The sequence below is a fragment of the Euphorbia lathyris genome, chromosome 4 (assembly GCF_963576675.1).
Source record: "Euphorbia lathyris chromosome 4, ddEupLath1.1, whole genome shotgun sequence".
Lineage (NCBI taxonomy): Eukaryota > Viridiplantae > Streptophyta > Magnoliopsida > Malpighiales > Euphorbiaceae > Euphorbia > Euphorbia lathyris.
The window spans coordinates 47,299,681-47,371,769 of NC_088913.1; the positions used below are offsets into that span (position 1 = coordinate 47,299,681).

The 72,089-nt window shown below is 39.9% G+C and overlaps 1 protein-coding gene across 1 annotated transcript; it reads right to left on the bottom strand.

Moving 5' to 3' along the window:
- Positions 1 to 44,536: 44,536 nt before the first annotated feature.
- On the bottom strand, positions 44,537 to 46,310 carry LOC136227166 (polygalacturonase). Its single transcript, XM_066015858.1, has 9 exons — positions 46,224 to 46,310; positions 46,009 to 46,143; positions 45,768 to 45,935; positions 45,665 to 45,685; positions 45,382 to 45,589; positions 45,225 to 45,306; positions 45,034 to 45,142; positions 44,834 to 44,950; positions 44,537 to 44,770 (listed from the first exon to the last, which is right to left on the bottom strand). Exons 1-9 carry the CDS (start codon positions 46,308 to 46,310, stop codon positions 44,537 to 44,539), a joined length of 1,161 nt encoding a protein of 386 aa, XP_065871930.1.
- Between the last annotated feature and the right edge of the window lie 25,779 nt (positions 46,311 to 72,089).

Sequence of the window (72,089 nt, forward strand, 5' to 3'; positions counted from 1 at the left end):
TACCAAATCATCAATTCTCAAGTTCATTTGACGATTGTTGGAATTGATTTGGTCCAAAATTCTCCGCAAATCCACCGGATCATCCGCTTGAGGTGCTTGGGGTTGTGGTTGAGCTTGGGGTTCATTATCCTCTCCTACCGCCTCTCCGCCGCCTTCTGTACCTGCAAATTGAGAACTTGAAGTGCCACCACCCATAGTGCCACGTAGGTGGGAAATACGGGAGGCATACGAAATAAAGACGGGGGACCTTGTGGTAGCAATAAATGAGTTCGTTCAAGAGCTGAGATATCCAAAAGGGGAACATACCCACGGTAGGTGGACATGTCAAAATCAGCCAATTCACCCCGAGCTCCCAATACAATAGTGGTGATAAAATTACAAAGAGGGATCTGAATGGTAGTAGCCCTCGAAGCACGGAACATATTATCGAACATCATGCCAATGCTATCAATCCTCAAACCTTTAAACAAGCTATCCAAAACATATAAATCCCGAACCTGAACCTTTGAACTCTCAACACGACCAAACAAGGAGAAACTCAAAAATTTGTGAAAGAAGAACACACAATTGTCCTTAATCAACTTGCTTGAAGTGTTCTTAGAATTAAAATAGTCTTGGTCCGAAAGAGTTTGCCAAACCGCATCATTATCAAAATCTTTAGGCTTATCATAAAAATTAGAGGTAGGGAAACCAAACATATTTCCCATAGCATCATAATCAATGGTGTATGTGATACCATTGTTCCTAAAAGAGATTGATGTTTTCTTCTTATTCATGGTTAAAGTGACCAAAAATTACACCACATATTCATTAATACGTGGAAAACGCATATTAACGAATTCTTGCCAACCCAACGCCTCAATAAAAGCATCAATTCGAGTAGAGAAATTCAATGTTCTTACCGAATGGAAGTCTAAGAAGTGTAAATCTACAAATTGGCGGTCGGCTTGAGAAAAATGTTTGAAACGAGCGGCTTCTTCCTCCGAAGCGATGTCAAAATAAGCTCCACATTGAACCCGAAGGCGATTAGCTTCCGTAACAGCGGGCTTGTTACCAACACGCTTAGTCCTAACCATGGTGATGGTGTTTAGTGTTTTTAGGGTTGGAGAAGAAGAAGAAGAAGAAGAAGAAGAAGAAGGAATGGAGAGAAAGAGTAAAGCCTGAAGATGAGTTTGGGGGTTTGAATTAGAAGTGATTGAATGGAAAAGATGATAGAAATTGGAGTGAATAAATTGGGAAGAGTAAAAGTAGGTTTTTGGGGAAGAGTTTGGAGTAAGGGATTGGGTAAAAATAGAGGTGATGTGAGGTTTGTGTAAGAGGTAGGTTTATATAGGGTGATTAGGTGAATGTATAGGTAGAATAGGAATAGGAATAGGCTAAAATATTGGCAAAATCGGAATTAATAGGGCATAAATCACGCGTGTCGCGACCGTGAATAGCAAAGCCGCGGCACGCGATTTTCAAGGAATTTTGCCCCTGAAATTCGTCCATTGTTTGCTGCTCATACCGAGAATTATTAATTCTCGGTAGAGAATTGGTCAAAATGGCCAATTTGGGTGCCTATTGACATGGTTTGTGCAATTTTGTTGATGATTTGGTTCCTGAACTTAATATAAAGTGTCCCTGCACTTAAAAACTAAAATAAATGACATTAATTGCAAGGAAAACCAAAGGTTTACCCTTAATAAATTGAATTAAAGTGTAATAAATTGGTTTATGAATAATTAATGAAACTTAAATTGTCATTGATGCATATAAGTTAAGAGAATCATATTAAGTGCATAATAAGTGCATATAAATATATATTAATTATAGGAATTTAGTCAATTGAATGAATTAATGTTTTAAACTCAATGAATAAAGTTTGTGAAAATTGGATTAAGTGTGAATATATGTGTTAATTAAGAAAACCATGATTTGTTCAATATTATAGATTTATATAGATTTAACCATGATTATATAAGAAATGTAATCAAACATATATCTTACTTTTGTAAAATTAATAAATGAACTAAAATGAAATAGAACTTTATTGAATAAAACAAACTATAAAAACAAAGAATAAAATGAAATAAAACAAAAACACACAAAATATTTAAAAAAAGAAAACCTATAAACCTAAACTATTCTATATACTCATCCCTATCAAGTGGGATATTTCTGGCCTTAATACGATCAATTTGAAACTGCACGAAAGTTTCACGTTCCGGTGCAGACAGAAAGTGAGGCCCTGCTCGAAAGACACGTTTTACAAGTCCTTCGTGCTCGAGAAACTCATAGTCAATTGTCGGGAAGAATTCATCTTCACTCCAGGGAACATCAATGGTACTCTTTGTACCGAGAATTATTCCACAGATTATATTGCCGAACCCAATCTTCTTATCCTTGGATCGAGAAGCGGCGACAAGACCCTCCATCAGAATTTTTGAAGAATCTACTGCATTTCCCTGGAATATATCTCCAAGAACATAAAGATTTGTGTCACGGACCACACTACTGAATGTGCGACCGAATAAACCGTGACACATGAATTTGTGCAGATATAGCATGGAGTTGGAGCGAAAAGAGTGATTATAGGCGAGTTTTGAATTGAATCGCCAGAATCCAGTGAGCATTCTCCAAATGCCCGAGGATGTCATGTCTCGTCCAGGATGACGTTTGATTGTATCCCTCGGGGGAAAACCAAACCAAGCATGCAACTCAGGATAGCCGAAAGTAAAGATTTCGCCTTCCCGACGAAAACTGAGACGTACTCGGCGTTTATTAGTGAAACGCACGGTACAGAAGAATTCGAGTATCCAGTCGCCTCTTATTGGAAATCGCATTTGGGCGAATTTTGTCCACCCTATGCGTTCCATATAGCGGCTCATGTCATCAGTAATACCTAATTGGCTATTAAGAAATTCATCCATATACAACATTCCGGTGAAGAATTTGTAACGGTGATTCCAATAACGCCTACCTTCATCGTGATTGAAGATAGGAAAAGGCGCCCCATATCGCTTGGATAAGTCTGGGCGTTTGTTGCTTGAGGCAGCATTGTTCCTTGAATGTTTGTATTTGGTAGGCATGGTGTCGATTTGAAAGAAACAAAGTTTCTGTTACTAAATAAAAATGGTGTTTTGAAGAAATCAGAGTTCTGATAAAGATGAAAAGAATTGTAACAGAACTTGAATCCTCTAGGACTAATTTATAAGAGTTTTAGATGAAAAGAGGTGTTGTTTTAATCATGAAAAGGTATAAAATGACACCTTTCGGGAATGAAGAAACTTAAGGTTTCAGTTGTTAAGAGGTTTGTTGAAAGGTTTAGGTTGATTCAGACCTGAGTGTGCAGGAATTTCGCGTGTCGCGACCGAGAATAGCAAAGCCGCGGTCGCGACACGCTGATTTCCTTGCGGAAATCAGGCGTCGTAAGCCATGTCCTGATTCACGGTAGAGAATTTATAATTCTCGGTAAGTTCAGAGAAAATCTAACCTAATTGGACAAATCTGAAAAATAGAATTCTCGGCAGAGAATTCCAAATTCTCGGCAGAGAATTGCCTGAAACTTCAATTTCAATCTAATTTCCTAAAATTAATTCTAAAATTATGAAATAAACATATTTTATGCATATAAATCATAACATAAAGGCATCTAATCACAAAAATTGGCATTTGAAAAAAAAAATAAAAAAAAATAAAATAAAAAATAAAATAAAATAAAATGAACAAAAATATAAAAAGAAATAAAACAAAATAAACTGTGATCGAAAAACTGAGTGATTTATACGTCAGAAAATCTTGTTACGAACGAAATTTCTAGTTGTGAAATATTTTCGTAATAGATTTTACATCGATTACCATTAACTTTGAAACGAATTCCGTTAGGACCTTCCAGTTCTAAAGAACCATAATCGAATGTTTTGACGACTAAATATGGTCCTATCCATCTGGACTTAAGTTTTCCTGGAAATAAACGAAGTTGTGAATTAAATAACAGCACTTTATCCCCAACGTTAAAGGGTTTGACTTTAATTTTGGCATCGTGCCATTTTTTCACTTTTTCTTTATAAATTTTTGCATTTTCGTAAGATAGATGGCGTAACTCATCTAACTCATTTAAATCGAGCAAACGTTTCTTACCTGCTTGTCGTAAATCAAAGTTAAGTTCCCTAATAGCCCAATAGGCTTTATGTTCTAATTCGATAGGCAAATGACATGCCTTTCCATACACTAAGCGGTATGGAGTCATTCCTATTGGTGTTTTAAATGCAGTACGGTATGCCCATAACGCATTATTTAGTTTACAAGACCAATCTTTTTTTGAGGATGAAACTGTTTTCTCTAGAATCCATTTGAGTTCTCTATTTGATATCTCCGCCTGACCATTTGACTGAGGATGGTATGGCGTTGATACGCGGTGGCGTACTCCATATTTTTTCATAAGCGTTTCAAAACTTCGGTTTATAAAATGAGCACCACCATCACTAACGATGACTCTTGGACAACCAAATCTACAAAATATATCGTCAAGAAAATTAACAACAACTTTAGAATCGCTCGTCGGGGTTGCAATTGCTTCAACCCACTTTGAAACATAATCAACGGCAACTAATATGTAAGTTTTACCATTAGAATGGGGAAAAGGTCCCATGAAATCTATTCCCCACATATCGAAGACTTCAACTTCTAATATGGTTGTGAGGGGCATCTCATCTTTCCTTCCTAGATTTCCTGTTCTTTGGCACTTATCACAACGAGTAATAAATGAACGGACGTCTTTAAACATCGTAGGCCAAAAGAAACCACATTCAAATATTCTAGCTGCTGTCTTGTTAGCTCCATTATGTCCTCCATAAGAGCTAGAATGGCATTCCGACATTATGGATTCAAATTCATTTTCACCAACACATCTCCTAATTATCCCGTCACCACAAGTTTTGAACAGAAAAGGATCTTCCCAAAAATACTGTTTAATGTCGAAGAAAAATTTCTTCTTTTGTTGGAAATTTAACCCTTCCGGAACAACATTGGCTGCAAGATAATTAGCAATATCTGCATACCATGGTGACATGACACTTTTCATTTGATAGAGATGTTCATCAGGGAAATCATCTCGTATACCGTTAGTTTCACCTATGGGACCGTTTTCATCTTCAAGTCTTGATAGATGATCGGCGACAAGGTTTTCTACTCCCTTTTTGTCTTTTATTTCTATATTAAATTCTTGTAACAATAAAACCCATCTAATTAGACGTGGTTTTGCATCCTTCTTAGCAAATAAATATCTTAATGCTACATGATCAGTGTAAATAATAACTTTCGAACCTAACAAGTATGACCTAAACTTATCACATGCAAAAACTACAGCTAACATTTCTTTCTCAGTTGTGGTGTAGTTTAATTGTGCACCGGAAAGTGTGTGACTTGCATAATAAATGACATGAAGTTTCTTATCCTTCCTTTATCCTAAAACACATCCGACAGCTAAATCACTTGCATCACACATAATTTCAAATGGTAAATCCCAATCGGGTTTAGCAATAACAGGTGCACTGACTAAAGCTGTTTTTAATGTTTCGAAAGCTTTAACGCAATCTTCATTAAAATCAAAGGTAGAATCTTTCATGAGTAGATTAGTGAGTGGTTTGGAAATTACAGAAAAATTCTTAATAAATCTTCTGTAAAAACCGGCATGTCCTAAAAATGATCTTACTCCCTTAACAGTAGTTGGAGGGGGTAGTTTCTTTATTACAGAGGTTTTTGCTCTATCTACTTCTAATCCTTTTTCAGATATTTTGTGACCTAAAACAATTCCTTCGTCAACTATGAAATGACATTTTTCCCAGTTTAATACCAAATTTGTTTCTTCACACCTAGACAACACTTTATCCAAGTTTTCTAGGCACGAATCAAAAGAATCTCCATAAACTGAAAAATCGTCCATAAAAACTTCCATGATATCTTCAATGAAATCATTAAAAATCGCAGTCATACAACGTTGAAATGTTGCAGGTGCGTTACATAGACCAAAGGGCATTCTCCTATATGCAAATGTTCCGTAAGGACATGTGAAGGTTGTTTTATCTTGGTCATCCGGGTAAATGTATATTTGAAAGAATCCGGAGTAACCATCTAGAAAACAGTAGAAAGCATGACCAGCTATCCTTTCGATCATTTGATCAATGAAAGGAAGAGGAAAATGATCTTTCCTAGTTGCTTTATTTAAATTTCTATAATCTATACAAACCCTCCAACCAGTGGTGGTTCGTGTAGGTATTAATTGGCCTTCTTCATTCCTTACAACAGTTATGCCTCCCTTTTTAGGTACACAATGGATTGGACTAACCCATTCACTATCCGAAATAGGGTAGATGATTCCATTGTCCAGAAGTTTAGTAATCTCATTTTTTACTACTTCTTTCATATTCGGATTTAGGCGTCTTTGCCTATCCGCTTTAGGTGGCTTATCTTCTTCTAAGTGAATTCTGTGCATTACGATGCTCGGATTAATACCTTTTAAGTCTGAAATTTGCCAACCCATACTTCCTATCCTATTTCTAACAACTTCTTTCAATTTCTCTTCTTGGACTTGTGTTAATTTGTTAGAGATAATAATAGGTAGAGAATCGCCTTCGCCTAAGAAAGCGTACCTCAAATGACTTGGTAATTCTTTAAGTTCTAATTTAGGTGGAACTATAGTTGAAGGCGGAACTGGTCCATCTTCTCGAATCAAAGGTTCTGGGTCCTTATCTTCTAGTTCCTCACTCATTATAGGTTCTATTATTTCTTCTTTTTGAACAATGTCATTTACACATTCTTCAATTAAATCAAGTTTCATACAAGCGAAATCCTCCATAGGATATTTCATTGCTTGATTCATATCAAACTCAATCTTATCATCGCCTATTCTTAAAACTACTTTCCCTTCCGACACATCAACTAGAGCACGTCCCGTGTTCATGAACGGTCTACCAAAGATTAACGGACAATTTACGTCATAAGCAAAATCTAAAATAACGAAATCGGTAGGAAAAATAAATTTGTCAACTTTAACTAGAACATCCTCAATTATACCGTATGGTCTTTTAGTGGTTTGGTCCGCTAATTGCAAAACCATATTGGTATGTTTGATGTCTTCTTCTAAGCCTAACTTATTAAAAATAGATAATGCATCAAGTTAATGCTTGCTCCTAAATCACAGAGATAACTGGGAAATTCCATATCTCCCAATTTACACGGAATGGTAAAACATCCGGGATCCTTGAGTTTTGTGGGCAAATTACTTGACACAATCGAACTGCAATCTTTAGTTAGCGAAATGGATGAAATTCCTTCCCAACTGATTTTCTTTGAAATTAAATCTTTGAGGAATTTACCATAATTGGGAATTTGCGTAATCGCATCCATAAACGTTAAATTAATATGCAAATTCTTAAGTTTGTCTAAAAATGTTAAAAGTTGTTTGTCATAGTCCTTATTGCGGACTTTGTGTGGAAAAGGTGGTTTGGGTACAAAAGTTTTTGTACTAGAGTCAATTGGTGCATCTTTTTGTTTTAATGTATCTTCTTTGGGCTTCGGTAAATCAGTTCCAGGTAAGGTCGAATTTCCGGGCATTTCCGGGCCTAAGTAATTTTTCCCTGAACGAAGAGTGATAGCCTTAACATGCTCTTTCGGATTTTCTTCCGTATGGCTTGGAAGACTTCCCTCTTTGCGGGATGGAATTGATTTAGCGAGTTGTCCAATTTGAATCTCCAAATTATGGATGCTAGATGATTGGTTTTTAATAAGCTGATCGAATTTATTCTCGATCCGTTTAAAACCATCGTCGTGATTACTTATTTTTCCGCTCATAGCATCAATAATTTTGTCGATTTTAGAAGATAAAGTGCTAATCGTATCTCTGGATTGATTTTGATAATTAGTAGTACGATTTTGATTAGCATTAGCATTATTATTATCTCTCCAGTTAAAGTTAGGATGATTTCTCCATCCAGGATTATATGTATTGGAATAAGGGTTATTATTTTGGTTTTGCCCTTGGACAAAATTTACCTGTTCAATTTCACTCATACCTTTGTAATCCACATCTGTTTGGATTGGCTTACCATTAGAATCACACGGTGCCATAAACCTATCAATTTTGTGCGATAAGGCAGAAAATTGGGCTTGCAACATCGCTACTGGATCAAGATTCACTATACCTTTAACTGATGATGTTGTTGAGGATGATGGTTTCGCTAATGGTACGTGTCCACGTTCCGCGGGCCACATACTGCTGTTGATTGCCATTTCCTCCAAAAGTTCTCTTGCTTGGGCAGATGTTTTCTTCATGAATAACCCTCCAGACATAGCGTCCAATGAACCTCTTCAATCAAGACTCTTCAACATCTATAAATAAAGAGTTGATGGAGAGTTGAAGATATGTAGAAAAAAAAGATTAGTGTAGAATTTATGCAGAAATTCCGAATCAAGTGATTCAGAAGTTAGATTTCGATTCTGTAAAAAGCAATATGCTGTACACACATTGTTTATTCAATAATAACAAGTTTAGTAGCGTTTAGACATTGTTCCAGTTTAGTTTTCATTTTGGTAGTAGACCGACTCAGTCTCTATTACGAAGATTCAACGAGAAGATTGAGTAGAGGATCCGCCCCTGAGCCTGACAAACTCTAATGAAACCCAAGGAAAGGATTGATCAACCCATTCACTTGCAAGCCGTCGAATGTTTCCATGCTCCATGTTCTCTGTAAACTTGTATCAATTTATATTTCATCTAATAAAGTCCGTTCTATTCGATAGATTTTTATGCAGCATTTATGGTAACCAATCCACTAAAGTGACTGCTGGTGTTTTCATTAAAACGTATTTAATCCAAAATCTTTACAAGGAAACTTTGTTGAACACTTAGGCAAATTATTATATCGAAAGAGTTTTAATTTGATTAAGGGCAACTATCCCGAAAGTGTTTTGTCATGTTCAAAGCCAATTAATTAGAAGTTCCGTCATTTATTTCATCTTTATAATTCGTACAAAGTTTAAAGTTGTTTTCTTTGCTTAATGCAAACAAATACATTCGTTTACTTTTCTAAAAAGTACTAAACGTTCCTATCTTGCAAATTCATTCTTAAATCAGAATATTTTCTAACGTTTTCATACTCTAACCTAATTCTCATTCTAGCAATTTCAAAACCAAAACCGATTAAACGATTTTCCATATTATAAACCTAAAAGTAAATTTAACCGATTATAAATAAGTTTTGTTTAAAAAACGTTCCCTGTGGGATCGATATCTTTTATTACTACAAGCATATACCGTGCACTTGCGGAAATCGCTCAACAAGTTTTTGGCGCCGTTGCCGGGGAACGCCAAAATTTTTGACAAAATTTTAAATTTTTCGTGTTTTATTACGAATCTAGGTTTATTCATACTTATTCAAACTTTTATATTTTATTTATTTTCAATTACTAACATATTTATTTTTCAAATTCTGTTTTATAGGTAGTTTCGGTTTGTGCGAAATTTCAAGTTCATGCGCAGTTCTCGAAGTTCAGGCACGTCACTAGATCCTATTGACCCAGAAATTGAAAGAACTCTTAAAAAGAACAGGAAAGAAAAGAAAAAGAAAAACAAAACCCCAATAAAAACTAAAATTACCGAGCCAGAAGTTATAGCCACACTTATGGATTACGCTAGGCCAGGAGTGGCCGGTGTAACAAACAGTATAGTTAGACCCCAAATTAATGCACATCATTTTGAAATTAAGCCTGCGTTGCTTAATATGTTGCAAAATAATGTAACGTTTTACGGGTTACCTAACGAAAATCCTAATACCCATTTGACAAATTTCTTAGAAATTTGTGACACTTTTAAAATTACTGATGTAACTGCAGAAGCAATCAAACTTCGCCTTTTTCCTTTTACTTTGAAGGATCGAGCCAAAGAATGGTTAACTTCTATGCCAGCCGCATCAATTGAGACTTGGGAGCAATTAGCCCAAGGAGAGAAGTACCTGGAGATGTGGATTTGAGGTTCGTCGATTTTCATCAGACTTTCGTACACAGTGTAGAACGTGCATTGTTTGGGTGCTTTTCCAGCCTATTTAGATTTCGGCTGAGATGACTCAGTAGGCTGCTCAGCATTGTGCTGAGTTTGTTTAGTTTAAACTTTAGGCTCATACTCAGCATCATTAGTTTGCTGAGTTTCAGGTTGGCCTAGGATATGGGTTTCAGTCATGGGTTGATCTTCTTATCCAGGGTTCGATTGATGTTCAGAAGTATCTCCGTAGTCAAGTTTCTGTTCATCCTCAGGTGAGGAAGGATTGATATTAGAGGCTCTGTCCTCATAGTACTCAGAGCCGCTGGATGAAGTTTATTCATCGCGAGAAGAAGATATGTTCTTGATGATTAAAGAACAGTTTGCAAAGAGAAATAGAAGTTGAGAGAGAGAGATTGCGAATAATTTCAAGCGTAAGGAGAAATGAGAAATTTTCTTCTCTATTTATAGCCGAAAATGAAGGAGATGAGAGGTCAGAGTTCAATGGTCAAAATTTGAACCACTCAGAGGCCTTAATTCTAACATTAATGCTATTTACGACATATGGTATCTAGAGTTATGATGATGATGATGTCATCCAAGCAAGCGTGCTAACCTTAGAGAGTAAATTATCTACTCAGTATTAACGCATAGCATGCAAGTCAGTTTATCACTTAGCACAGTTTATACTTAGTTATTGGAGAGGATGGAACATACATATTGCTTCTCTCAGCGTGCAGAATTGTTCACGAGCTAGTGGCTTCATGAAGATATCAGCGAGCTGCTCATCAGTTGGAACGTAGGTCAGCTTGATCTCACTCTTGAGTACATGATCTCTGATGAAGTGATGTCTTATGTTGACATGCTTCATCCTGCTATGCTGAATTGGATTCTTGGATCGGTCAATAGCGCTCTTGTTGTCACATTTGACCTTTATGGTTTTTGTCTTTACTCCATAGTCATCCAGCTGTTGCTTAATCTAGAGGACTTGAGCAACACAGCTTCCAGCAGCAATGTACTCAACTTAAGTGGTTGATAGGGCTATTGATGACTGCTTCTTGCTGAACCAAGACACAAGACTGTTCCCGAGAAAGTGACATCCTCCTGAGGTACTCTTTTGTTCCAGCTTGTCTCGTCCATAGTCAGTATCAGTGTATCCAAGGAGTGTGAACTCAGTAGTGTTGGGATACCATAGACTTGCATTCACTGAGCCTTACAAATATCTAAGGATTCTTTTTAGAGCTATGTAATGATATTCCTTAGGGTTAGCTTGATATCTAGCACATTAGCATACTGAGAACTGAATATCTAGCCTACTTGCCGTAAGATAGAGTAGAGAGCCAATCATACCTCTGCACAACTTACTGTCTACTGACTTACCATGTTCATCGGCTAAGAGGACAGTGTCAGTACCCATAGGGGTTGATATTGACTTACAATTCTCCATGTCATACTTCTTCAATATCTCATTTGCATACTTTGTTTGGCTAATGAAGATTCCATTCTTTCCTTGCTTGATTTGAAGTCCAAGAAAGAAGTTGAGTTCTCCATCATGGACATCTCAAACTCAGTTTGCATCTGTTTACTAAATTCCTTGCAAAGAGACTCATTAGTAGCACTAAATATAATATCATCAACGTATATTAGTGCTAGTAGGGTATCCTTACCCTTTTTCTTTATAAATAAGGTTGTATCAGCCTTTCCTCTGACATAATTTCTAGTCAGTAGGAAGCTTATTAGGTGTTCATACCAAGCACGTGGTGCTTGTTTCAAGCCATACAAAGCCTTCTTGAGTTTATAAACATGGTTTGGGAACTTTGGATCCTCAAACCCTGGAGGTTGATTAACATATACCTCCTCATTTATAACTCCATTTAAAAATGCACTTTTAACATCCATTTGAAATAATTTAAAGTTCATGAAACTTGCATAAGCACATAATATTCTAACAGCCTCTAACCTTACCACTGGGGCAAAGGTCTCACCCTAGTCAATACCTTCCTGCTGACTATATCCTTAAGCAACGAGTCTGGCTTTTGTTCCTGACAATGTTTCCTTGCTCATCAAGCTTGTTTTGGAAGACCCATCTTGTTCCTATTGTCTTCTGACTCTTATGATGTGGCACTAAGTCCCAAACTTCATTCCTTATGAACTGGTCAAGTTCCTCTTGCATTGCACTCATCCAGAATTCATCGTTCTCAGCTTCTGAAAAATTCTTGGGTTCCAGAACTAAGACGAAAGCAACATTGCTGAGGTACCTCCTTAGTTGATTTATTGTCATGAGGTGATTCTCAGCAGCATCAAGAATATTGCTCTCAGAGTGTCATCTAGGGATTCTGACTTCTCTCAGTAGTGTAATGTCCTCAGTATTGGGTGGTTCAACAACATCTGCAGTAGTAGATTGGTCAGCAAAGATAATCTCGGTTTCGTTTTTACCTTTGGTGAGTCCGAATGGGAACAACTCAGTAGTAGTACTCAGCTCAGCAGGTGCTGGGCTCGGATCATCTTCTGAGATCTGATTGACCTTCTCTGCAGGGTTAGTCTCATCAAACTCAATATGGACTGACTCTTCTAAGACTTGAGTTCGTTTGTTGAGAATTCTATATGCTTTGCTGTTTGTTGAGTAACCCAAAAAGACGGCTTCATCATCCTTGGAATCAAACTTGGCAAGATTTCTTTAGTATTTAAAATAAAACATTTGCAACCAAAGGCTCGAAAATAACTTATGTTAGGTTTTCGTCCTTTCCAAAGTTCATATGGGGTTTTTCTCAGTATAGGTCTGACTAGAGCCCTATTGAGTATATAACATGTTGTGTTGACAGCTTCTCCCTAGAAGTACTTTGGAAGCCTATTTTCACTCAACATTGTCCTGGCCATTTCTACCAGAGTTCTGTTCTTCCTTTCAACTACCCCATTTTGTTGAGGAGTTCTAGGAGCATAAAAATTGTGGTTAATGCCATTAGCTTCACAGAATTCATCAAACAATTGTTTCTTGAATTCTCCACCATTATCACTTCGGATATGAGTGATTCTTAAGTCCTTATCATTTCAATTTTCCTGCAAAGGGTTGAAAACATCTCATATGTTTCATCCTTTCTACTGAGCAAGATGACCTACGTATAACGAGAGAAATCATCTACAACGACTAAGGAAAATCTTCTACCACCCAAGCTCAACGGCTGGACCGGCCCGAAGAGATCCAAGTGTAGTAATTCTAAAGGACGCTTGGTTGACACAATATTTTTACTTTGAAAAGATTTTCTTGTTTGTTTCCCATACTGATAAGCATTGCACAATTGATCCTTTTCAAACTTAAGTTTTGGCAATCCCTGAACTAGTTGCTTTCTTGCTAATTTGGCCAGGAGGTCCATGCTTACATGACCAAGTCTCCTGTGCCATAAGCCAGGAATTTTCTGTTGAAATACCTTTCCACGTGATTTTGATTTGACAAAATTATTCCCATGATTAAAACAATTAAATTTAAGTGCTTTGATTTAATTGTACTAATGTGTTTGTTCAATGTTGAGTAAGTTAACTAACGAGAACAGGAACTGAAAATTTATAAAAGAAAGACAGGACAAAGTCAGCATAAGCAAACCACACAGCAGACGCTGAGTAAGAACGCAACTTAGCCTTAAGGAAAGAAATGTCTTCTTCAGAAAAACTTGACAGACAAGGTCTGACACAAATCAGAAGTCTTGGAAATCCATTTTAAAGACCTTTTCGAGATGCATGGACCATCTGACTTTTGGCAAGAAGACAAACCTGGCACAAGAAGACGAAACTGGCAAACCTGGCTCCTGCTAAAATCAGAAGACAGGATTGGCCTGCAGCTCTGGAAGCTGACCACGTGATGACGAAGAAGACCGTTAACCACACAACGGCTATGTCGGATTTCAAATCATTGAAGCCACAAGATTGCTATAAATAGGCCAAATCATCACTTGGATCAAATAAGACACATACAAGAGATATACAAACAAGCGAAATCTTTACTAAGTGATAATCCAAAATAGAAGCTGTCTAAAAAGAAAAAGCAAGCTCTTACACCCAATTTCAATCATTGTGTAAAAGTCTAGATTGACTTTGTCATCTAAAGTGTTCTTTGTTGTATTAAGAAAAAATTCTTATCATTTGTAAAAGGTTAGAAGAGTGAAGCTGAGTACTCGGTTATAGTACTCAGTGGTAGAGAAAATCTGAATACTCGGTTATAGTGTTCAGTGATAGATAGGATTGAGTAGACGAATAGAGGACGGTACTCTTGCATACTCAGTTGCTATTGTAAACGGTTTGTGCTCTACCTTTAAAGAGCTCAGTAGAGGATTGAAAAAGCTCGGAAGGATTCCGGGGACTGGACGTAGGCGGTGAGGCTAAACCAGGATAAGTCTGCTGAGTAATCTCTAACCCCCTCTCTTGATATATATATATATATATATATATATATATATATATATATATGTTGCTTGCTTAAAATTGCTCAGTAAATAATCTGTAAAACCCAATGCTGAGTAACCAGAGTGTTAAGTTGGAAACTAACTTAAAGTGTTATTTCCCAACTCAATATTAAAACAGCTCTAGTCAGTATATGATTAAAGTTGTCTTACATCTCACTCAGGCTTGCTGACCTAAAGCTGAGTTAAAATATCTAACATTCAATTAAGTCAGCATTATTAAGCGAAAAAGTTATATTAGTTCCTAACCCCCCCCCCCCCCCCCCTTAGAACTAATCCTACTACGTTACACGGGACCAACAAGTGGTATCAGAGCTCAGTAGCTCACTATTCAAGATAAAAGTATCTTGAGCTGATCCTTGTAATGGCTGAGAACAGCACTCGTTTCCTTCCAGGAAATCAAACAACTCAGATACTCCCTGAGGGATTATCTATTAGTCGGCCTCCTCTGTTCTTTGGATCTAATTATACATTTTGGAAAAACAGAAAGAAAAACTTCATTCAGGCAACAAATATGAGTGCAGGGCTAGCTATAGTCCAAGTCCTGTTTGTTCCCTATGAAACCATTGATGGTGTAAAAACTGTCAAAAGTGAGGCTAAGTGGTCAGAAGATGACCTTAAGAAATTACAAAATAATGCTTCGGCTATCAATATGCTTCACTGTGCGTTAGATGCTGCAGAGTACAATAAGATTTCAGGTTGTGAGTCAGCACAAGAAATCTGGAAGAAGTTAGAAGTGACCTATGAAGGAACTAGCAAGGTCAAGGAGTCCAAAGTAAATCAGCATAAACGGCTATACGAGCTGTTCGAGATGAATGATAATGAAGACATCTCCGACATGAGTGCAAGATTCACTAACATCATAAATGAGCTTAAGAGACTCGGCAAGAACTTCACAGAAGAAGAACAGGTGAAGAAAATCTTGAGAAGTCTCCCTAAGAGCTGGCAAGCTAAGAAGACAGCTGTTGAAGAAGCTCAGGACCTGACCACATACAAATATGATGAGCTCATCGGATCTCTGCTGACCCATGAGATTTCCATGAAAAACTTTGAGGCTAATGAAAAAACTGAGGACAAGAAGCAAAAATCTCTTGTCATGAAAGCCGACTCAACTGAAGCTGACTCATCAGATGATGATGAGATGGCCATTTTTACCAGGAAGATGAAGAAGCTGTTCAGGACAAATGACAAGAACAACAAAAGGCCATTCAAAAGAAGCGATAAATACAAAGCTGAGTCTAGCGATAGCAGACACAAGAAGGATAGCTCAAAGCCTGTTACTTGCTTTGAATGTCATCAAGCCGGGCACATCAAATCAAGCTATCCTACATTAAAGAGGGACAAGAAAGGAAGCAGAAAGGCAATGGTGGCCATATGGAGTGATAATGATGAGTCAACCTCGTCAGAAGCTGATGCCACCGAGTCAGCAAACATCTGCTTCATGGCTGACGAATCTACTGACCACTGTCTCTCTGAGCAAGCTGACCTCTCTGATGGATCTGACCATGAGGAACACTCAACTGAGGTAATGTCTCTACCCTTGCTCAGAAATGAAATGATTAATGCCCTGAGTGATCTCTATACACTGATCAAAAAGTGTAATAAGAAAGTAAGAGCACTCAACAGGCGATGTGATGAGATTGAGGAGGTCAAACTCAGTGATCTTCGACATCTACTTCAGGACAACACTAGACAAGATGAAAATCTAAAAATCATGCATAGGTTTGTCTCTGAAGTCCAATCAGATTCTAAGAAACTGAGGAAGGATATCACATCAATACAGAACCAACTGAACACATCGACGAAGAAGAGGTTCCATCCAAAAGCTGAGTACTCGGGTACCAGTCAGCGAAGATGGAATACTCAGCAGAATGTCCAATGTGACTTCTGCGGAAAGAAAGGACATACCACAAAGGTATGCTGGCATGCTCAGCACAATCGTACTGACCAAAAATGGAAATACCCTTAAAGGGTAGTTTATTATGACCTTTGTGGGAAAGATGGCCACACTATAAATGTATGCCGTCACAAAATTAAATATGATGCATCACCTGTTGACTCTAACAAACAAGGACCCAAAAAGAATTGGGTACCTAAAAATAACTAGTTACATTGCTGGTGAGCCTGACGTATGCTGAGAAGTCAAAGCTATGGTACATTGACAGCGCATGCTCAAGGCATATGACTGGTGATGAAACCCAGTTCATCACACTTGTGCATAAACGAGGAGGAAGTGTAAGTTTTGGAGACAACAAAAAGGGTAAGATAGTAGGCTCAGGTACCGTTGGTGGTAATCCTACTATTGAGTCAGTCTCCCTAGTCAGGGGTCTTAAATATAACCTATTGAGTGTAGCTCAGCTGTGTGACAGCGGTAGAAAGGTTGTATTTGATGCCACTGAGTGTAGGATACTCGAGGGAAAAACAAATGAATTGATTTTAACTGCCCCTCATGTTGAAAACGTTTTCATGCTAAACCTAGAAAAGAAGTTTTCAAAGAATATATGCTTAGTGTCAAAGGAAGATAATTCCTGGCTATGGCATATGAGACTTGGTCATGTAAGCATGGACCTCCTTGCCAAATTAGCAAGAAAGCAATTAGTTGAGGGATTACCCAAACTCAGGTTTGAGAAGGATCAACTATGTAATGCTTGTCAGCAAGGTAAACAAACCAAAAAGCCTTTTCAAAGTAAAAATGTAGTCTCAACCAAGCGCCCATTAGAGTTACTACACTTGGATCTTTTCGGACCAGTCCAGCCGCTGAGCTTGGGTGGTAAGAGATTTTCCTTGGTCATTGTAGATGACTTTTCTCGGTATACTTGGGTCATCCTGCTGAGTAGCAAGGATGAAGCCTTTGAGATGTTCTCAACACTGATTAGAAAACTTGAAAATGATAAAGACATAAAATTAGCTCACATTCGAAGTGATAATGGTGGAGAATTCAAAAATCAACAATTTGATGAATTCTGTGAAGTCAGCGGCATGGACCACAATTTTTCTGCTCCTAGAACTCCTCAACAAAATGGGGTAGTTGAAAGGAAGAACAGAACCTTAGTCGAAATAGCTAGGACAATGTTGAGTGAGAATAGGCTTCCAAAGTATTTATGGGGTGAAGCTGTCAACACAGCTTGCTACATACTCAATAGGGCTCTAGTTAGACCTGTACTTAAGAAAACCCCCTATGAACTTTGGGAAGGACGAAAACCCAATATTGGATATTTTTGTGCCTTTGGTACTAAAGACAACCTTGCTAAGTTTGATTCTAAAGCTGATGAAGCTATCTTTCTAGGGTACTCAACAAACAGCAAAGCATATAGGGTGTTTAATAAACGAACTCAGGTTTTAGAAGAGTCTGTACATGTTGAGTTCGATGAAACTGACCCTGCAGGGAAGATAACTCAGCCTACCAAAGATGACACATGCTCAGCTTCCGCTGACCAAAATGGAGCCACTGAGTCACTGCCTCAAGGGCTGACCAAAGGTAAGAATGAATCTGAAATTATCTTTGCTGACCAATACAATCCTACAGAAAATGTCGAAACACCCTATCCCTGAAGACACTACACTACCAAAGGAGATCAAGGTTCCAAGAGGACACTCTGAGAAAAGCATCTTTGATGCCGATGAGAACACCCTGATGACCAGAAATCAACTCAGGAGATACCTCAGCAATGTAGCCTTTGTGTCAGTTCTTGAACCAAGAAACTTCTCAGAAGCTGAGAACGATGAATTCTGGATTAATGCGATGCAAGAGGAGCTTGATTAATTCAAGAGAAATGAAGTATGGGATTTAGTGCCTAAACCAAAGAATCAAAAGACCATAGGAACAAAATGGGTATTCCGCAATAAGCTAGATGAACAGGGAAATGTAGTCAGGAACAAAGCCAGACTTGTAGCTCAAGGTTACAGTTAGTAGGAAGGTATTGACTATGGTGAGACCTTTGCACCCGTAGCTAGATTAGAGGCTATAAGAATATTGTGTGCGTATGCTAGCTTTATGAACTTTAAATTGTTCCAAATGGATGTTAAAAGTGCATTTCTTAATGGAGTTATAAATAAAGAGGTTTATGTTAGTCAGTCTCCAGGGTTTGAGGACCCAAAATTCCCAAACCATGTTTATAAACTCAAAAAGGCTATGTACGGCCTAAAGCAAGCACCACGTTCTTGGTACGAAAGGCTGGCCAGTTTTCTGCTGACTAGGAACTACGTCAGAGGAAAAGCTGACACAACCTTATTCATTAAGAAAAAGGGTAAAGATACCCTGCTGGCACAGATATATGTTGATGATATTATTTTTGGTGCCACTAATGAGTCTATGTGCAAGGAATTTAGCAAACAGATGCAAACTGAGTTTGAGATGTCAATGATGGGAGAACTCAACTTCTTCCTTGGACTTCAAATCAAACAAGACAAGAATGGCATCTTCATTAGTCAGACTAAGTATGCTAAGGAGATATTGAAGAAATTTGATATGGAAAACTATAAGCCAATATCTACCCCAATGGGTACTGACACGGTGCTCTGTGCTGATGAAAAAGGTAAGTCAGTAGACAACAAATTATATCGAGGTATGATTGGCTCTCTACTCTATCTAACGGCAAGTAGGCCAGATATTCAGTACTCAGTATGTTACTGTGCAAGATATCAAGCTGACCCTAAGGAATCTCATTACATAGCTGTAAAAAGAATCCTTAGATATTTGCAAAGCTCAGTGAATGCAGGTTTGTGGTATCCCAACACGAACGATTTCACACTCGTTGGATACACTGACGCTAACTATGGACGAGACAAGCTTGAGCGGAAAAGCACTTCAAGAGGATGTTACTTCCTTGGAAATTGTCTAGTGTCTTGGTTCAGTAAGAAGCAGTCGTCAGTTGCCTTGTCAACAGCTGAAGCTGAGTACATTGCTGCTGGAAGCTATGTTGCACAAGTCATATGGATCAAGCAACAACTGGATGATTATGGAGTTCAAACCAAAACAATTGAAGTCAAATGTGACAACAAAAGTGCCATTGACTTATCTAAAAATCCAATCCAACACAGCAGGATGAAGCATGTCAGCATAAGGCATCACTTCATCAGAGATCATGTACTCAAGGGTGAAATCAAGCTGACATATGTTCCAATAGGTGAACAGCTTGCAGATATCTTCACGAAGCCATTGGCTCGTGAGCAATTCAGCATACTAAAGGAAACTATCAGTATGTCTAATCCTCTTCAATAAAATTCTGAGTAAAATGAATGTTGAGTGATTATATCATGCCGAGTGATTATTACATGTTGAGTAACTGTCATATGCTGAGTAGATATGAATGCTATAAAATCACTATTTGCTGATTGCCATATATATTGAGTGATTGCTAAAAGCTGAGTTACTACACATGGTAAGAACCCCTTTTACGCTAAACTCAGAACACCAAACGTTTAGTATCTTAGATGTTGAGTAGAATACTTGCACGCGTATTTATGTACACACCTAGGATGACATAAGCATAATGATTAGAAACCCATACGCCGAATGTGTCATTAATGTCAGAATTAAATGTCGTTGATTGATTCAAAATTGAACCGCCATTCTGACCTATCAGATCAACACGCACCGACTATAAATAGTGGATGAATTCCCACTAAATCCTCTTTATGCTTGAAACATTTGGCACTCGATCTCTCTCTCTCAATTCCCTAATCTCCTAACTCTCTCAAAAATCCTCAAGAACACCATGCGAACGATTCCCAGAATATGTCCAGTGAGCAATACGACGATAATCGCTCTGACATTAATCCTCCATCTCCTGCTGAGCAGGAATATCACAAGACTTCCTCAGAGTCTCAGGAACAGACCCATGGTCGGCTTGACCAACCAATGCCCGAGGTCAGCATCCTCGGCAAAAACCCTAACACTGACCAAACAACTCCGTCGAAGAAGAAGAAAGAAAAGAAAAATAAGAAACCCAAGGAAAGGAAGTTTTTCCAGGTTTTCAATAGCATAAAAGGCCTCAACGTCTACCATTCTCGATGGTTTTCCGGAAGCTTTATCGAGGAAGAAAAACCCTTCTGTGACTGGATTACAAAGAATGTGTGGACTTCCCTCTTCTCTCTCCCTGGAACTACTTATCCTCAGCTCGTAAAGAAATTCTATGCGAACTTACAGGTCGCTGAGGACGATGATGACTACTTGGTCACCAAGGTTAAGAATAAGGAAATCACCATCACTCCCTCTTACCTTGCTATCCTGCTAAAGCTTAAAGCAGAAGGTGTAGAACTGAGATGCATGAACGACTATAAACAGGTTGATTACAATGTCGAGTTCTGTAAACCCAATAATCACAAGGGTGAAATCTCCAGTACCAGCATGGGTCAGCCTAAAAAACAAGCTCACTACATCCTGACCAACTTTCTTTTTCCTAAGGTCAACTCCTCCTCCTTAGCCTCGAACTTTGAGCAGTGCTTTATCTGGCACATGCTGACCTACAAGACGCTCAATATGCCCGTCTTTCTTATTGGGGCTTTCCTCAGGATGGGCTCTCTCATCACGAAAATCCTTCAGGATCACCAGGTCAGCTTGAAGAGGGAAATTGACGTAGAAGGCACTGAGATCACCTCGGGAATTTTATATGGCTTAGCTCACAGCCTTCCCATCAAACCTAAGAAGGGTAAGGAACCCATGGTTGAAGAGGCACCTGCTGAGGATGCTGAGGTTAATGAGACAACTGCTGAGCTATCAAAGAAAGGGAAGAAAGCTATGGTCAAGGAAGCATCGGCTGGGCGAACTAGGCAGGAAAGAAAAAGAAAAGTTGACCAATCCTCAACCCCACTAGCCAAGGATATTAACAAGACTATGAAGAAGCTCAGGGTGGTGGTTGGTGAAAAGAAAACTATACATGTTGAGTCAGTGCAGAAGAAGGCAGAGTCAGCTGAGAAAAGGAAGGAAAGAGCTGACCCTGAAGAAGAAAGTGGGGAGACTCTTGAGCAACCCCTAAAGAGGAAGAAGACCTCTGGGATGACACCGTTGGAAGCTGCCCCCCTTGACATTGTCATCACCAAGGATTCTCACTTCCTGCGAGCTCAAGAGATTGACCTGGAAAAGACTCCTCAGGAGGAAGAGCAAGGCTACACTAACCAACAGCCTCAAGCTGATAAGATGGGTTCTGTTGAGCCAAGTAACACAGTTGCTACTGAGCAAGCTGATGAGAAATGAGTTAAGTCACCAGTGAAGGACAAGGTTGTGGAGCACCTCTATACTGACCTTGGAATTGATCTCTCTTCTGAGTCATCAGAATCTGTTGCTGCTGACCCTTCTCCTCAAACCAAAACCAAAAAGGGCAGTACAGAAAAGTGGTTTAAGCGAAAAGCTCAGAAGCCCAGCGTCATAGACTTGTTGGATGAATCTCCGCTGAGGGACCCAATCACTAACCTAATAGGCCTTCAATTCCAATTCTTCACCGACATCACTGAACCCACTCCGGACCAAGTTAAAGAAAAACAAGCCTCTGTTTCTCAAGCTGAGGCACAAGCCGACCCTAAAGTCTTTGAGGGTCAAACTTCTGCCGACACCTCTGCTCCACCTTCCACTGAGGAAGTGCTCGAAGTTCCAGCTGCTCAACACACTGAGTTAGCAAAGGAAAATCCATCTGCTAAAGACAGCTTTGAGTTGCCTCAACCTCAGATTCCAACTCAACTTCAAACTGACCCTGAGCAGGTTAATAATACTGCTGAGCAACCACTTCCTTCCTCTACTGAGCAGTTAGAAAGCCAATCAGCTCTTGCTGCTGTCCTCAATAACAAAAGTGCAGCAACTGATCAAGCTGGCACTTCTACTTCTGGGCAGCATCAAAATTCTCCACCTGCTGCTAACCAGAAAATGGCCGCTGAGACTACACAAAACCAGACTGATGATGATTCTTACAACTTCCTTAATGCCTCTGAGTCAGGCCGAAGGATCATCAACTCAGCTCATTTGCTTCTTCAAGCTATAGATCAGTCTCAAGCCGATGCTGTTGGGGCTGCTCCTGCTGAGTCTACTCAATTTTCATCCGTCATGCAACTTTTGACCGAACTCAAAGGTCTTAAGGAGCTGATGAGTGTTATGACCTCCTTGGTCTCTCAGCAGCCTAAGCAGGAATTCATGGTCAGGCTGGCGGAACTTCAGTTAATGATGGTGAATCACATGGACTCCATCGAAGGGAAAATCAATGCCCTATCTGCTGTGAACTCATCATCGGCAACTTCTGCTGAAGTCACTCAGCACTTCACACAGCTGACAGCTGAGCTAACCGAAGCCCGTGAGCTTATCTCCTCCACTTCCCAATGCTCCATTAAACAGATTGGGGAAGCCATTCGCCTACTCAACCTGAGCAAAGAGGAAATGGACACTGACCAAGCAAAGACCAATGACATACTTCACTACACCCGGACAACGCTTGCGCATGTTCGACACATCAATGCTCATCGTCATTCGTATGATTCTTCACTGATCAGGATGTACTATCAATCCTATGCACGGATGATGGACTCCATTACTTGGATAGGGAAATCTCTTGAGTTTTTACTCAGTATGCTCAGCGCACACATCAAAATCCCCTCTTCAAGTATGGCTAATGACATGCAGGTCTTTAAGGGTCTTAAGGATAGTACAAGCCACATACAACATTTTTCCACCATCTTAACTCGTGCTGTTCAACAGGGTCAATTCTTTGCTCCTCCCCTTCCATCTAATGATGCTGGCAAAACGGGGGAGAAGGATCAAGCTAAGCAGCCAGCTGACGGAACTCAACGTCAAACTCAACAGAAGCCTCATGGATCAACTTCTGTTGTTCCTGTTCCGGGCAACCAAAGTTAGCAACAAAGAACAGCCAAGCCCAAAGCCAACTCCAACCAAGTTCAAGCCAATATCAAGAAATAGATCTAGAACTAGACTTAGCTTGAGACTTGTAGTTTGTATCTGGCATGTTTTATCTTTGTTGAGCTGACTATCTATATATATAAGCATCTCTTATCCAAATTGTCTTTATATATGTGATGTTTACTTGCTGCGATTATATGCTGATCTGTCTCATGTAACTACTCATTGAACAACAACTTAAAACTTGAGAACATAAAAATTAAACAAGTAAAATATACTCAGTATACCTCAACTCTGATAAACCCAACTCTGATACCTGAACTTAACTAAGTATCAAAACTGAGTAAATGACTAAATGTTCCAAGTATTTGACCTACCTCTGAAGGCTGACCTTAGGCTCACTTCGATTAAATCTTAGAAGGTTTAGAATTTGACTAAGTCAGTAGATGCAACCCTTACGGGGGAGTAATTTTAGAAGAATAGAAAAGGTCAACTATCATGGGGAACCTCAACACTGAATTCCGTAATTGAATACTTTTGCCAACATCAAAATGGGGGAGTTTGTTGAATCACCTTTCCACATGATTTTGATTTGACAAAATTATTCCCATGATTAAAACAATTAAATTTAAGTGCTTTGATTTAATTGTACTAATATGTTTGTTCAATGTTGAGTAAGTTAACAAACGAGAACAGGAACTGAAAGTGTATAAAAGAAAGACAGAACAAAGTAAGCATAAGCAAACCACACAGTAGATGCTGAGTAAGAATGCAACTCAGCTTTAAGGAAAGAAATGTCTTCTTCAGAAAAGCTTGAAGACGAAGCCGCTGAGTCAAGCTGAGTAATAATCAAGTCAGCGTCAATGATCCGTCAACTTGACAGACAAGGTCTGACACAAATCAGAAGTCTTGGAAATCCGTTTTAAAGACCTTTTCAAGATGCATGGACCGTCTGACTTTTGGCAAGAAGACAAACCTGGCAGAAGAAGACAAACCTGGCGCAAGAAGACGAAACTGGCAAACCTGGCTCCTGCTAAAATCAGAAGACAGGATTGGCCTGCAGCTCTGGAAGCTGACCACGTGATGACGAAGAAGACCGTTAACCACACAACGGCTATGTCGGATTTCAAATCATTGAAGCCACAAGATTGCTATAAATAGGCCAAATCATCACTTGAATCAAATAAGACACATACAAGAGATATACAGACAAGCGAAATCTTTACTAAGTGATAATCCAAAATAGAAGTTGTCTGAAAAGAAAAAGCAAGCTCTTACACCCAATTCCAATCATTGTGTAAAAGTCTAGATTGACTCTGTCATCTGAAGTGTTCTTTGTTGTATTAAGAACAAATTCTTATCATTTGTAAAAGGTTAGAAGAGTGAAGCTGAGTACTCGGTTATAGTACTCAGTGGTAGAGAAAATCTGAATACTCGGTTATAGTGTTCAGTGGTAGATAGGATTGAGTAGACGAATAGAGGACGGTACTCTTGCATACTCATTTGCTATTGTAAACGGTTTGTGCTCTACCTTTAAAGATCTCAGTAGAGGATTGAAAAAGATCAGAAGGATTCCGGGGACTGGACGTAGGCGGTGAGGCTAAACCAGGATAAGTCTGCTGAGTAATCTCTAACCCTCTCTCTTGATATATATATGTATATGTTGCTTGCTTAAAATTGCTCAGTAAATAATCTGTAAAAGCCAACGCTGAGTAACCAAAGTGTTGAGTTGGAAACTAACTTAAAGTGTTATTTCCCAACTCAATATTAAAACAGCTCTAGTCAGTATCTGATTAAAGCTCTTACACCTCACTCATCCTTGCTGACCTAGAGCTGAGTTAAAATATCTAACATTCAATTAAGTCAGTATTATTAAGCGAAAAAGTTATATTAGTTCCTAACCCCTCCTTGGAACTAATCCTACTACGTTACACGGGACCAACATTTTCTTCCTTAGAGACTAAGCATATTTCTTTTAAAAACTTCTTTTCCAAGTTCAGCATAAAGGCATTATTAATTCGAGGAGTAGTTAGGATTAACTCATTAGTCTTGCTCTCAATAATTTGACATCTAGAGGCATCGAATATAAATTTTCTAGCATTGTCACACAGCTGAGCTACGCTTAGTAGATTATACTCAAGCCCTTTGACTAGGGAGACATTCTCAATAGTTGGGTTACCACTTATGGTTCCTGACCCGACTATTTTACCTTTCTTGTTGTCTCTAAAACTTACACTTCCTCCACGTTTGTGCACAAGTGTGATGAACTGAGTTTCATCACCCGTCATATGCCTTGAGCATGCGCTGTCAATATATCACAGTTTTGACTTCTCAGCACACCTCAGACCTACCTGCAATGGAACTAGTTGCTTTTAGGTACCCAAATCTTTTTGGGTCCTCTTTTGTTAGGCTCAGCAGGCAGTACATTATATTTCACTCGGTGGCGACACACTTTAGTTGTGTGGACTTTCTTCCCACAAAAGTCACAGTGGATATTTTGCTGAGGATACCATCTACACTGACTAATACCTTGGTACTGAGCGTTCTGATGGAAAGTCTTTTTATTCAGAACCTTGAGTTGGTTCTGAATTGATGTGATGTCCTTCTTGAGTTTCTTAGAATCATCTTAGACTTCCGAGACAAACCTATGCATGATTTTAAGATTTTCATCTTACCTGGTATTGTCTTGGAGGAGATGTCGAAGGTCACTGAGTTTGACTTCCTCAATCTCCTCATACCTCCTACTGAGTGCTCTTACTTTCTTGTTACATTCTTTTAAGAAGGGAGTAATGATCACTCAGTGCATTTATCATTTCACTTCTAAGGACAAGGAGAGATATTACCTCAGCAGCTTGCTCATCATTGTCAGATGCATAAGAGGGTTCAGGCTGCTCAGAGGCACATGGCTCATCAATCTCATCGGCCATAAAGCAAATATTTGTTGTCTCAATGGCACCGGCTTCTGAGGACGATGACTCATCACTGTCACTCCAAGTTGCCACCATTGCCTTCTTGCCATTCTTCTTTTCTTTCTTCAGAGTGGGGCAGCTTGACTTAATGTGGCTAGGTTGATGACATTCAAAGCAAGTAATTGGCTTTGAGTTCTCCTTTCTGACTTTATTGTCACTATACTCAGCTCTGTACTTGTCATACTTCTGGTATGGCTTATTTCCATATTTTTCATTCTTTCGGAACAGCCTCTTCATTTTCGAGTAAACATGGCCATTTCCTCATCATTTGAGGAGCTGTTATTAGTGGAGTCTGTCTTTATGATAAGAGACTTTTGTTTTTTTATCCTCTGACTTCTCCTTGACCTCGAAACTCTTCATGGAGATCTCATGAGTCAGTAGGGATCCAATAAGCTCATCGTATTTATACGTGGTCAAGTCCTGAGCTTCCTCAACAGTAGTTTTCTTGGCTTGCCAACTCTTTGGAAGGCTCCTCGGTATCTTCTTGACTTGCTCCTCTTCAGAGAAGTTCTTTCCAAGTCTCTTGAGCTCGTTTATGATATTGGTGAAAGAGCATTCATCTCAGAGATGCCTTCACCGTCATTCATCTCAAACAGCTCATATAGCCTCATGTGTTGGTTCGTTCACCTTTGACTCTTTCACTTTGCTGGTTCCTTCATAGGTGACCTCGAGCTTCCTCTAGATTTCCTGTGCTAACTCGCATCCTGAAATCTTATTGTACTCTGCAGCATCTAACGCACAGTGAAGCATATTGATAGCCGAGGCGTTGTTTTGTAGTTTCTTGAGGTCATCCTCAGTCCACTTAGCCTCATCCTTGATGATTTTTACGTTGTCAATAGTTTCATAGGGAACAAATGGGCCTTGAACTATTGCTATCCATGCACTCATGTGTTGTTGCCTGAATAAAATTTTTCATTCTGTTCTTCCAAAAGGTATAGTTTGACCCGAAGAATAGAGGTGGCCTAGTGATGGACAAACCCTCAGGTAAGATCTGAGTTGTTTCATTTCCTAGGAGGAAACGATTGCTATTGACAGCCATATCGGGGATCAGCTCAAAATAGTGTTATCTTGTGAGTTGAGCTATTTAGCTCTGATACCACTTGTTAGTCCCTTATAATGTGAGAATTAGTTCCTAGGGGGGGGGGGGGGGTTAAGGAACTGTTTAATTTTTTTTACTCAATTAGGCTGACTTATCTCAGTTATGAGTTATATATTTAAATTCAGTTTCTTAGCACAGTGATGTTGGGTTAAGTCAGAGGTAGCTTTAGTTAATCAAAGACTAAGGCTGCTTCTAACGTTGAGTCAGGAGATAGCACTTAAGTCTATTCCTGAGCTCATCACCAAATCATGCAACTCAATATGTATTCAGTTAAGCATTTTACTAGGAAGAATAAAAAGTAGGCAGATAAGGAGTTAAGGGTTAGAGAATGTTACTCAACAGTTTTATCCTAGTTCGGCCTCCTACCAACATCCATTCCCCGGAATCCTTTCGAGCTTTAATCCACTACTGAGCTCTTTTGGGTAGAGCACAAACCTCTTACAATAGTCAATGAGTATACATAGTACCTTCCTCTATATCCTATACTCAACATTATTCTACCTCTAAGTTCTAAAACCGAGCAACTTAGAGTCTCCTAACAATTTTAGAATTGATAAAGGTTTTTGTTCTAAATACACAGAACACTTTGAATGATCTAAAATCTAATCTTTTACACAAGAATAAGAATGGATGTAACAGAACTTCAAGTAGGAATTTGGTCAGCGTTTCGACTTGGTGAAGATCTGCATTGAATGAAGCAAATGAAAGGTCTATTTATAGTGACACCTTGAGCCTTCGGTCTTTTCGAAATTCAAAATAACTGTTGGAGGGAAACGACTCTACTGTCCCTTTCATCTGCAAGACGAAGATGTAGTATTCAATGGTTACAACTCCATGAAATTCCCATCTAACACCATGGAAGATTGTAATTTTTTAAACTCTATGGACCCTATTGATATGTTTGTTGAAGATTTGTGTGATAGGTATCCCGTAGAAGCCTCTTCGGGTCCAATTGATGATGAGCACGTGGATGAGGAGCCATTGAATATTCCTTTTGAATACTCCTCTGAAATAGAACAATGTTTGTGGGTGAAGAACCGGTTCGAGGGTTTGGACTAGGATAGTAAAGCAAAACCAAAGTCATCTCTAGAAGAGCCATAGACTTTGGAACTTAAGCCTTTGCCTCCTTCATAAAAAAAAAGCCTTTGCCTCATAATTTAAAATATGTTTTCTTACAACCTCCTAATTTCTTACTGGTTGTTATATCTTCTCTCTTAACAGAGGATATGGAGGTGGTATTGCTTGCGGTGTTACAAAAACACAAGGGAGCATTTGGATGGACGATACACGATATCAAGGGAATTAGCCCAACCATTTGCACACACCGCATATTCATAGAGGATGAGGTCAAACCCACCGTGCAACCCCAACGATGACTAAACCCCAACATGAAAGAGGTAGTGAAAGCCGAGGTAATCAAACTCCTCAACGCAGGTATAATCTATCCTATCTCCGAAAGTCAATGGGTAAGTCCGATTCAATGTGTCCCTAAAAAGGGGGGCACAACGGTAACGGAAAATGATCAAGGGGAGCTAATCCCCACGAGAAAGGTAACGGGGTGGCAGGTATGCATAGATTATAGGAAACTTAACGAAGCCACCCGCAAAGATCATTTTCCCTTTCCATTCATTGATCAAATGTTGGAAAGAATGGTGGGATATAAATTCTTTTGTACCTTGGATGGTTTATCCGGCTATATGCAAATTCCCATTGATCCTTCGGATCAAGAGAAAACAACATTCGCATGTCCTTATGGGACGTTTGCATATAGGCGGATGCCATTCGGGCTATGTAACTCCCCCGCCACTTTTCAACGTTGCATGACGACCATTTTCTCTGAAATGATTGAGGAATTCATGGAGGTCTTCATGGATGACTTTTCTGTTTTTTGGTCGTCCTTTGAAACGTGTTTAAGCAATCTTGATAAAGTTCTTCAATGATGTGAGGACACTAATCTTGCTCTTAGTTGGGGAAAAGTGTCAATTTATGGTTCAAGATTGCATTGTGTTAGGAAATAAGGTGTCCGGGGAGGGGATTGCGGTCGACCCGGCCAAAATCGAGGTAATTGAAAAATTGCCTCCACCAATTAACGTAAAAGGGATCCAGAGTTTTTTGGGTCATACGGGTTTCTATCGGAGGTTTATTAAGGACTTCTCAAAAATCGAACCCCCTTGACACAATTACTCCTAAAAGATACAGAGTTTAATTTCTCTCATGAATGCTTAAACGCATTCAACACACTTAAAGAGAAATTAGTCAACGCACCTATCATGGTGAAACCCGATTGGAACCTCCCCTTCGAGTTAATGTGTGACTTGGCCGTATGTGCTTGTTTGGGTCAAAGGGTGGATAAACTTTTCTGCCCAATTTTTTATGCTAGCAAAACTCTTAATGAGGCCCAACAAAATTACTCAATTACGGAAAAAGAGATGCTAGCAGTGGTTTTTGCGTTTGATAAATTTAGATCATACATTGTGTTATAAAAAATCATCGTATATACTGACCATGCAACCCTTAAGTATCTCTTGACTAAGTAGGATGCCAAGCCGCACTTGATATGGTGGATCCTTCTACTCCAAGAATTCGATATCGAGATCAAGGATAAAAAGGGAGTAGAAAATGTCATGGCCGACCATCTTTCCCGCTTGCAAAGTGAAGAAGCCGAATCTCCAGAACTTGTGGAGATTAAAGAAACCTTCGCTGGTGAGACTTTTTATGGTAACCTCTCTCCCTTGGTATGCCGACATGGCAAACTTCAGGACCAGTAATGTTCTTCCCCCTCACCTTACATACGAGCAACGTAAGAAATTTTTCCACGATGATAAAAATTACTTTTGGGAAGAACCATTTTGTTCAAATCATGTGCCGATAATATTATTTGTAGGTGCATATCGGACGAAGAGGTAAACGATATATTGCATATGTGTCACACTCAGGAACCCGGTGGGCATTTTGGCCCTAGTCGAACCATGGAAAAAATCTTACAATGTGGCTTTTATTGGCCAACAATGTCCAAGGATACCCAGATTTTGTCAAATCATGTGACGCCCGTCAAAGGAGCGGGAATATCTCTCGTAAAAATGAAATGCTCCAATAAGGGATCCTAGTTTGTGAACTTTTTGATGTATGGGGGATAGACTTTAAGGGACCCTTCCCTAAGTCGCATAACAACTCTTACATTTTGGTAGCCGTTGATTATGTCTCCAAATGGGTAGAAGCCTCTGCTCTACCCTCAAACGATTCGAAGGTAGTAGGGAAATTCATTAAGAAAAATATTTTTACTCAGTTCGGAAACCCTCGAGCTATAATCAGCGACGTGGGTTCCCATTTTTGCAACCGGCAATTTGATCAACTGTTACATAATTCCGAGGTTGCACACCGAGTCTCTACACCCTAGCACCCGCAAACTAGTGGGCAAGTCGAAGTGTCTAATCGTGAATTAAAATGCATTCTTGAGAAAACAGTTAACACTTCTAGAAAAGATTGGAGCCTTAAGCTTGGCGATGCTCTTTGGGCCTATCGAACAGAGTTCAAAACGCCTATCGGAATGTTGTCATACTGTTTGGTTTTCAGCAAATCGTGCCATTTACCGGTTGAACTTGAACATAAAACATATTGAACTTTGAAATTTTCCAATTTTGATATGCAGGCCACAGGAGAACATCGCCTCCTTCAACTTAATACCCTCGACGAGCTTCGTTTAGGAGGGTACGAAAATGCGAAGCTATACAAGGAGCGTACGAAGAAATGGCACGACAAGTACGTGCAAATTTGGAAATTCCACAAAGGGGATCAAGTCCTTTTGTATAATTCTCGCCTTCGTTTATTCTCCAGAAAGCTCAAAAGCCGGTGGTCGGGGCCATACACAGTTGTCAACGCACATCCATCCGGAGCGGTGGAGATCCAAGGGCCCAACAACTCAATTCAATAAAGAGAAAAAGCCCTCCCAACACATGGCGAGTCTGCACACCTACGGGCTCCGTAACACCAATGTCCCAACGAGAAAGTTGAGCTACTCCGACTATAAAGGTAGCACCGGTTCGCGTTCTTCAACCCCTTGTATATATGTATCATATGTAGTTTTCGTTTTCTTGTTACTTTTGTTTTTGTTTTTCGTTTTCCCCTTCCGTTGCTAGTTTCGTTCATTTTTATTTTTTCCTTTTCACGCTTTTTCCCTTCATCAATTAGCACAATCGAAGACAAATAAAATCCCAAATCAAATCCAAACGGTTCACGCGGAATGTGCCTTAAACCAAGCTCCACGCGAACCAGGCTCTGATCATAGAGCTAAGGTTCGAAGCATTTCATGTGCAGCTTGCCCAAAGCCACGCTCCGCGTGACGTGCCCTCAACAGACAAAAAATAAAAATGGAAAACTAAAAAAATAGTGGCTTCCACGTCAGCCACGCAGAGCGTGGTCTACCCCAAGCTCCGCGTGACCTGTGGGAGTTGCGAATTGCAACTCCCCATGGTAGCCTTACTTCCTCCCTCTCATTTCCCATCAATCCCCACCTCTCTCCTATCCAATCACTCAACTCCTCTCTTCCCTATTCAACCTTTCCCACTTCCCCACTCTTTCTCTTTTCTCCATCATTCAATTCCCCTTAAACTCTAATTAACTCCCATTAATTCACACTTAACCCCCCATTAACTCCCTTTCAATTCAAATAAATACTCATTAAATAAAATTCACCTCCTTTAATTTACTTTCCATCATTTAATTCCAATAAATAACCAAAAATTCAAAAACAAAATCTACAACTATTAAAATCCCCATTAGTCCAAAAAAAACGAAAACATTTTTTGTGCCAATTCGTTCCTAGGCACGCAGAGCATGACATATGTCAAGCTCCATGTGCCATTGATTAAAACATCACTTTTGGACATGAACACAGGCACACGGAGCATGACTTCTGTTAAGCTTCACGTGCCAATGCCCAAGACGTGACTTCTAGGCAGCGACAGAGTCACGCGGAGCGTGGCCCACGCCAAGCTCTGCGTGACTCCTCGAATGAGCAGCTCGTTGACTCCTTTCCATCTCTCCCCTATATATATTCTACTATTCATCTTCTTCCTCCATCCACCCTCTCTCTTTCTAGCACCATTCTTTTGTGTTCAAGAAATATCACTCCCTCACCATGAGCAAACGAACAAAATGCACCGGGGATAACACACGCATGGGAGACCTTCAAAACTCCCGTTTAGGCCGTACTCGAAATCCCCGCCCACCATAACCACCACCTCCACAACCCTTCCCCGATGAACTACCACCTCTTTCCCTCCATTACCGAGCCCCTTTCCATATTTTAAATGAGGAGGAGGGGAAACACTACGAGTTCGTCACCACCTCCAACATCTCACCCCTATAATTCTTCAACCTCTCCCTCCTCGATAGTTTTGATATCGGTGGTGCTTTCGAGGACTGACTCCGGGCACTCGGGTGGCACGACCATTTCAAAGCTCGTTACCTCGTATATCTGTCACTACTGATGGAGTTCTTCACATCTCTTGCACCAGTCGGTGCCCGTGGTAACACCTTTCTCCAGTTTGGGCTCCTCAACCGACCCTACACCCTCAACACTGCTTGGCTCCGCACCAACTTCACCAAACAAACGGATGCCTGGCTAACCAAAGGGCCGGATGAGGTTACACCATAGGAATATTGGAAGTCAATATCGGGGTCTAACAGTTATGATGTTTCCAACCTCCACCCCGCTCTCATCCGTGATCCCATCCTCCACCTCACTCACAAATTCATCAAGTTCTTCTTCTTCTCGGGGCAAGGTCACTAAAGCCAATAAACACGAGCTCATTGCCCTCTATTGCATTCAGAATGGCCGCGACTATGACATGTGCTACCTTGTCGAGCAAGCCCTCTTGGATAGGTACCATAAGGATTTCTTAATAGCCATGTTGAGTTGCCTCATAGGGGGGTACTTGAAGGAATCCTCCGCCACACGAGGAAGTTCCCTCAAGGCCTCATAAACATCGTCCATCACCCTGCTGTCCACTAGGGTGACATCTGGGCCATATGCCCCTACCCAATATCGCCCTAGGCGAGGCTTCTCAGCCTAGAAGATAAAGGAAAATTAGTGATGAATTATACAACCAGTAAAGGACAGTGCAAAAAAATCAAACTCACTGGAAAAGTTTGAATCATTGGTGGCTTTTGAACGCCGCCGGGAGAGTTTAAAGATCTGACTACTCCGCCTTCTTGTGTGACCAAAGCACTAAACTTCTAGCGCTTTGGCTGAGACAAGTTATCGTCCTCCAAGTTAATGGCAGGGGTTTCAGGAGCAGCTGGCCGCTTTTGCTTTAGCTTTGCCAGCTTCATTCTGTTCCACCTCTCTACATACACATTGTACGAATTAGATCTCCCCCTGGAAAAGGAACGTGTGAAAGGCATGTTAAATATGGAGGAAAAAGGGATTACCTTCCCCAGGTTCTTTAAGTTGATGAAAATTGATGCATCGAATGGAGTCGCCTTCCCTTACAACTAGCAGGACATCCTTTGTGATTAACTCAAAAGCATCGATATACGCCTAGGACCCATTGGGTATCGAGCACATGAGGTTAACAATGTTTTGTTCAGGGGAGTTCAAGGTGTATTTCAAGCCGCGACCCTTGGGTTTTGGATTGCAGTTCCAGGAGTTAACGAATCCAAGGGGTATGCCCTCTTGTTCCTTAATGAAAAAGAAGGCGATGCTCCACTCATGGACGTTGGAAATCGTGGAGTGAAAAGGGGCATATCCGGATACAGGCTTCAGCATGAAGGTTACGCAGTCCTCTGATTTGTGGATGGTTAAGGAGTGAAGGGCATGGAAAACCCGGTGTAAGGGATGTACCAAGGTTATGGGCAAGGTACGCATCGCACAGTACATCCATCCACCCATTGGGATGTAATTGACCAATGGTAATGTTAAAAGATCTAAGAATGTCCCCAACAACGCCGGGAACCGGATGTTCAAAGCCTAAGTCTGTATGGCTGACGTATGTGGTGAAATAACCCCTAGGCGGACGTGAGGCATGGTGCTCCGGAAGCGAAATTAAACACTCTATCTTTCTCAACCATGGGTGCATGTCTTTCAAAACATCTACCATAGCCTGGGTAACTGTTGAATAAGTTCTTTCAGTATGGGGAATCTTAATGCCTAAATTCCTGGGAATCGAAGAACTAGCTCCTTCTCCCTCCCTAGTAACAGGTAATTCCCTAGATGTTACAGGTATATTCTCTACTATGAAAAGTGGAGTGTCAGATTTGTTGGAGGATGAACATGGAGAAATGGGTTCTAATTCGCGAGTTCCTTCAGTACTCATCCTTAGAAATTGATGGAAACTAAGATTCTCAAAAATTAATGGGAAACTAAGAAATTGAATGCAAAATTTAAGACACGGGCAGAAGAGAAGGACTTACATGAACTAAAGTAAAAAGGAGGTGATGAAGAATCCTTGATGCGATGAAAGGTGCTTGGAGTAAAAATGCCGATGAAAGATGCCCAGAAGTGAAATGCAGTTTCTCGCAAAGAAAGAAATGGAAGAGGGAGAAAGAAGAGGAAAAGACCCTTAAATAGACCTGGAAAAGGGGCATGGAAGCATAGACGTGGCAACACAGTAGTGCCATGGGAAAAGACGCATAGATAGTGATAGGGGTCAAAAACCCCTATCTTTGGGTACGGTTTTAGGACGGGTTTTAGCATTATTTAGTTAATAAGCGAGCATTTCTCGCATTTAAATGCTTTTGTGTGAGTTAGTTAGGAATTGGAAACGTTTTATTTATTTTTCGTTGTTTAGGCTCGTTTTATGACCAATTTAGGCAATTACGGCCAAAATAGCATGCATAGTATAATTCCGTTATCTTTTGAAGCTAATTGGTCCGCCAAAAGTCGCACCAAACGCAGCGTTTGCTCAAAATAAGCGATTGGCGGGTCAATTTAGCCTTTGGACTAATGTTATCTGGAGTTTCTGTACATGCGCATGTATAAGTTCGGAAGAAAAACGCATCGACGACAGTCGGCAAGCACGCGGGGGCATACCGGGCAAGAATGCTCGACGAGCGGGCCTCCGTAGGCCATGCCTGCTCGCCGAGCAGGCCCCTGGAGGCCTGCTCGCCGAGCAGGCCATCAGAGGCCTGCTCGGGCGAGCAAGATGCCTGCTCGCCGGGCGAGCAGGATGCCTGCTCGCCGGGCGAGCAGGCCACCAGAGGCCTGCTCGCCGAGCAGGGCGCTGCTCGCCGCGAGTAGCGCCTGCTCGGCGAAGCAGACCTGCGGGAATTGGTCAAAAAGACCAATTCCGCCCCCCACGACACCACGACGGACCCCACGACTTCCTACCTGCATAAGGACACGAAAATAGGTCAAAAAGAGGACCGAGCCACGCTTATAAATAGAGTTTTTCCAATGTAAATTAGTATCTTTCATTTATTTGTAAATTACTTTAGCTTCCCCCTTGTAATTCCTCTCCATCTCCTCCATATCCTTCAAACCTCCATTGAAGCTCCTTCAAAGCTTTTCTTGAGGAATTGTCAAGGTTCGTCCTTAAGATTAGGTCGCCGGCTGCAGAGTAAACAGGTTCCCTGAAAGGGATTTTTGTATCTCCTTTTATCTTTCCTTGTTTGTACTCTTTGATACAGTTGCCGAACTTAGCTTATTGTATCTTGTGACATTTATCTTCGCCTTTAATAATAATTTAGCTCTTGTTTTGTCTATGATTATTTGTCTAATCTCTGTCTTACGCTTTATTCAATTGGTTTAACTCATTCAAAAGCCCCAAAATCTAGTAGGCACATATTGCGAGCTGAATCTGACCTAGTCAGAGCCTAGGAGATTGACAACCTCTTAGTTGATTAAGCGCCAATTTACTGAGCCTTAGACCTAGTTTCGGCCTTAGGGAATCACGCGCTAGGAACCTCAGGAGGGTAAGTAGGGTTAATCGCCTTGAATACAAGTGGCTCAGATTAGGTTTTTACTCAATAGACCTAACAATCTATCTTCATTATTATCGTTCATACCATGTTCCTTCGGGTAATTGCATCTAGTGAAAGATCAATTAGGAGTAGTTTAACTTAATTAGGGGTAGAGTAGCTTAATTAGGCATAGAATAACTTAGTTAGAATCAGATAACTTAGTTAGGATTAGTATAATTCAACCTAGGAGTAGATTAACTTAATCAAACCAACTCAAAACCCCCTAAGCCTAGATAACACCTGAAACCGAGTAGCTCGATACTTGCAGAAATAAATCATGTGGACGATAACCTAGACTTAACTAGAAATTTATTACTTGATAACGACGGGGTACACGTATCCCTAAGATCGGCCTCGCTCCACAACCACGCGAGGCCACGTCAAGTTTTTGGCGCCGTTGCCGGGGATTTATTTCTTCTGCAATATCGAACCAAAGGTCGATTTGTTAGTTTAGGCATTCCTTTGTGAATATCTCTGTGAATATCATCTATACTTGTTTATCTATACTTGTTTATAACCGTTAATACTTGTTTATATTTATACTTGTTCATATTTATACCTGTTTATACATATACTTGCTTATACATACACTTGTTTATATACGATTCTTTTTGTAAATATCCTTGTTTATATCGTTTATACTTGTTTATACATATACCTGTTTATACATACACCTGTTTATATACGATTCTTTTTGTGAATATCCTTGTTTATATCGTTTATACTTGTTTATACATAATTCTTTATACTTATTCTTTATACTTGTTGATATATAATTTCTTTATACTTTTCTATACTTGTTCATATCTGTATACTGTTACTTATCAACTTTTGTGCTAGAACTTCACTTTTTTTCAACATTCTCTGATCAATGAATTGGCAAGAAAAAGTCGAGTGGCAAGCTCAAAAGTTTACTATCCCATCAAGACAATACATTCATGCCCTGGAGAATGAGGCTCCCAATCCCTCCATGGCCGACTTAAATGAGAAAATGGATATCTTGATGGCGAAACTGAGCCTCAACACCAATGAAAGTGTAAGTTTTGTGGGTAATCACCAAAGGTATAATTCTAACCCCAATTCTTACAGCTTTTATGGTAGTGATTGGAGGAGACCTCAACACTCAATTCTGTCCTACGGGAACCCTAACATGTTGAGGCCTCCAAATAGGTTTATTAATGAGCACAGGGAAAACGAATTGGGAATGTTCCCTTACGAACAAGCAAGCTAAGTTCCTCCACAACCCCCTAGCTCACGAGATAAGGTGCTATCCCTTTTGAAAGGAATATCAGCCCGACTTACAATCAACGAGGAGGTTTGCAAGGACTTGAGCAACCAATTGGCTCAAATAAACAATGAGATGCAAGAGCACTCCCGAGATGCCCTCCCAAGCATAAAGGAAAACATAGAAATCCCACAAAGGGAATCAGCTCAAGCCATCTCTTTGAGGAATGACGAAAAGGTAGAACCAAGTCCACTATCACATGCATCACTCAAGGTAAGTGAAGAACCGGAAGCGGTAAGCAACCCCGGTTCAAAATCTGAAATCCTAAATCATGTGATAGAAATAAATGATCAAATCGAAGCTTGTGTATATCAACTACCTTTTCCTCAAAAGTTCGAAAAGTTTGGATTTACTCCTTGTTCAGAAGTTTTCATTCTCTTCGACCTACCAAGAGAATCCAAAAGGGAGCAAACCAAACTTTTTCATAATATGTTTAAATTCGGCCTCCTACTTTCATTAAACTTATTTGAGGATCTTAATCCGTTTTGTAGGTACAGGTTATTTGTTAAGGAGTTCGAGTTCCTAACGCGAGTAGAAGCATACACCTAGGCGGGAATTCTATGTCGAGCTCACCGACTATAACGTAGCGCTTCTTGGGAGGCAACCCAAGTTTTAATAAAACTTTTCAGGGCTGAAAATTGGCACCGCAAATCATCAAATTTTTGGCGATTGCGATAAAATCAGTAAGTTGTCTTCTCCATCCTAACTTTTTGCACTTGTACTTTATGGTTTGTGATGCAATGTTGGAACTTATTGCATATTTTTAGTGTGAGGAGGAGGGGTAGACAAACTTACAAAAATTGTATAATTTTTAAATTTTTGTTGCGTCGTGTCTAGTTTAGTTTAGCTTTTTTTTTGGGTTTTGTTTATGTTTTTGCATGTTTAGGACCTAAAACCGTGAACCTCCTTCGAATCTAAACTTCGTTATTTGTCTTTGAGGACTGAGAACCGAATCTAATATTGCATGACAACTAGTTTAGGTGTAGGACACAATCCTTGTATCTGTAAGAGCATGAGCTAAAGTTTGCATTTAGACCCTACTTTTGAAGAAATGCTAAAATCATTACTTAGGTAGATAACTTAAGAATTGAAGGCATGTGATGTTGAACTTGAGTTTGGGGAAAACTAGTAAACACAAAATTGAAACCCAAAGAATTGTGAGTTGAATTTGAGCCTAAGAGCGAACATCAAAAAGCTCTTTTTCTTGACATTTTTGTGTGAATGCTTTGACTTGTGGAAGATTACAGATTTTGCACCTAATACTGTGTTGAACCTACATGCAATGATTTGAGATGATAAACGATGAAATCAGCCTCATTAGAATTAACCCTTTTTCTTTACCTTATTTTCTCTTTTTCATCCACTCTAGGAAGCCCCTTTGAGCCTATATTTTTGTAGTTTATAGATTTTTTCTTTCGTTCTAACCTTTTTTTTTTTTGCAAACCACAACTTGGTTTGCTACTTAACCCAAAATTTTTGCAAAGCTCAAATTGAGCCTTTGTTTTCTTCTAGCGCTTTTTCTTTGTTTATGGCATTATAGTAGCAAGCCAAAAGGCTAAGAAGTGAATGAGCATCACTATCCAAAAAAAAAGGGGGGAAGAAGAGAAAAACAGAAAAGAAAAGAAAAGAAAAGAGACAAACTAAAAGGGGAGAACTTCATCCCCCAGTTCTTTAAATCAAAACGTCTCAAGAAAACATCCCAAAAAGAGAATAATGGATGAATAAAAAGCTCAATCACTTCATATTTGCTAAAGCCATTTGAACTTTGTTTTTCTAGCGCTAGAACTATTAACCCTTGTTGTACCTTTAACCCTCTAACCACATTACAACCCAAATTCGAGGCTGTTTTTGATATCATCGGAGTCATATAGCATAGAAGAGGAACTCGGATGAACGTGCAAAATCAACGTAATCCTAAGCAAGAACATAAGCCGAGAGTAAACACTTTAGCCACCAAAATTATGTGAAATGAGTGAACTACCTATGGTGAGGTGTTTTACTTAGCGATCCCCTCAAGCTCGTTTAATTGAACATGTGTCCTTTTGCTTAAAACTATAACCTATGATAATTGAAATGCGGCTTTTGGATATCGTGTCTCTACTTTGTATTTCCGAATGTATGTAATTACAGATGCTCGAAATTGTGTCAAGCACCTAGTCAAACCGGGAGGTTTTCTAGCTTGCTTGTGATTTCGGGTTTAGTTTTTTTAGTTTACTTGGGGACAAGTAAAGTTTTAAGTGCGAGGAGGTTTGATAGGGGTCAAAAACCCCTATCTTTGGGTACGGTTTTAGGACGGGTTTTAGCATTATTTAGTTAATAAACGAGCATTTCTCGCATTTAAATGCTTTTGTGTGAGTTAGTTAGGAATTGGAAACGTTTTATTTATTTTTCGTTGTTTAGGCTCGTTTTATGACCAATTTAGGCAATTACGGCCAAAATAGCATGCATAGTATAATTCCGTTATCTTTTGAAGCTAATTGGTCAACCAAAAGTCGCACCAAACGAAGCGTTTGCTCAAAATAAGCGATTGGCGGGTCAATTTAGCCTTTGGACTAATGTTATCTGGAGTTTCTGTACATGCGCAGGTATAAGTTCGGACGAAAAAGGCATCGACGGCAGTCGGCAAGCACGCGGGGGCATACCGGGCAAGAATGCTCGACGAGCGGGCCTCCGTAGGCCATGCCTGCTCGCCGAGCAGGGCACTACTCGCCGCGAGTAGCGCTTGCTCACCGAGCAGCTCGCCCTGCTCGGCGAGCAGACCTGCGGGAATTGGTCAAAAAGACCAATTCCGCCCCCACGACGCCACGACGGACCCCACGACTTCCTACCTGCATAAGGACACGAAAATAGGTCAAAAAGAGGGCCGAGCCACACCTATAAATAGAGTTTTTCCAATGTAAATTAGTATCTTTCATTTATTTGTAAATTACTTTAGCTTCCCCCTTGTAATTCCTCTCCATCTCCTCCATATCCTTCAAACCTCCATTGAAGCTCCTTCAAAGCTTTTCTTGAGGAATTGTCAAGGTTCGTCCTTAAGATTAGGTCGCCGGCTGCAGAGTAAACAGGTTCCCTGAAAGGGATTTTTGTATCTCCTTTTATCTTTCCTTGTTTGTACTCTTTGATACAGTTGCCGAACTTAGCTTATTGTATCTTGTGACATTTATCTTCGCCTTTAATAATAATTTAGCTCTTGTTTTGTCTATGATTATTTGTCTAATCTCTGTCTTACGCTTTATTCAATTGGTTTAACTCATTCAAAAGCCCCAAAATCTAGTAGGCACATATTGCGAGCTGAATCTGACCTAGTCAGAGCCTAGGATATTGACAACCTCTTAGTTGATTAAGCGCCAATTTACTGAGCCTTAGACCTAGTTTCGGCCTTAGGGAATCACGCGCTAGGAACCTCAGGAGGGTAAGTAGGGTTAATCGCCTTGAATACAAGTGACTCAGATTAGGTTTTTACTCAATAGACCTAACAATCTATCTTCATTATTATCGTTCATACCATGTTCCTTCGGGTAATTGCATCTAGTGAAAGATCAATTAGGAGTAGTTTAACTTAATTAGGGGTAGAGTAGCTTAATTAGGCATAGAATAACTTAGTTAGAATCAGATAACTTAGTTAGGATTAGTATAATTCAACCTAGGAGTAGATTAACTTAATCAAACCAACTCAAAACCCCCTAAGCCTAGATAACACCTGAAACCGAGTAGCTCGATACTTGCAGAAATAAATCCTGTGGACGATAACCTTGACTTAACTAGAAATTTATTACTTGATAACGACGGGGTACACTTATCCCTAAGATCGGCCTCGCTCCACAACCGCGCGAGGCCGCGTCAGATAGGCAGTAGGTTCACGACGCAATGATGAAGGAAGCTCAACAAGCCCCAAAAGGACCAAAATACCCTTAAGGGGGGGTGGGGGCTCTTGATAACATCCGGAAAAATATAAAGAGTGAAACGGTGGAAATATCGCCTTCAGTTGGTTCCACTAAATGGAACTAGGACATATGATGGATGTAAAGGGCATACGCCCAAAAAGGTCCAGCCAGGGAGGTTCGCCTCAGAAAAGAAGGCCAGCATCCGCCAAAAAGGCGTAATGAGGCGGGACCACCCAAAGGTCTTCTAACCGATATAGAAGAAGAACCGCAAGAGATTAATGATGATAAACGCCTTTATTAAACACTGAAACCATCAGGGTATAACTAGGATAACGCCTGAAAAGCATTAAAAAGCAATAAAAGGAGGTTAATGTGATTGTTACTAAGAGAGCATATAAATACCCCCTATAAGGTGTTTCCAGGTACGCAGTTCTTATTTTTCACTATTTCGTGATTACCATTCTATTCTTAAGATAATTGCTAACTTTGGTATCGGAGCTCCCCCGGCCGAACACAACGGCACCACACAGGGACATAATTCGATGATGAGGAATTTACAGAATATCAAGTGTTCATCTACATCTCCATTTGATAACATCTAAAAATTATACATGGAGAAAAGCATAATTAGACAAAGGATAAAGGAGCCGCCATAAGAAAAGATATGCACTAAGAGGGATTAGATATCCAAGCATCCGCCATCTACACTCTTATGGATAAGGATTCGACTTTCAAAGGGTTCTTACTATTGGAGTTGTAGTGGGTGTCAAGCAAGGTTGCCACTTTTTGGCAACCTTGCTTTAAGGTTGCCAAACTTTTTTTAATATATAAAAAAAGTTATTTACTTGATTATTATAGGTGCACTTTTTTTTATGAGTGTCTCTCTCCTTTCACTATTTGTTGACAATATTTATAATTAAAATAAATTATATATAAAGTAATGATTTGTAGAGCCATTATGACAACTTCTAAAGTTGTTTACTATTGGAGCATTTTTTAACAAAAGTTGTCAAAAGTAATGTGGATGATTAAGTTAATAAAATATTATATTTTAGTATAATGTGTTAAGTTTTGGCACTCTTTGAAGTAACCTTTATTGAAGATTCTCTTAGTGTACTGCAAGTTATAAATATATGAGAAACTTAAGTTTTATTGCCGATTAATAATAAAATTTATAATTTTTGCCTTTGAATATGACAGATGTTCTTTCCTTAGCCATTGGTCCGTTTGCAAACAATTCGACCAATTTGGGTAGTGATTTATACAAGTATGAGTTGCCATACAACAGTACATGTAGTTAATTTTTCTGCTATATTATTATTCATATCGTTCGACTGCTATATTCGTATCAATCGACTTTGATGAATAGAGTGAGTTGAGAATTCTTTCATATGTGCATTTGCATATTAATAAAGACTTCAATAGAATGAAACAGTTTAATGCTTAGAGGCATTTCAATATGATTTTATTGGTTGCAGAAATTATTGTAGGATATATCAAAATTGATGTTATTCAGAAAGAATGAGCTCAATAAACTTTATTATTCAGTTCTTTTTTCTAATATTTTTTTAATATTATCATTAGATAATAAATTATTGTGTTTATAATTAACTTAAACTTGTGATTTTCTTGTGACTTATGTTTATATTTGAATTTACGTCATTGCCATTGAAAAATGAAAAGGTAAATTACTAGTTTAATAATGGCAATTTATTGGTTTTAGTAATAATTAGCATATTATTTTTAGCGACGGTTGTCATCTGTTATTATAGGGACAAAATGTGTCATCATTATACGGGATTGACAGTGGTCCCTAGGAACGGGACGTAGGGCTTTATTGGCCAAGCTAGTGAAATCGAGATAAGCAAGTCAATGTACCGAATAGCTTTGAATGAAACTGGGTCTAGGAAAAAGCTTCTCTTTCTTTCCATCAGGCAAGGTATGTAGTTTCATAAAGGAATTACAGGACAACATGTTGTCTTTATGAATATGGATAACAGTCGTCTTGAGGAATGGGAACCACAGTGGTCCCTATGAATGAGTATGACAATGTCCCTGTAAACGGGGTGACAGTCGTCCCTACGAACGAGGATGATAGTCATCCCTCTCAACGGGAACGACATCATTTTTTTCATCCCTTATAGAATCGAGGACGGAGGAAAAATGATGAAAAATAGGGACAAAAAAATTATCCCCGAAATTATAGGGGACAAATTTTTTATATATTTGGAAATGATTTTTTCTTTTTTTTTTGTTTTTCTGGAGTGCTGCATAGCCAATCGTTTGTCCTAACAAGTTGCTACTCCTTTAGAGTTGTAAGATGCTTAAAACGGTCTTTAGGCCTTGGTCTCTTCTTTCCACATCCGCACAAAACTCACTTTGCATGCGCTTCATATTTAGACTCGACTTCTTGTCCAGAAATAAGGAAGTCTAGCTATTACAGGTTATGTAGTCTTTCTAGTCGAACTAAGCACATACATTGACTGTCATGTGATTTGAGAGAGGGTTCAAAATGGCTTAATTACTCCAGATTGCAGATCTTTTCACCAAGACTTAGCACTCCACTCAATTCTTGAATCTCCTTCACAAACTTGGACCCTTGCATGCCAAATTTGAGTAGGACTCGTGAACATACAAGCAATGATCAAATGCATAATGCACATCAACTTTAGCTTAAGCTGTAGATTCTGTAAAGCACCAGAACAGAACCAATGCCCACCTGCACTGCAGCTAAGCTTCGAGGAAGATTTTCCCAAAGTGGATCCAATTGATCATAGTATAAATTTGAGCTGTGCTTTTCCTTCAATGAGAATACCATTCATTTTATCCTTGAAAATATCTTAGGAATGTTAGTTTTTATTTTATGGTATTTGTTATTTTAAACATAGATAGACTATGGTCCTGTTAAATTTGAAATTGATATATAACTGGTGAACAAAAATACCAATTTTCTTAGAATCATTATTTTTATAAAAAAAATAAAGAAACACAGTTGGGTGATTGTAATATATATACAATACAATACAAGGGAATTTAGAGAATTGAAGTAGTAGAGCATTGAGGAGAAACATTTGGTGAAACTGGCATATTAACATTAATGCATGAAGCTTGAGCAGTTTGATGTTGTTGAGTTGATAAAAGAACATTTTGCAACATAATTTTCTGACAAGGAAATGTGTTACTGCAATCAAATTTCATGGCCACCTTTGAAGCACTTGTTCCTTTTATGTTTCTGTATATTATATTGCTTACGTGCACTGCTGATTTCTGCAATCAATAATGAGTGAGAGAGTGCATATGGTGCATATATATGAATTACTAATATATTACCTGTTGTGGACATGGATCGTCTTGATCACAGTAGTTTTGATCGACAATTATAGGATTTGTCACATTTTTCATTAGTATGTTTTCAAATATTATGTTTTTGGCATACCCAGAGCCTCCCTGAAAAAGTAATCATATATATGGGCCTGTTTTAGTAGGTAGTGAAATTAATTAATTAATGTAGGAGGAAGGAATTAACAAACCTGCCAAGTCTTAATTCTAACCCCATTAGTGGTGCCAGAAAAAGTAGCTCTATTAACAAACACATTTGAAACTTGAGCCTCTGAATGACCTGCTCCTAAGCTACCAATGCTGCACTTCCAAGTTCAATTAATTCTATTTAGCTTCAAATACACTTAGACTTGAACACATACACTTAGACTTGAACACATACCTTATTCCATGCCCTGGTCCACAACTTATATCTGTGGCTTCTACATTCTTTGATCCACTTACTATTGATATGCAATCATCACCTTCATTTAAAAATCATTAAACAAAAATTATTCATGATCACCACACCCCTATTCTCAACTCTATTATAAAAATACCTGTTCTTATCACACACTTTCTTATCCGAATATTTTGTGTGCCAGTCACATGAATTCCATCAGTATTAGGACTATTCTCGGGAGCAGTCACTTTAAGCTTCAAAATCCTCACATTCACACATTTTTGAATACTTATGTGCATTTGTTGTGCATTTTTTAACCATAGATTTGATACTATTACATTCTTGCATTCATAGAAAGTTACAGCCTGCAAATATTCTCTCGAATTATATTTGGAAAATGAGAGGAAATTTAAACAAGAGCAGGGTAATGAATTACTTACAGTTGGTGCATGTTTGCAAGGCTATATATATGCCAAGAGAAGAGAATAACCATAATTAGTTATAATATATAGAAAATTGAGGATTAAATTAAGAAAGAGGGACCTTGGTTTTGTCAAATTTGCAAGAATTTATCCACCAAGTTCTTCCATTTCCATTGATGATTCCACCACCTTTAACTCTTAGATTTTGTACATTATGAAATACTATCCAATGCCTTGTATCCTCTCCATAATCCTCCATTTTATTTGAAGCTTTCACCGTTCCATGAATCTGTCAACAATCTGTAGTCATGGCATCGATATAGAAGAAATACAGAGAGAGAGAGATAAGAAAGAAAACTGACCTTAAAAATGATATCAGATTGACAACAAGGGCCTGAAAATGTGAGTGGTTTGAGATGATAAATCTTGTTGTTAGGGACAATCAAAGTAACACTTGTTTGAGAAGAACAAGCCTCCTTCCATGCTTTCTCAAATGCCTAACCAAAATTCCAACCAAACATTTCCAATATTACACTAAATATATTCACTTTAATTATGTCAAATCAATGTTAGATACCTCAGAATCATCAATAATTCCATCAGCTTTAGCTCCAAAATCATCAACATTTACCATCTTTGATGAAGTTGAAGGACCACTTGCCATTCTATAATTGTAATCTGACCCCAAACAACACATGATAAAGAATGAGACTAGGAGGAATACAAGAAACAACTGCCTTAGTGGCTCCATCTCCATATGCTGAATGATAGATATCTAGATAGAACAAATATATATAGAGGGGATTAAGTTGAACAAGGAATCACTGCTTAATTAAAGCATGTTCTTCATGACACAAAAAGGATGCAATTTGAGATTTAGACGACACAATTATTTGACCACTATTTTTTACATTTTATATTCATTAATAACAAACAAATATTTAGTTAACTATCCATTTCATTTTATTTTATGCTCTCTCCTCCTCAGTGATATACTACCTTACATATACACCAAAACCTCTTTTTTCTCCAACTCTATTCGTTAATCTTCAACAATCGGGCTCAACCTGCTAAAACCATTACTTTTCAAAATTAATTAAAAACTAGTATTACTTTTCAAAACTTAAGACTCCATTTGTTTGTTTTGCATTTTCTTGATTTTTCCCTTTTTATTTACTTTGGAAAAAATAAGTCAATAAAAAATTTTAAATTATAACAAACACAGAGTAAAACATTTTTCTAAACTTTTCTATTTCTTCTTACCCTTTGAAAATAGTAGTCATCCACAACTTCTTCTCATTTTTCGGTGTTGTAGCCAAACATTGAAAAATATTTTATTTTCCAACATAAAAATTTTTATTACCCAAAATTTTTCAAAACACAATATTTTCCGACAAACAATCATAATTTACTAAAACATGGTGATTATGAATCCATATTAGGTTATAATTGAAAAAGACAATTTCAATTTCTAAATGATGTATAGCTGGTTTATAATTTTAAACTTTATATATTATGCATTCGTCTGACCAATTCAAGTTCTTTGATTGAACTAATGACACAATTATAGATCTTTGATTGAACTAAATGGCCCATGACACAATTATAGATCCGATTTAATATTTTGTCCGGTTCTGACAATAAGTTTTAGTTAATGTTCGAAAACAATTGTTGATAGATATTTAAAAAAATATATTAGATAACTTCTAACCACCACCTATAATAAACAATTTTTATATCAAATGAGCGTAATTAAAGACGTGGCTAAAAGAAATTTACATTTCAAATGTTGGTACTGTTAATCCATCACAATTTGGCATCATCTCATATTTCCATCTGATCCATGTGCCATGACATAACCCAAAAAAATGAGGAGTAGCAAATCAGGTGACTTCTTTAATTCGAAAACTCTTTTCTCAAAAACGCGATTTCCATCTTTGCTCCAGAATGAAAAGGAGATGATTAAAAAAAATGGAGATGAGAGCATAGGGTTGGATCGTAATTTGGAAATTTAGACCACAGAGATAGAAATCACGTTTGGGAGAGATAACGATGGAAGTTAACCAGACCTTTGACAAACACACCACTCTTAATGCGTATACAGGCCCACAGTTTCTTATTCTTTTGACTTTTACACCACGTAAATATTTAACATAAGTTTTAGTTTTTTTTTTTTTTTTATGAAAGTTCTTAATTATTAGTACTTATAATTCCACCAAAAAAAATTATTATTCCTGTAATTTATAAAGTATTTCAAATTTTATTCTGTGAAAAAAAAAACATTTCAACTATATATATATATATAATCAATAAAAAATTTTTGTACATAAATTTAATATTTTTTAATTATATATCATCTGTATATAATGATGTTAATATTTTATTTTAAAATAATTTTAAGTTTAAAAAAATAATAGTTTATAATTTTTCTTTCGAAAAGTACAAACCTCGTAGAATCACTTAAACTTAAATCTTGAGCTACTATCTTGAACTCATATATATATATATATATATATATATATATATATATATATATATATATATATATATTGTAGGCAAAGGAAAGAAAAAACAACCAAACAAACCACCCAAATAAAAACTAACTCGGGATTAGCCTGGGAAAGCTAACCCCAACTAGATCATTAAGCTCTTATATATAGTTGTGAAAGAAAAATATACCCTTATAAATTTTTTTTAATATTGAATGACAAAACATTATTATTTTATTATTAAATTATACATTGGAATTGCAGTTCTTGGTTTCCGGTCACATTTCTCACACCAAAATGTATCATCATTTAGCTTTACTTTCTTTCGAAAAATTTCACATGCTAAATAGTATCATCTAAATTTATCATTCATACTTTTTATTGTAGTAACCACCGTGAAAGTCTTATCTTGTCAAATTTTATAGTTATTATGTTGTATTATTTTATTTTTAATTAAACAACATAAATGACTGATAACAACCAGATATTATTTACGGGACCAAAAAGGATATTTACCAAAACGACAGCGTATTCGGACGATCGGGAAAGCTATGGCATATCAAGCAAGCCATCAAGGTGGCGGATCTCATAGATTCCTCCACACGCCATCCGTAGTCAAACCTACGGGAGACCCGTCATCATGTCTCGATTCGTCCAACTAACGGTCGAGCCGATTCTCAATAAAGGCAACCAATAACCCATTAATGAGCTAACGGTCATACTTGAATAAGATCAGTAACCGCCATTAATGAGGCATTAATGGAGACTTTCTAGTTACTAGGAGTTACGACTACATGACTATAAATAGCTTGCATACCAAGCTATTGAGGTACACACTTTTACGCTCTTCTTAAACCCTACTTTATCAATACAGTTTATTCTCTTCTCATATACTGACTTTGGCATCGGAGCTTCCCCCCGTCGAACCCAACGACGCCCCCACATGGAAGGATTCCAATCAAGAGTTCAGCACCGATCATCAATTGGTGCGGTGAACGTGGAGTTTCTAATCAAAAAAGGACTCAGTTCACGATTCAAGCATGGCAAGTGGGGGATCTAACCCCTCAACAAGAGCTACCACACCATCAGTACCACTTTCAGTTAATCCCCTTGCAAGCGCTGGCCGCGTTGATCCTAATGCACCAACTGTCCATGATGAAAGGGACATGTCACCATAATCCTTTTGGGATATTTGCGCAAGTACCGTAGGGAGAGAGCACGGACCCATCATGGAGGGTCGATTAAGGGCCTACCTGGACAATCAAGATGTAGGAAGAGCCACGACAGGGACTATTCCCACGCTGAATCGGTGTCGTCCGCCAAGGCCAACCCTATCTCAATGGCAAAATGCCTATCTTAGGTCCGGTGCTTCCCGTGATTCGTCATTTTTTCTCTCCCAGCCTGTGGATTCAACAATCGTTAATCCGGAGCTCGCTAGTGATATACCAATAAACCGAAGGTTATTTTCTGATATACCAGAGGGAAGTCGCCGGAATGATCAAGCTCCCCTGAGGAACATGACAAACCCAGGAATTACTATTGGCGGACCTCAAGCTCCTCCAGTACAAACTGGAATGCCGATGGATCAGGGACGAAATAACACTGTGGCGGATCAACTGGAAGGCGGACGTGATGGTCACAGACATAGGAGACAAACCAAATCCTATAGGAAAGGACGATCCAAATCTCGTTCTCATCACAGGCGCCGAACTAGATCCTCCTGGCGTGGGAGATTGCCCCCACCTCTCGAACGAAGGGAGGACGAACGCTGAGCTGGGACACCTCGCCAGGTCATTCAACATCTGCCACCAAATCAAGGAGGAGGCGGACGGTCTCCACCTAGGGGGCGGGGTGGTGGCGGAAGAAGGTCACCATCCGATCCTTCATCAGAATCCAGCTCCTCTTCCTCACAGCGAAGCAGGTCTCACAGTAGGAGATGCCCAAGAAGGGATCAAGGTTCTATGGCAGATCAGATCAGGGCAGAGATACGCAGATAGAACAATGAGAATGCTAGGCACAATCCGTTCGCCAACCGAGAATCGCCCTTCACTACGTGGATTAAAGTCGAAGAAACGGATAGGCATTTTAAGATCCCGAACATACCAGCCTACTCTAGTGAGGATAATCCTGAAGCCCATGCAAGGAAGTATCACATGTTGCTTGGACTTAACTGTGCAAGTGAAGCAGTGTTGTGCCGGATGTTTATCACCATGCTAAAAGGTCCAGCATACGATTGGTTCCAATCTCTCCCCCCGGGATCGATAGATAACTGGGACCAGTTGAGTAGGGAGTTTTGCGCAAAGTTTGCAGGATGCATTCCACCGGTGGTAAAATCGCGAAAGCTCTTCGAGCTAAAGCAAAAAGAAAATGAGTCTCTTCGGGAGTATGTCGACAACTTTAATAAGTTATGCATTCGCATTGTAGATGTGGATCTCTCCATGGCTGTAGAAGCAGTAGTAAAAAACACAACATGTAAGAGCTTACAGGTGGATCTTATTAGAAACAAACCAAAGACTATGGTGGAGCTGATGGAGAGGTGTAAGGATTTTATGGAAGTTGATGACATCCGAAGAGAGTCGGCATATCCTCCAAAAAGAGGGAAAGGCGAATCCCGAAGGTGGGATAAGGAGAAAGAAAATCCCTCTGACTCATCCTCCCGAAATAGGCGAAGGGGCTCTAGGAACAAATCAACATATACGCCATCGTTTACGCCGTTAAACGCCTCCAAAAGTGAAGTGCTAATGTGGATAGAAAACAACCAACACAAACGGAGCATTTCATACCCCGAACCAAAAGGGGGAGAGTACACCAATACGAGGAGAAACCCCAAGAATTATTGTCAGTATAATAGGAGGAACGACCATGAAACAGATGCATGCTGAGAGTTGGCTAGGGAGATTGAAAGACTTATTGAGAGAGGAAAGCTGCACAGGTTCGTCCAAAACGACAAAAAAGGAGATGGCGATAAACCAAGAGATGAGCCGAAGAAGAAGGCTAAAGGGGTCATTAATGTTATCGCTGGCGGACCAGGGTATCAGCCTACACTAAAGGAGGCAAAAACTATCGCTCTAGATAGAGCATCACTCAACCGCCCCTTTGCAGATGTTGGTCCAGCGATCCCCCCACATACAGATGCTATTGTCATCACTATGATGGTGGAAGGATGGGAAATGAAGAGAGTGATGATAGACACTGGCAGTTCGTGTAATGTCATCGCTAGGGGAGCATTCTCCAAGCTCAAGGTTGATCCTATTCAAATAGAGACCACCATCGTAGATATCCTGGGAGTAACAGGTCACACAATCCAGACAAAGGGACAAGTGACGCTGGAATGCGAATTAGCAGATGAAGATCAGGTATGGATGGGAGATCTAGAGTTCTCCATCATGGACGGTCAATTGGCATACAACATCATCTTAGGGCGACCTTTTATCTCAGAGGTGGCAGCTCTCATATCGATACACCATTTGACGATGTACATCCTTACTGCCAAGGGGGGTGTGATGATCAAGGGGAACTAGAAGGTTGCTCAGGAGACATACTTTGCATCCTGATCAATTCGCCCTCAGTCCAAAGATGACGAAGAAGATGAGCTTGTTACGACGGCCCTTAGAGATATAGAAATGTTCCTCATTGTAGATGGTAAGCAGGTACGGATTGCCAAAGGACTAAGAGTTGAGATTAAGGAAGACGTTATGAAAGTTCTCCTCAAATCAGAAGATGTGTTCGCATGGAAGGATGAGATCCTCACAGGGGTCAGTCCAGATGTGATCACTCATAAGCTCAATATCGCCGAAGACGCAGTCCCTATGGCTCAGAAGAGAAGGAATCACGGGCCATAGAGACAGAAAGTGATAGAGGAAGAGATATCTAAACTGAAAAAGGCGGACGCCATCGAGGAAGTTATTTACACGCAATGGCTGGCGAATGTGGTCCTAGTTAAAAAGCAAGCGGATCATACCGCATGTGTATCGATTTCACAGACCTTAATAAGTCTTGTCCTAAAGACAACTACCCTTTGCCTTGCATTGATATCCTAGTTGACGGAACCGCAGGACATGTATTATATTCCTTCACAGATGTGAAGTCGAGTTATCACCAGATCCTCATGGAGCCATCAGACAGGATCAAAACTTCCTTTGTAACTCACCAGGCGACTTATTGCTTCAAGGTCATGCCTTTTGGGCTAAAGAACGCTGGAGCTACTTACCAGCGGATGATGAACAAAATATTCGAAGGAAGAAAGGGTGACAACTTCTCAGTTTATGTGGATGACATGATCATTAAGAGCACCACCATGGAGAGGCATGCAGAGGACATAAGAGAAGTCTTAGGAGTCCTTCGTCATCACAACATCAAGCTAAATCCTGAGAAGTGTACTTTTGGGGCAACTTATGGAAAATTCCTAGGATACATGATCAGCCAAAAAGGAGTAGGTCCCAATCCAGATAAAATCAAAGCTGTACTGGATATGAAGGCGCCACAAAATGTCAGAGAGGTGCAACGCCTTAATGGGCGGATCATAGCACTTGGTCGATTCATCTCATGCTCCCTTCGTAGATGCCAACCTTTTTATGAAGTTATCAAAAAACGGAAAGCATTCGAGTGGAATGAAGATTGCAAGCAGGCCTTCGAAGGGATCAAACGCTTCCTCTCAGAACCACCTCTAATGAGCAGACCTTTGGAAGGTGAGAATCTGTACATGTTCTGTTACTGATAAAGCAATTTTCACAGTCATGGTAAGGGAAGAAGACGACCAATAATATCTGATCTACTATGTAAGCAAAGTCCTAAAAGATGCCGAAACTCGGTATTCAAGATTGGATAAGATGGCTTTGGCTGTGGTCACCACTTCGATTCGCCTGAGACCTTATTTTTCAAGCACACACAGACATCACTAGCACCAACATACCCATGAGGTAGGTATTACAAAAGCTGAAAACTTCAGGGAGGCTGATGGAGTGGGCGATCCGCCTGGGCGAGTTTGATGTTCGTTATGAAGGCAGATCCGCCTTGAAAAGCCAAGTCTTGGCAGACTTTGTAAATGAATTCACCGAGGAGGGCATAAACCTTCCCAAACCAAAAGTGGAGGAATGGACGATGTACACGGATGGCGCTTCTTCAGCGGAAGGTGCAGGAATAGGCGTAGTAATCAAGGGACCTCACTACATCAAGTTACATTATGCTGCAAAGTTAGAGTTCCCTGCAACCAATAATTCTGCAGAATATGAAGCCTTGATATTAGGGCTACGCCTGCTGAAGGAGATCACGCCAGAGCGAGTTTTGATCTATAGCGACTCTAAGCTAATGGTCAATCAGGTGATCAAAAACTTTGATGTAAAAGATGAAACTATGGTTAAATATGTAGAAGAGGTCAAAAAGCTATTAAAGCATCTGGAAGTCAAAGAAACCAAGTAGGAGCTAGTTCACGTATTGCGAGGATCAAATGCAGAAGCGGATCACCTGGCTAAGCTGGCTTCAAGCAAAGATCAGTGGGCGGACCTGCAGTGCCCATTCGAGGTGAAAGTCAGACCGGCGTTCGACCCAGAAGTCATAGCACTTCTTACGCCCACCGTGGGAGATTGGAGATCACTGATCCAGAAGTACCTCACAAAAGGGACTTTGCCTCAAGACAAGTGGAAGCCAGACGAACGGTAAGAAAAGCGGCATACTTCTCCATAATAAATGACCAGGTGTACAAGAAGTCTTTTGGACACCCCTGGTTGAAGTGTGTTGCGATGGAAGAGGGGCAGGAAATCCTCAAAGAGTTACACAAAGGTGCTTGCGGAGCCCATGAAGCATCCGCCTCTATTCTGAAAAAGTCCAGGTTATCAGGACTTTATTGGCCCACGGCGGAACTCGATGCACAGAAGCTGGTAGAGACTTGTCATAATTGCCAAGTCCATGCAAACGAGTCTCATACAGCTAAGCACTTACAAAAGCCCATTATTGAAGGACGTCCCTTTGCCATCTGGGGTATTGACATTGTCGGCCCCTTCCCTCCTACCAAGAGACAAAGGAAATATGTGATAGTAGCTGTGGATCACTTTACGAAGTGGGTTGAGGCTGAAGCTGTCTCCTCCATAAACGCAGAACGGATGGTCGAATTTGTAAGGGATAATATCGTAGGAAGATTCGGAGTTCCTCACACGATTATCACCGACAATGGGACGCAGTTCAATTGTTGAGAGTTCAGGGCATTCTGCGAAAGCCAATGCATTCAGAATAGGTTCGCCTCTGTTTACTACCCCCAATCCAACGGGATGACTGAAGTTACAAATCGGACAATCGTCAAAGGCATAAAAAAAGAGATTGGGCGAACATAACAAAAAATGGGCGGATCAGCTGATGAGTGTCTTATGGGCATATGTTAAGCCCAAAATATACCTAAAATATCATCAATAATTACATCAATATTGCTACGAATTTATGCTATTTATAAACTGTTTAGGAAGCTTTTACTCTCGAATATGTTTCTTTCTTGTAAGGTACATAAATATTTGGTAAAATCCAAATAGGAATGAAAAGAGCTCGAAAACAGAAGAAAAACCCTACAAAAGGAGTCGAAGACGACAGAAATTAATAACGCCAAATCGAGGACGCGAACGAAAGCTGAAAAACCGAAAAACGTTCCGTGCCGTGACCGCGGCCCCCAAATTCACGGTCGCGACACGCGTTCCCCAGCTTCTCCTTCCTTCGTTTGAAGACCATTTGATGCTCCCCCATTCTCGATAGAGAATTGAATATTCTCGGTACGAGCAGGAGATTTTAGAGGCATAGTTACACACTTTCATTTTCGACGAAAAGCGATCGTTCAGGTGGATAAAGACGTCCTTTCGCAACGGACACGATCCTTCACAACGGAGTTCGTCAAGTCAGTAGAGCCCTTCTACAAATGGATTGCTGACTTGAAGTGGGAAACTCTCTTTGGTATTCCCGGCCAAACCTACCCAATGCTTGTAACTGAGTTCCACAGAAATCTCAAGATTGCCAAGGACAACTATGACTACATGGTCAGCTCTATCAAGGGCATTGAGCTCACCATCACTCCAACGTACTTAGCTGATTTATTGAAGCTGAAAGCTGAGGGAACTGAGCTTCGAAAAGTTGGAGACAAGAAAGATGTGGACTATGACAAGGAGTACTGCAAGCCTAAGGGCTTTATCGGTGAAGTCTCTGCAACTTCCCTCTCACAACCTCAACGCCAAGCCCATTACATGATCATCAACTTTCTCTTTCCCAAGCTTAACTCAACAACATCTGCCTCCAACTTTGAGCAATGCATTATATGGAATATGCTAGAGAAAAACCCATTAAACATGCCGATCTTCTTGGTCGATGCGTTTCAACGCAGTACTGTGAAGCTCATACTGGGCTCACTCATTATTGCCATTCTCAAGGACCACAAGATCAGCCTTGAGGGTGAAACGTTTGAGGAAGGCAGTGAGATCACCGCTGAGTGTCTCAATGGTCTTATGCATAGCAGACCACAAGTGCCTAAGGGCAAGAAGACTGAGGCTACTGAGGGCATTGAGGCTGCCAAGCCCAGCAAGGGCAAGAAACGCAAGGCTGATGAGACTAAATCACCTAAGCCCAAGTCCCTAAAGGACATAACTAAGAAGGTCAAAGTCTCCAAAAATGACTCTGAGCCCACTCCCACTAAGACACCGCAAAAACGGCCCTCTACTGATGAGCCCCTAGAGGATGAGCAGCCTCTCAAGAAGAAACCAACCATCAAGGTCAAAGCATTGTCACCTGTGCCTTTGGCCGTAGCTATACCCGAGGACTCTCACTTCCTCAAATCCCAAGGGATGGCCACTGAGGTCACTCCCATTTCTACTTCTACTCCGGGTCAACAAGCACCTGCTGTGTTTTCTGTTCCTTCCACCACTGAATAATTCATTGACCAACAGGATGACCAAGTTAACCTTGAGGAGGAACCTGCCCAAATAAACCAATCATCAACACCTATTCCCTCTTCCTCTTCAAAACACAAACATCATCGGTCAAGCCGAGAAAAGAGGTATAAGAAGAAGAGCAACAAACCCAAAGTTCACTTCATTGATGAGGAAACGAATGCTGACATCACCTCTTTTGACCCAAACAACATTGAAATAATCTTCCCATTCTTCCAACCTACCACTCAGCTGACTGAGCCCTCAACTCAGGAAAAGCATGCCTCTGTTCCTGAACTAAAGGAACAAGCCTTATCTGAACCCAAATTGGCCCCCCAAGTATCCAACACCGTTGCTCCCCACTCTTTTGCTACTGAGCAAGTGACTGAGTCTTCTACTGTTGCTCCCAACTCATCTCATGTTGAGCACACAAATACTGAATCTGAAATTCATGCCCATCTCCTCAACCTCAAAATCAAACAACCATATAAGAGAAGGAACAGATTCATGAGCATACCACTAGCACCGAAGGGGAGATTCCTGCTCAGTCCTTCATCAATGCCACTGATGATGGTAAAAGGCTTCTCTAAGCTTCCTTTGACCTAGACAATGATATGGCAAGATATCAAGACTCAACTCCCGCAACCATATCTGTTGAGTCTACCCCACTTAGCCAGACAATGCAGTTACTAAACGAACTAAACAGCATCAAGACACTTCTAAATTCGTTAACTGCATTGGTCTCACTGCAACGTTACTCAGTGTTTGTTGACCACATGGCAGCTCTCAAATTAATGATGATTAAGCACATAAACTGCCTTGAGGAGAAGATCGTGGATCTATCCAATATGAACTCAGCTGCCGTGACTTCTGCTGAAGCCAACTCTCACTTCCAGCAGCTGACTACCGAAATATCCAAAGCTCAACATTCCATCATATCGACATCTGAGTGCACTATCGAATAGGTTGCTGAGGCCATCAGGCTTCTCAACATTAATCGTGCGGCGATGGAAACTATGGAAAAGAAGACCTCTTCCATTTACAACAACACAAAGGAAACTTATGGGCACGTCAAACATCTGACTCAGCAGCGTCAAAGTCAGGACAGTGCTGTGCTGACCCTTCATCAACAATGCATCTCTAAGCTCACTGATGCGATGTCTTATCACACGAAAGTGTTCCAATTCATCCTCAGCAACATGAGTGCAACTGGTGATGTGCCGTCATCTCAGATGGAAGAGGAACTGTCTATTTTCAACGGCCTCTCAGCAAGTGCAAGTGAGCTCAAAATGTTTTCATCCAAACTTTCACGAAGTGCTGCTGGTGGTCAGTCTCTCTCTTCCTCTTCACAACCTAGTACTGATGCAGGCAAAAAAGGGGAGAAAGACAAAGGGAAATCCAAGGAAGAACATAGGAGCCGTTCAACTGAGCAAGGAACTCAACAAATTCACTCCTCTTCCTCTGGTCCTAGACAGCAACAATAACAACAACAACAACGAAAGTCCAAAACTGTCCAAATGTAACATTAAGAAGTAGATAGACTCCTTAGATAGTTTGACTAGCTTTTTTTATCTTCTAGTTTATTTATGTTAAGTGTATAACTGCTGACTTGCTTATATGTTGTGTTGATTATATAGAACGTATCTTTTATCTATCATTTGTTGACTACTATATTCTGTCTATTATATTGCCTATGTCTAACTAATCTTGACTCGCTTATAATGTCTAACAGTTAAAAGATATTGAACAAATAACTCAACCTAATAACATAATAAAACTCATTCAAGTATAAGCCACTAAGTACTTTAACTCAGTAACCTTGATGACTAAATGTCACTTTCAACTCTGATACCTGAACACTCTTTTTTTTACAAGTATCAGGAATGAGTGAAATGAATATGTTCTTAGACCTGACCTGCTTCTGACCTCGAACTCAACCTTGCTAGTTAAACCTTAAACTGTTTAAAGCAAAGGTAAGTCAGTAGGCCAACCCTTATGGGGGAGATCTCAGAAGCAAAAGTAAGGTCATCAATCATAGGGGAGCTTCACGCTGAGTTTCTAGTTTAATATTTTTTGCCAACATCAAAATGGGGGAGTTTGTTGAAACATATTTCCGCAATGATTTTGATTTGACAAAATTATTTAAATTAGAATTGAATCCCTAAGATAAAATATTCCAACACATTAAATTTAAATGCTTTGATTTAATTGCTACTAATATGTTTGTTCAAGTGTTGTTTGAGTATTTTATTCACAAGTGTAAGAGACATTAAGAACAAAGCCCAAAGCCCAAAGCCCATTAAGCAATGTCAAGGCCCAAGCAAAGTCAAAACAGATTGAAAGCTTATGGATCAACTCAGCCCACCAAGAGGAAGGATCCAGAAGGCTTGCTAACTGCTTCACAATGAAGCCACTGAGTTGAACAGACAACAGAGAAAGCCGAAGTTGACTTAACAAACTTGGAGACAAAGGCTACCCAAATGAGGAAAGCTTCAATTGAGCCAGAACAGTTGTCGTTCCGCTGTCCAGGAATCTTTACCATAAATGGAGAGACAACCTGACGCGTATTGACTAAAAGCTTTTGAAGAACTGAGCAAGACAGAAAAGACTACTGTTAGACGAGGTGCCGCGGCCTAATCTCCCGGGCGGACCGGGGGTTGGACACCTCATGGCGACGTAAGGGGTGATTGGCGCCGAAAGCAACCAATCGTGGAATCAAGCTGTTCGGCAGGACCGGAGCTCGGAGATATGGAAGAGTCACCACCCACGAATGGGAAAATGAACACTGATCCCTTGCGGGAGACCGGTGTGGGTTCGAGAAACTTAGGTACGAGCCGAGAAGGCTAGCTCCTTTCCGGAGAAAGGCTACTAGGCACCCCGACATCGCCCGGTTATGAACCACCGGCCTCCTACTCAGCATGTTAGGCGATAACGGACTAATCGTATACTTCTTTAAGTTTAAAATTCATTTGAAACCTTTTCTTTCTCTTTTTTAGAAACCGTTTTGAGCATATATTATTGAAAAGCCACTTTAGTAAAGAATCACCCATTTACATCAATTTGATATACATACAAAGAGAGGGGAGGAAGAAAGAAGTGGTTTATTTACCACGGGATTTACATGTCGTGTTGCGTGTTAATTCTATACTAACTCATTTCCCCAAAACGAGTTTATTTACATGGTTCGTACCTTAATCGCCGTTGGAACGATTTAGGTACGTTTCAAAACCCCGTTTGATGAAGTTCACCCGAATCGCCGTTGGAACGACTCAAGTGTTTGAAAACGTTAAGGTAAAAAAACCTTTAATAAGAAAACGTGGTTAAGCATACAAGTCAATTTATTTTGTATAAATCATTAAGAAAACGATTCGAAAACTCTATTATTCACCATGAAAATGATTTTAATTACAAGGTTCGCTTAATCCGTCGTTGGAACGGACTAAGGTTTTAAAACGTGGTGTTTTGAGAAACAATTTGAAATGTCAAGAAAACACTATTTATTTACATTAGGAACCTCTAAAAATCTATTAGTTTAAATAATTAAATTGAAAATCCTTTTTGTGATTTATTTTCCCCTTTTTACTTAATGGATTCTTTACTTGTCATAATTACAACAATAAACATATTAAATCCAAACTCACTCCCAAATAAAGCCCATTTGAAACATGAACCCATGAATGACATGGACCCAAAAGAATAAACAAAATAATATAGGCATATATATATATACATTTTAGCCAAAAAGAAACATGAAATAAAGGTTAATGAAAAGATACTATATAATACATATATAAAAATACTAAATATAATACATTTTTACTTTAAATATGTGAAAATAATAAATAAAACCCCTAAATAAGAAAATATCATTTGTCTCCTAAATAGTTTTATCTAATAATAACTAATATAGCCCAAATAGCCCAAAACTATATATATACATACCTAATGTAATTTAAATGTCAAAATAATATCCATTTATCCACAAAATGTCTACTAATTAATCACTCCCAAAACACCCAAATAAATATCATTTTAAAATAAAATTCATTACCATTTAAGTAAAGGAAAAAGAAAAGAAAAGATATATATACATATACTTATATTTAAAATAAAATAAAAAATGATATATAAACATTCTAAATAACTATATGTATCAAATGTCTAAAAATAGTTTGAAAATATATATTACATAAATACACATATATATACAAAGGACCAAAAGCTTAAAAGTTAAGAAACAGGGACCAAAACAGCATTTTTTACATTCCAGCAGATTTACCGACGGAAAATCCGTCGGTTAACAGCAATTAGTGACAGAAACGGAAAATTACAGCAGCACTCCAATTGTTTCCAGATTTATTCAAAAGCTTTAAATTAAGTCTAGTTCAATCGTTTTGGATTTCCGAACTACCAAAAATGGATCATAGTCAATAACGGAAGTTCCTAAAACGACGTTTTTATTTTAAAACTTTATTTGGAAATTTCTTTAAATTAAAAACTTATAATTACAACGTTTTCAATACCCGAACTACCTTTTCATCGGGTCACGGTTCGTATTGGGATATCAAAACGAGGTTTTTTATTTTAAGACAAAACCCAATTTTATTCAACACGAGATGAAAATTAAATAAATACCCAAAATTAAATAAAAAGTGATAAAATAAATGAATAACTAAATAAATAAAAACATAACATCAAAATAAATAGAAGGAGGAAATAAATTAAATAAAATAAAAGAGTCTAGTCCTCGGATAATACCTTAAGTTCGGTATTGACGGTTGACGTCGATTGATTCCACGAATCGTGCTTTCCGATGTTTTTGATAAAATTTTAACTTTTAGGAGATTTGGAATTTTTAGGGAAAAAAATGTTTTTTCCCAAAAAATAAATTTTCTCTCTCTAAAAATGTGTAGAGTGAGAAAATCCTTCCAAAAAAAGCTCCTCTCTCAATGCATGGGGATCCGTGCCTTTTATAGGCATTTGGATCCCCGGCGGAATGGGTGACGCCCGAGAAAAATCGGGAGTCGCCCAAAAGGGTTGGGCGGCCGCCCAAGGCATGTTGGGCGGCCGCCCAACAATTGTTGGGCGATCGCCCAACAGCGTTGGGTGAGCGCCCAACAATCGTTGGGCGCGCGCCCAACCGCCGTTGGGCGTTCGCCCAACGATCGTCGGGCGTTCGCCCAACGACCGCCGGGGTGCGCACGTCCCGTGGCCGTCGAGCGCGCGTTCCGCGCCGCCGGGCGCCCACGCATTGCGGCCGCCGAACGCGGGTTCCACGCTGCCGGGCGCACACGCCCCGTGGCCTACGAGTGCGCGCTCCGCGCCACCGGGCTCGTGCATCGCTCGGACGTCGAGCGCGCGCCATTCGCGGTTGGACGCGTGCGTCCGACGCACGTCGAGCGCGTGCCCCGTGCTGTCAAGCGGGCGTCCGACTTTCGTCGAACGCCCGTCGGCTGCCGCTAAGCACTCGCACCATGCCGCTAAGCACTCGTGAGCCATCCGATCGACAACAGCGACCCGCCGTAACTTTTTCTTCCTTATTATGTACTTATTATTTTTTTTGTTTTTTTTCAAAACTTCCGGAATCAACCGCTTCAACCGTCTTGTTTTCAGGTTTTCGTCACAGGTCCTCCGACTCGGTGTCTACAGTTGCCCCTACTTTGCTATTTTGACAGTGATGTGTGTGTTTTGAAAACGTTTTTTGCTAACGCAACACATGCAATGTAAAACATATAAAAAGTAAAAGACACGTAAAGAGTAGGAGGGAGAATACCTGACCTTCGCGCTGCGCGTTCCGGTGTCGTTTTCCGATTCTCTCCAGCCTTGCCTCTGAATCGGCCGTCGGTGGATGTTTTTCTCTCGGAATCTAGCGTACGTTGACTATGGGTAAGAATGGCTCAAAAGCAATTTCGGTGCACGACCGTGAGTAAGAGGGCTCAAAAGCGATTTCGGCCTACGACCGGGGTAAAATGGCTCAAAAGCAACTCTGGTCTACGACCGTGGGTAAGATGGCTCAAAAGCGACCCTGGTCCACGACCGCTGGTACAACGGCTCAAAAGCAACTCCGGTCTGCGACCGTGAGTAAGATGGCTCAAAAGCAACCCTGGTCCACGACCGTGGGTAAAATGGCTCAAAAGCAACTCCGGTCTACGACCGTGAGTAAGATGGCTCAAAAGCGACCCTGGTCCACGACCGCGGGTACAACGGCTCAAAAGCAACTCCGGTCTGCGACCGTGAGTAAGATGGATCAAAAGCAACCCTGGTCCACGACCGCGGGTAAAAATGGCTCAAAAGCAATTCCGGTCTGCGACCGTGAGTAAGATGGCTCAAAAGCAACACTGGTCCACGACCGCGAGTAGAACGGCTCAAAAGCAAATCCGGTCTAAGACCGTGAGTAAAAATGGCTCACAAACGAGGATTGTCTCTAAATTCTTCTACAACACTGTTATCTGTATTTTCTCACTGGAGCTAGCGTCTCGGAGGTTTAATGGGAACGTGTTTTAGTCTGGAATGATATAGACTAACGATTATTTTTCTGTTGACTGTCATCTGTATTTTGACTGGTGTCACTGTTCTGTAAAGATTGGCTGTTGTCTGGAGTTCATATCTTGATAGTATTGGTTGTTGACTGGGAGAAATGCAGGCTGAAACGGACTGCAAATCGGAGGTCTGTGCACCCGGTAATTAATTATTTACTTTTTACCTTTATGTCACATCGTACCTTTTTCAGTATTTACGGGAATGCCATTCCTCTTCCCTATATAAGGTGGTAGGGTTCCATTTCAACCCCACACCTTCTCTCTCTTCTTTCTCTCTCTAGATTTTGATTTGGATTATTCTCGGGATGGATTTGGATGAATGCGATGGCACGAGAGGCATGGAGGAGGTTTACGTGAACCTGGATAGAGTGGACCCTTTCCACGATCCTGAGACACATCTGAGCCGGACACGCTGCAACGAGGTAAGTACTTTCTCACTTTTTCGTTATTTGATTCAAATTCTAGGCTTTAGTATTCCTATCCGAACATGATTTGCATGCTAACATTTAGATTGCCTTAAAGGACTTTAGCTAGAAAGCGTGAATTTCTTTACTTACAAGTAACACTTGTTTATTTCTGTGTAAGAATGCGCGCTATATGCATGTGAATAGTAAAACTACGAATTTACGCATGCTAATAGTAAAGACAATGTGAATAGTAAAAATGCGAATAGTGAAAACATGAATAGTGCACGTGAATAGCAAAAACGTGAATAGTGAAAACTTAACTAATGCATGTAAATAGTAAAAACGTGAATAGTAAAAACGTGAGTAGCAAAAACGTGAATAGTGAAAACTTAACTACTGCACGTGAATAGTGAAAACGTGAATAGTGCATGTGAATAGTAAAAACGTGAATAGTGCACGTGAATAGTAAAAATGTGAATAGTGTACGTGAATAGTAAGATCTTAACTAATGCACGCGAATAGTAAAAACTTAATTAATGCTCCTTATCAATGCGGACGAGAGTGGATTAAAGAATAAAGAATTAACTAAACCTTACATAAACGACCCTAAAGGAGAGATTTTTACAGAAAGTTGGTCCAAATTGACCAGATGTCTCTAGGTTAGACCCCGATTGAAAGAATAACTAGTCCTAACGTGTTTTCATCAAACGTACGCTTAGGAATCACATTTAAATTTTTCTGTCTTGTTCTTTCTAGTTCGTCGAGATTTCTGGGACTACGGCCGAGATCCATACGTGGTATGCTATGCTAGGCGCCGCGGCGAGAGCCCGTGTGCGTGAGTTGGGCTTCGAGCCCTTTATTTCAGCGTTGCCCCGCACCAACGGGGTGTGCGATCGTTTTGGCCTACGTGCCTTATGCGAGCGGTGGGTTGACTCGACCCACACCTTCCACCTTTCTTTTGGGGAGATGACTATCTCGCCCAGAGATTTCTCTTTGCTGACAGGGCTGCGGGGGAGTAGCACTCCAGTTCCCTTTCGTTTTGATATGATGCGACCGCGGGTCGACCGCGCTAGGCTAGCTGCTTTGATTGGGCCGGGAGTTTACCCAGGCGCCAGATCTTCTCCAGCGAAGTTTGTTTCTACTGCGAGCCTTTTGAGTCGCCGGGATTTTTGCGAGATGGACGATGCTGACTTGGCAGTTCGTAGTTTCCTAGTGTATACCCTGAGTGAGATGATTTTCCGCACCAAGAGCGGAAAGGTACACGCTGGTCTTATTCAGGCTCTCAGTGATTTGGATGCGGCAGCGTCTTATGATTGGGCGGGAGCGAGCCTAGCCTTCTTATATAAGTTTTTGGATTTGACTTGCCGGAAGCGCAAGGACTTCGGTGGTTACACATTTGCCCTACTGGTACGTGACGCATCCTTGACTCGCCCATCTTATCTTCTTCGCGCTTTTACGTTCATGACCCTTGTTTTTACCGCAGGTTTGGGCGTACGAGAGGCGGATTCTTCCTAGCCAGTCTCGGCCTCGACCACGAGTACCGAGGCTCCCTCTCATGACTCGGTGGAGAGAGTTTGACCTAGGCGCAGAGAAGAGACGGACAGTGGCGCGGCTCCTAGACTGGATTGACTCGCGGACCCTGGGACAGGTAGATATCTTCTAGTCGTGCTAGATTCTTGTTTGATCTGACCTGACCCCCCTTTTATGTTTTCAGATCAAATTCAGGTGGGACGACCTTGACTTCGGTCCCGACTACATGTACGTGACTTTGATCCAGGAGAAGCAGTGCGTGCTCACTGGCCCCTGCGTGCGGGCTTGGTATTTGGGCGACCGGGGCATCACCGGGATTAGGGACGCACACTGGTCACCCGGCGAGATTCCCATTTCCATGTTCGCGGTGCGGACCATGCCCTTGTCGGTCATCCGTCAGGACTTGACCCGCCGGTTCGTCGGTAGAGAGGTGTGGGTTCATACCGGGGGCCGTGATCTTTACCTATCGACTCTGTTGAGCGCGAGGGATGCCCCAGCGGCGGCGATGGAGGTGGATCCCGTGGCAGACGTATTTTCGCGGGAGGCTGTCGCGGCAGTCTTCGGTCAGGAGGAGGTCCCGATGAGTGGTTCAGCCTATTTACCTTTATTCATGAGATGGTTAGCGGTATTTATTGTGTTTTTATTTGCAGGACGGTTCGTCGGACTTCTTTGACGGCACTCGAGCTCAGACATCTGCGGGCGAGCCACCCTACTATGTCGGCGAGTCCTCCAGTGCTGCCCGACCGGAGAGGTCCTGCTTCGGTGTGCCCGTTTCGGACTACGGGAGAGATTTCGCCACCGTTTGTTATGATGAGTCCGGGGCAGCATATGCGGTTGTCGAGATGGCTCGTCCCATCTTCACATCGAGGGTGCCATTTGACCCTCCCGACGCTTTGCAGACTACGAGAGAGACTTGTACAGATTATGTGGGACTATCCGGTTACCTCCGAGACCGCCTCAGCTTTCGCTATGCCGATCACCTGGTATGTATCCTTACTTTATTTTAGTGTAGTGGAATGCATGCATGTATGTATGATTTCTGTTCTTGCCTATGCTGGTTCGTTTTTTTTTTTTTTCACATCTGTTTTTCTTCTTTTTTTTTTCTTTTTTAGAGCGATCTTCACGCCCATGAGCGGAGACGGAGTGAGTCGGTGCGGGAGGCCGATGCCAGGGTTGGCCAGGTGTACCAAGAGCGGAACAACCACTGGTCGGAGGTGATGCGGAGGGAGACTGCTGGACGTCTTGTCGTTGAGGAGAGGGCGCGTGATGAGACGATTGGACGCCTCGCTGTCGAGGAGAGGGTGCATGTTGAGACCACAGGACGCCTCGCTGCCTAGGAGAGAGCACGAGTTGCTGAGGAGAGGCTCCGAGTTACCGAGGAGACCTTATCTGCGGAGCGGGCATCGCATTTGAGGGGGTTTGAGGCCTACTGGGACTTCCCTCCATATTAGGCTTATTATGTATTGCTTTGTAGTTTTCATTAGAGTTACCCCGATGTATAGCTGATGTATAGGGAGCGGGGTCGATAGCAGGTAGGCTTTTTTATTGTGAAAAGTAAGGTAGGAAATGTATAACTCATGATTCATATTTCCATGCATTCAGTAGATTATGATGATTCCAATCATTCTCGTCAAATATATTCATGCCTTTATTTATTTACAAACAACAGAAATACTTAGCCTCTTATACATTGTTTTTGTAATTGCTCAAGTTATAACTGCTGTTACCAGGACCCGCCTTTCGGTTTTCGGATCCCGGCAATTTTTCTCCTCTCCTTTTACTATTCCGGAATTTTCAAATGAGTGCCCTTTCGGGTTTTCACCCACTGGGATGTCCCTTATTGTTGCATAGGCCGCCCTTGACGGGTTTTCAACCTATCGGGAATTTTTCTTTCTTTTTTTTTTCTTACGAAGAGTATTTCTTAAGCCTATCCAGGTTGGTAGGTTCGGAGAATTCCATGCCGTCCATGGTAGTTAACTTCACCGCTCATTTGCTTAGTATCTTCTTCACGATGAATGGCCCTTCCCAGTTAGGTTTAAACTTGCCCCTATGGTCGGTGTGCGTCACACGAATCTGTTTCAGCACCAAATCTCCTTCTTTGATAGGACTGGTCTTGACCTTTTTATTGAAAGCTCGAGCCATCCTTCTTTGATATAACTGTACATGGTAAAGGGCTTCCATCCTTTTCTCGTCAACTAAAGCCAACTGCTCACATCGCCTCTTCACCCATTCCGTCTCGGGGATTGCGATTCTCAACGATCGCTTTTCGATCTCAATGGCCAGTATTCTTTTTGGATTGAGCATTGAAACATTAGGGCCCTTGTGGTGTTCATAATGTCCAGATGTTTCCTCTCAACCCTCCAGTTCTGCTGAGGGGTCTCTGGGCAAGTTGTTTGATGTAGGATGCCATGGGTAGCATAGTAGTCATTCATTGTGAACTCTGGCCCATTGTCTGATCTGATTATCTTGATGTGCACATTGAACTGCCTGTGGGCATAGGTGCAAAACTGTTGCAACCTAGCTCTCGCCTCTCCCTTTGTTTTAAGTAAACATAACCAAGTATACCTGCTATAATCATCTAGGATAGTTAGAAAATAGTGTTCTCCTGAGTATGATTCCTTGATGGGACCCTAGATATCAACATGAACAATTTCTAAAATGTGCTTGGCATCATGATTGCTTGAAGAAAAAGGAAGTTTCTTTTGTTTAGCCCTTTGACAAATATCACAGGGTTTTCCATTAATTGAAAAGAAGTCATTACAAGGAAGACCTAAGCTTTTCAATCTCTCATAAGAGGGATGCCCAAATCTCATGTGCCATATATTAGCTTTGATTGAAGAAACAGAAGACAAAATACTACTAGCTGATACATTAGAAATCCTAGGCAATGGATACTCTAAATAATATAGCCCTTCATGCTCATTAGCCAAGCCAATCTTCTCCCATCTTGTAGTGTCCTGTAGCAGGCATTTTGATCCAGTTATTACCACACATATATCACTAGAGCTTAATAATTTGCTTGTAGAAATCAGGTTATACTCGAAATTAGGTATGCATAACACTTGGTGCAAGATAAGCTTAGGACTGAGCACAACAGTTCCTATATACTCAACCTTGACTTTATCCCCATTTGGCAAACCAACATCACAGTTATCAATTGAAACATATGTATCATAGTAATTGATATCACATATTATATGGTCTGTTGCTCCTGTATCAATGATCCACTGTGTTCTTGCAGTTTTATCAAGTATTGAGCTAAGGACTTTACCAGAGGTGTCACTTTTGATGAAGATGTTGACACTGGCTCCTGAGGTGGATCCCTTGCCACGCTGGCTCTGCTGACCCTGAGGAATGAGAGCTACAAGTCTCTGATATTGCTCTCTGGTGAGTGTAAACTGTTCATTGCCTTGTGATTGATCATCCTTAAAAGAGTCTTGTTCACCTTCATCCTTGCATTGATTTGTTGCATTTGCCTTTGATTGAGATCCCCATGTAGTTGTTATTTTTGAATCGATTGCCATAACCAGGAGGGTATCCATGCTTCTTGAAGAAGATTTCCTCTATGTGTCCTGTGTTACCACAGTATGTGCATAAGGATCCTTAGTTGTTCTTCTTGTATCCCTGGTTCATGCCATTCTTGTTGCCCCTTGACTTCCCTTGTGAGTTTGTAAACCCAGCAAAAGGTGTGCCTTCATGTGATTCATTGGTTGTGTGTGATAGACCAAGCTGTCTTTCATGTTGTGTTGCCAATGCCAAAACCTTATTCATGTTTGGTAATGGATCCATGAGTATGATCTGTGAGCAGATGGTGCTGTAGGATTCATCCAATTCTTGAAGAAATGTCATGACTTGATCTGCTCCTTGTTGATCCCTTAGGATTTTGAAAGCATCACAGTTGCAAGCTGGTCTGCAGGTACAAACTGGCATGGGCCTGAGGTTCAGAAGCTCATCATATAGTATTTTCAGGTTTGTGAAATACTCTCAAACATTGTTGTTGCCTTGCTTGAAGCTGTGAATCTCTCTTCGTAGCTCAAGAATTCTGAGAGAGCCAGTTTGAGAAAATCTTTCTCTTAAATCATTCCAAACAAGGTAAGCCTTGTCTATCCACATAATACTCCTTGCTATTGATGGTGATATAGCATGTGTAAGCCAGGACATCACCATGTTGTTAACTCGCTCCCACTGATTGTACATATTATCCCCTGTTGCAGGAGTAGTAATGGTGCCATCCACAAAGGAAAATTTGTTTTTGGACATTAAAGCAACCTGAACAGATCTGGACCACTGGTGGTAATTTGGTCCGGTGAGAGGTTGTGACACCAGAGCTAAAGCTGGTGTTTCTATGGGAGGAAGATGATATGGGCTGCTTGTAGGAATGATAGGAGCTGCAGCCATGATTAATAAAGAGTAGAAAGCTATTCAAGAAGCTATTCTTGCTCTGATACCATGTTAACAATGAGGTAAGAATAAAAAATTCTTATAACTTTTCTCATTAATTTGTCTGCTCATGATTGCAGGAATATAAAGAGAAGGATTGAAAATGGCAGTACAGGAAAGGACAATTACAGCTAGCAAATCAAAACCAGGTACAATTTGTTAAAACAGAAAAGAGAGAGAAAGTGTAGAAGACGTGGAGAAGAGGATTGGAATTTGGTGAATAAATGAAACGGTTTGTTTCATGTCTTTTGTGTTGAAGACAAAAGTCTATTGCAATGTTACCGTTGAATTGATTTGTGGGAATTTGGGAATTACCCAAATTGGTTAACCTGCAACTTCAGTTTCTGCAAATTAACAGGCTCTTTCTTTGACAAAGGAGTGTGTTGAGGTTGATTAAGCACTGCCGGATGTGCATTTTCTTTTAAAACAATTTGGAATTATTTCAAGAATAAGCTAATGCCATCAACATCATCCAAATGTTTAAAGCAATCTCACATTCTGCTTATAAACTACTTTTCCTCATGTTTCCTCTGTGTCAAATTCATAGCTTTATCTGGCCTTGACTAGAGAGATTTGTCCTGTGTTAATTTGTACTTTTTCTGCATCTTGAGAGATGGCAAAAATTGGATTCACCATTAAATTCATGATTGAGTGTTGGCATCATTTCTGGTCCCACCAAGCGTGCCATTTATGTTTCGCCTTTTTTGGAATTGGATGAGTGTGCCAGTAATTTTGTAAAAAAAAATTAGAAAAGCTTAAGATTCGCAACTAAATTTACGGGATTAAGATTAATTGAAGGAAAATATGCCAAAATTAAGAATAAAAATGTTTGGATAATCGAAATTGAATTCTGAAATTGAAAGTATTACAGATATAGGAATTGAATTGAAAGAACTTGGAAGTGAAATTGAAAGAAAGTGTAGAACTAAGAATTGAAAGGGAAATGTAGAACATATGAGTAAAAGTTGAAAGAAATTGATAAAATTGAGTCTGATTGTTGTTGAGATTTTTTTTGAGATTGTTGAATCCCTTTTTCTTCTGCCAAAACCTGTATTTATGGTGTAAAAAATAAATAGGTAACCATCCAGCAAGTAAGTTTCACGTTTCAACAAAGAAGTTTCGTAACTGCAAACCAAGGTTGCTCCTAACTGTTGTCCCCCACTAACCCATGTTCCAGCTCCACTAAATCTGCCCTAACTTTCACGCCAAATGCTACTGATGTTTTTTTGATTTAATTAGTCAATTGCACATTTCAGTCAGAACTTTTAATAAATTACTAAATCGGTCCAAAACTTTAAATGTTACACAATTTTTGACGGAAAGGGTAATTAATAAAATAATTACAAATTCAAGCTAGAATAATTAGTAAAATTATTCGGCCCAAATTTCATCAATTATATAATTTAGACCGAATTGAATAATTAATTATGAAATTGACCCAAATTAAAATATGGGTGAAACAATATACTAAGGGTATTTTTGAAAAATATGTAATGGAAGAATCTAATTTGATAGTATATCTATGAATGAGTGTAAATATATAAATGGACCTCTCCTAAAATCGTTTTGTAAATTACCCGTATAAATATACAATAATAACAGTGTGAACATAGATAGAAAAATGATACGAGTACAGGTTCCTTTAACTGCGAAAACTGAATGTTTTTATATTTACACTTAAAATCTTATATAACCATAGTAGAAAATTGTGAATAATTAAGTGATTGTTAATGCACAACATCCTTGAGTTGGCGATTGAAACATTATTAGATATTTCTTGACCCTTATTAATATGTATGAGAATATAATAAAATATATAGTTGGGTCTTATATATTAATTTTAAAATTTACGTTGAATTGGTATGGTAATTTGTTAAAGGAATGTCAACAATTAGAAAGATGCATTTGTTTGTACATACTTGAACCTCCAAGGGTCTGGAATGTAATTACACGAGAAGTAGGAGTTGTTATAATAAAATTGATTTGAAATTCTATGTTAGGAAATGGAATGGGATGAGAAACGTGTAAATATATATGTGAATAAATGGAAGAGTTGAATAGAGATTCACAATAATATTTAAAAATTCAAGGTATTGAGATAATTGAATGGAATCACGTGTAGAGGAGTAAGGTGCAGAAAAAGAGCTGTTGAGTAATATAAGGAAAGTAGGTTAGTGTTGTGTAATCCAATCCAAGGAATAGAGAATATAAAGGAAGTCTGGTAGCTACAGAAAAAAAGAAAGAAAGAAAGAATTAATGGGGATGAAGAAGAGTGTAATTATTATTTCATTTGCATTTGGTATTTGTTTGTTAGGTAGCTATGCCTATGCGAAAAACAGCCCACAAGTAAAAGAGTACCTGAGTGCCCACAACAAAGCTCGGGGTGAGATAGGAGTACCAGAATTGGTATGGAACAAGACATTAGCTGCTGATGCTGAAGCCTACCTGAGGTCTGAGCTTGTTGGACATTGTGTTCTTCATGTTGATCTATCTTCAACTGGCATCAACGTTGAAGTTGGAGATTTTAGCTTAACACCCTCGGCTGCTATCAAACACTGGCTCCACTGTGCTACCAATTCCTGTTGTGCCGCTTATACTCAAGTCCTCTCCACTACCTCTTCCACTCTCGGTTGTTCCTCAGCTCGATGCCTTAATAATGAATGGATGACGGCTGTTGTCTGCAAGTATCATCCTCCTGCTCCTCCTCCTCAATAAATATAACTATCATCTTTCTACTTTTCTTCAATAAATTATCATTGTTTCTATATATGTATCATGCCTTGTTCAATATTCATGATTAACGTATAAACAATTGTCTCATGGGACAAATAATATTTCCAAAATTGCATATATAACATATGTTCCACATATTTGGATTTTTTTTTTTAATGTTTTGCATGTGTGTTATACGTATATGTTAATTATTTATCACTGATGAGCGATTACATGATGCATATGTACAGTGATTATAACATGATAAATAATTGAGAAAAAAATCCGTTAATAATTTCTGAAATTGGTCCAACTTGAAAAATATTACAAGTAAAATTACACAATTTTAGATATTAAGAGTAAAATTACTCTTTACGGACAACGTTACAAATTTACGTTATCTATCTAACCATTTTATAAGTGACATAGAA

What these genes read in the sequence shown, in the direction of transcription:
- LOC136227166 (XM_066015858.1), bottom strand. Translation starts at nt 46,310, where the DNA reads ATGGCAAGTGGTCCTTCAACTTCATCAAAGATGGTAAATGTTGATGAT. An exon ending in GCAAATTTGACAAAACCAAG is followed by an intron (nt 45,686 to 45,767) that starts GTCCCTCTTTCT and finishes GCATATATATAG; the next exon opens with CCTTGCAAACATGCACCAAC. An exon ending in TTAGAATTAAGACTTGGCAG is followed by an intron (nt 44,951 to 45,033) that starts GTTTGTTAATTC and finishes TTACTTTTTCAG; the next exon opens with GGAGGCTCTGGGTATGCCAA.